The sequence below is a fragment of the Lytechinus variegatus genome, chromosome 7 (genome assembly GCF_018143015.1).
Source record: "Lytechinus variegatus isolate NC3 chromosome 7, Lvar_3.0, whole genome shotgun sequence".
In the NCBI taxonomy this organism is placed as follows: domain Eukaryota; kingdom Metazoa; phylum Echinodermata; class Echinoidea; order Temnopleuroida; family Toxopneustidae; genus Lytechinus; species Lytechinus variegatus.
In genome coordinates this window covers 8,531,075-8,603,163 of record NC_054746.1, presented here as the reverse complement: position 1 = coordinate 8,603,163, position 72,089 = coordinate 8,531,075, and the positions used below count along the sequence as shown (strand labels likewise).

The window sequence follows — 72,089 nt, the reverse complement described above, 5'->3', positions numbered from 1 at the left end:
CGACGCTTTTTTATCACCTGATCATGACGATCACGTGATAGCTTGAGCGACTGACTCGCTTCACGCGAGAGAGGTCCGCTGATATCTGATCTGAGAGGTAGAGATCAGTGGAGAGGTCCTGCATGCATACCACGCACCCGGCGAATTCCCGGCCGACGTGATCCCGGTATACGGTGCGCCCGGCTGATGATTCTCATCTCTCGCGAGGCCGAAAAATCAGTGAGAATGATGGATGAAAAGAAGAGGAAAGGTTCTTCTCGTCGTGCTCACAAAAGTAACACAGATAACAATACAGTTACACTTACAGGTAAGCAAAAAAAAAAGAAAAAAAAGCAAGTGGGCAATTCCATATATAGGAATTCTTTTTATGTTAGAATACGTAACGCATGGAACAGCCTAAATAATGATGTTGTCACTGCCCCAAGTGTGCACAGTTTTGAAGCTGCCCTGGATAGATGCTGGAAAAATGAGCCAATAAAATATGACTACGAAAGCCCTGTTCCCGGAAGTGAGCCAGCCATCTTGAGGAGGAAAAACCTAGAACTGAATACAGAGGCATAACATGCCTACATTCAGAAACTTCCCTAGGTATCCCTAGGTATGGAAAATGTTCACTTTAGTTTAGTTTGAAGTTTCACTTTCATTTCAGATTTCTCTTTATAAGCAGTCAAATTTTCTTAAAAAGTAATCTAAAAAGTAACAATTTCTAATAGAATAATCGAATTATTGATAAAATTTTGTAGTTTTTTCCATCATCAAAAAAATAGAATAGTAAATTGCAAAATGTAAAAAATGAGGCTATTTTTAAACAATTCATCTTTCCTGTCTCTACTAATTCAAACAATGACTGTCCCACTAGACTAGTAGACAGCTGGCAGCCGTCTGTTTCGAGGAGTTTTTTAATATATTTTTTTTAAATTTTCTCCTCGTACACAGACGGTTCGCTATCGTGCTTCCACCATTACGGGACTTGCAATGCAAACTCCCCCCGTCGGGGCTCTTCAATTTTTGTCTTTAATGAATAAAAATTTTGAAAATTAACGCGACCAAAATGCAAATTAATATTCACTCTTGGCATTAATTGCCAAAAAACGGAGAAAAATCAAGTTAAAAGGAACAAAAACAGTGACTTACCTCGGCTGTCGCGCAAATTCACTTCCCCGTTGCCGTTTTATCCAATCTTAAGTACATAAACATATGGCCATTGAGTCCCCTGTACAGATCGTGCTAGAACTTAGGTCTCTGTATATTTGGTGAGTGAAACCAACGGAGTTCAGCTGAACAACCAACATAACAGAGACCGAAGCTTTTGGTCTATCCCACTTGGCACTAGAGGTAGACAGGAATAACCATTGTTTCTGGGGATTTATTCAACAATTTCTGACATTTTACTGTAATCCCCATTCACTGACGGTAAAGTGTCCGTGTGGGCTCGCATTTGTTATAACACCCGCACTTTTGTCAATCCAGAGTCCAAACGTTGGTGTAATATTACACATCGAAGTTACACTCTAAGGATAAACAAACTATGTTGGGGTGTCCAAACTTCGCGCACTTTTCAAGAATATTCATCAGGCTTAATTTTGTCCACAAATTATTCATAATTTATACAAAATCAATTCAAGAAACAGTTACCACATTGACGGCAAGATCGTAAACTATAAAATCATGGACAAAAATGTAAAGTAGGTCAAGGGGTTTCGCCTGTATCGCGATCTCAAAATTCTATTCCGATCGGCGAATGCGGGCTGTGCTGGAAAACCGTTCAGAAAAAGTGTGACCTAACTTCGCGCACCAAAGCTTTTGTGGAGATTTAAACAAAAACTCAAGCTCAAAAAGTGAAATATTTATATCAGATTGATGGCAATATGCTATGGAATCGGTAAGTACCACATTTAACTCACATTTTTGTCTCACCTGCGAAGCAAAGTGAGACTATAGGCGCCGCTTTTCCGACGGCGGCGGCGGCGGCGTCAACATCAAATCTTAACCTGAGGTTAAGTTTTAGGTTAATCAAGTATTACTGAACATCCTATTAGAGTTTCATGTCACATGACCAAGGTCAAAGGTCATTTAGGGTCAATGAACTTAGACCATGTTGGAGGAATCAACATCGAAATCTTAACCTGAGGTTAAGTTTTTGAAATGTCATCATAACTTAGAAAATATATGGACCTAGTTCATGAAACTTGGACATAAGGCTAATCAAGTATCAATGAACATCCTGCATGAGTTTCACGTCACATGACCAAGGTCAAAGGTCATTTAGGGTCAATGAACTTTGGACGAATTGGGGATATCTGTTGAATTCCCATCATAACTTTGAAAGTTTATGGATCTGATTCATGAAACTTGGACATGATAGTAATCAAGCATCACTGAACATTTTGTGCAAGTTTCAGGTCACATGATCAAGGTCAAAGGTCATTTAGGGTCAATGAACTTTGGCCGAATTGGGGATATCTGTTGAATTCCCATCATAACTTTGAAAGTTTATGGATCTGATTCATGAAACTTGGACATAATAGTAATCAAGCATCACTGAACATTTTGTGCAAGTTTCAGGTCTCATGATTAAGGTCAAAGGTCATTTAGGGTCAATGAACTTTGGCCGAATCGGGGGTATCTGTTGAATTACCATCATAACTTTGAAAGTTTATTGGTCTAGTTCGTTAAACTTGGACATTAGAGTAATCAAGTATCACTGAACATCCTGTGCGTGTTTCAGGTCACATGTCCAAGGTCAAAGGTCAATGAACTTTAGCCGAATTGGGTGTATCTGTTGAATTACCATCCTAACTTTGAAAGTTTATGGATCTGATTCATGAAACTTGTACATAAGAGTAATCAAGTATCACTGAACATCCTGTTCCAGTTTCAGGTCACATGATCAAGGTCAAAGGTCATGTAAGGTCAATGAACTTTGGCCATGTTGGGGTTTTTCGTTGAATAACCATCATATCTCTGTAAGTTTATTGGTCTAGTTCATAAAAAGAGGACATAAGAGTAACCATGTATCACTGAACATCTTGTGCGAGTTAGAGTAGTATGCAAAGTCAGCACTGCTGCTATATTGAACCGCGTGATGCAGGTGAGACGGCCAGAGGCATTCCACTTGTTGATGATTTCTGCTTGAAAAATGGTGATATCGTGATGCTTGTTGCTTTCTTCAAAACGGGCGCTAACGGTGACAAATTTGCCGATCTTTTGCCAATATTTTCATGAATACTGAACTCATCCTAAAGAAATTCACACCAAAGGGTAATTTTAGTTCACTTTTCACGTTGATGATGTCAGGTTTAAGGATATTGGCTAGTTTTTTAGATAATGACCGTCCACAAAGTACGGACATGGGCAAAGTTTGGACTCACTGCCATACAAACTAGAAATATTCAATTATTCAATTTTAAAATACTTTAAACGATATAGATGAAAATGCATGAAAATTATACTTAACCGATGTTTAGTTGGGAAGAACACAGCAAAAACGATAAAAATGGCAGCCAAACTATGAAATATTTACAAACGAACGGAGAGGGCGTCAACAATTTACGAATGTGATATCGATATATCATATTGCATTCCACCAGCACACCTACAAGGCAATATACGAATACAATAATACGATACGATACACTACACGAAGACAAACGATACTATTATAATCGCGATATATCAAGACATTAAGTTAGTAACGATAATGACGTCATTCAAGATGGCAACGTGCAAGAAAAACTGTCAGGTCAGGAGAAAATGTCTTAGATGACAGATTTCTCAATCATCCAGTGGATTTTTTTTCAATAACTCCGGTCCAAGGTATGCAATTACTTAAGTTATTTATATTTCCCTGATAATGGAAACCATGAAACTGTTTCAATTTCGCTCAAAAAAACAGTTTTAAATCGCGATCTATAAAACGCTAGTTCACTATGCGTTGTCTGTAGCCACTGGCCCCTAAGGTCTTCAGTCTATGTATGGTGAGTGGAGCCAACGTAGTTCAGCGGAACAACCAAAATACAGAGACTGAAGCTTTTGGTCTACACTAGAGGTCTCTTAACTTTTGAATAGTTGATTAATGTTTAAATCAACAGAAAATCGTTAAATTTTATGCCATTCATCAATTTTAGAGAAATCTGTCTTCAGATACCAGTCAATGGTATATAAAACCGCAAAATTTTCTGTTGAAGAGGTAAAACTTTTTTTCAATGATATTTTTGGGAAAGTGAAACAGGTTTTGAGGTTAGAATATTCCAAGATATCTGAAAATCTGTAGTGTGGCAGTCATTTCTATTCAAATTTGACATTTTCGCTAAAAATAGATCTGCTCTTTGCCATCCCCCTCATTTTTCCGTACTTTACACTTTGTTACACTTTTTTTAGAAGCTGTAAAATTATCACCACCATCATGCATGTGTGAACTCCAAATCTTCATATTGTTTTTCAAAAGTTGAATTATGAATATTTGATTTGTGTTTATTATGAGTATTAAGCATTATGAAATCTTTTGAAGAACATATTTTTTTAACGTTTTTTTTTTGTAACTTTTTTCAGATGAAACAAAAGTAGACAATGACGATTGTCTCTCAGCTTAGCCAGCATCTCAATTTATATAGTGACACAACCACATCTCTCAAATCTTTCAACTAGTAGTTAGTTCACGTGTATTTGGACATTTATTTGAAAAAAAAAATATAAATTGAATTTGAATATCAAATAATTCACACTTTGATTTTTTTAATAAACATGACATATAACAATTGTCTGCTTAGCCACAAATATCCATCAATGATTGAAAGTTTTCAATACCACTCTTTTATTTTGAGTAAAAACATTGCAAACGTAACAATTACATAAACCAAAGTTAACACGCACAAAAAATAATAAATAAATCACAAAACAAGATTCAAGGGGAAGATGATCACCAAAGGAAGATGATATATGATATTTGATGACAAGTTAAAGGATGAAAGATGATTGATCATGAACAAGTATTGTTGCCATGGAGATGCAGATTCAAAAAGTTGAATTACATAAGAGGAAATTTTTCTATTGTAATTTTGCAGGAAAATATGCACTGGGCAGGAAACTATCAGGAATGAAAATCCACCCTAATTAGCCAAAGACACTAAAGTAAAAAAAAAAACATGCTTATCATGCCAGAACTACTTTCAGGTGGGGATTTGGGGAGGAAGCCTCAAAATGTCTTGGCACTTTGCAGTTTCATGTGTCATTTTTTTTTCACCTATGTTGACTAATTTAAAGGGGTACTCATGGCTGAAAATAATTATACTTGAATTAAAAAAAGTAAAATTCACTATCAAAATGCTGCAGATTTCATTGAAATGTGATATAGCAAAGCTATGAATGTTAAAATCAAGCAATATTTTGTGAAGACAGTAAACAGTATGTACATCATTCAGTAGGTGATCTGGTGGTCAGTGTATCACAAAGATTTAAGTATGACTTAGAGTCGCACTTAAATGTCTAGTTGCGCGCAGTATAAAAGGCATGACAGCATTGGTCAGATCATGCCAAGAGGACGCGCACTTCTGCGTATTGATCAATAAGATTGCGCGTTGCATATCATACGCGCGTCAACATTTAAGTGGGACCTAAGTCATACTTAAATCTTTGTGAAACACCCCCCTGGTGATCAGTGTCATCCTCACTTTCCTTTTTCTTATGTTATTACATGAAATCATGATTATTTCAATTTTTCATACAAGTATGTGTAAATGATATGTCTCCCTTTATTTTGCATCGATGAATACTAGTAACTTATTCATGAAATGAATTGTCAATCCACTTGTTTTTTAGTTCTTGAAGGAAAAATTTGAAAGAACATAATTTCATATCATAAAAATACAAAAGAACAAGTGGGCATATTACATCAGCAGTTTGCTCATTGAATATTCATGAAGACATGTTTTTAGAACTGTGTCACCAAAATCATCTATAAAAATTCAAGACTTTGTTATTCATTGTCTGTTTTTGATCAAATTTTTGTCATTTTGTTTGTCTGATTTTTCTTTATCTGTTCATATCATATTTAGCCTGGAGTACCCCTTTAAGATTCCAGCCCTACATGCAATAGACGCTAGTTACAAAAATTATGCAAAATTGCCTGCACTATGGAAAGTTCACTAGTTATTATGGAAGGTTCATGAGAAATCTGTGCTAACCACGTTCCACCTAACCCCTTTTGTAGACCAAAACATTTTAGTCTCTGTACCATCAGTAGTTCAGCTGAATGACTCCACTGATGGGGATGATGGAAATAAATGCCAGAAATTGTTTAATAAATCCCCAGTAAGAAACTGATATCTGTCAAGCTAGCTGCTTTAGGGGAGACCGGGGTTAGTTGGAACATGGGGTAAGTTGAAACATTGTAATTTTCTTTAAAGCCTGTAAAATAGACTTATGCAATAATGTCCACAATTCATTGCTATTAATGAAACAACAGTGTTGAATTATTATTGAAATAAATCGAGGGCAGTATTGCATAAATTTATTTTACAGGTGTTAAAGAAAACTACAGTGTTTCAACTTACCCCATGTTCCAACTAACCCCGGTCTCCCCTACTGCCTGAGTGATATGAAAAAAAACATGATATATAGTGGGGGGGGGGGGTTTAGAGAGAAAAAAATGAAGGAAAAATAAAGAAAAAAAAATAACCCCCCCAAAAATGTGAAAGAAGCTTTTAAATTCTTTCTTAAAAAGCTGTGGCATTATAGTCAATTTTGACTGGTTGTCATCAAAACCAAAGAAGGAAGAAACGGATAAACTGAAGATTGCAATCTTATTCCTTTCAGGTGCTAGTCCATCTGGTCATCAGCAGAAGCTTCAAGGGAGTGCTAGGGTCATCAAGGACCACTGCGCTGATTGGCACAATCATATTGAGAAATGGAATGGAATGAATGATGCAGGCTTCGACATCATCAACAAGATTATCAATCTTAAACTTCAATATAAGTAAGTGGGTGTACAATCTTGATTTCTAATGGTGAAACCTGTTTGTAAAAATTACTCAAGACAAGAAAAGGTTTCATGAGGATAAATGCTCTGTTGAAACATAAAGTAGATTTACTGCAGATTTTAAATTTTTATTGACAGGTTTAAAATATAAATCAGATTTTAGACTGCATCTCTTGTATTTATTCAATATATATGACAATGAATTCAACTTATAATAAAATAAGTGCTATTTAGATCTATCAAAACTGACTGTGACTCGGCATTTGATAACATGATAGCAAACTGAAAACGTCTCACTTGTGACCACTCCTTTTGTCATTTGCCAAATCACCCAGAGTACTAATACTTCTTCAAGTTCTTGTTGTCAATGCATTAAAACAAACAGATCAATTGCTGCTTGTCTGTTTTCATTCAGGAGTGATAGGGAAAGCAAGCTTGATGTTCAGACGAGGACCAAGAGTGAAGTAGAGTTCTTGAGTGAGCTGAATGATGGAATGCCAGAAGGCCTCGAGGCACTGTGTGAACAGCTGACTGCCATACATACATCTATGGTAACGCTTTATTGTTTGCGTGTTAGTTTTACAGGTCAACCTTATGCATTGACTTCATCTCGCCGCCATCTTAGAGGCTGAAACCAATGCTTAGCATGTGTTTGGTGATCTGCAGTTTTGCACATCTATGATAACTCTGCAAGTGTATTTCTATATCCTCTGAGGGAGGGCGCTATGAGATAATGTAATCATATGCTTACGGTCTATTCACAGTCATGAACAAAAACGAAGGCCCACTTTCATAACACTAACGAATACTGTAGATGTATATCTGTGACAGGTGAACTTTGGTCAAATATAATTTCAGAAACTTATTGCAAATGACCTGTCATCAGTTAAGCCTTGTGAACCAAGTTGATGTTTCATAAAGCTGTTCTTAAATTATTAGCAGCTTTATGAACAACGTGTGATTCTTTCTTGTAAGTGATACACACCATGTCGGTGTTTCATAAAGCTGTTCGTAAGTTAAGAGTGACTTTAAGAACAACTGGTAATCCTTTCTTGTGGAAAATGGTATATTCATTGGCGATGGTTAAGCGCGTGAGAAAGGTTCATCTATTGTTCTTTAAGTCACTCTTAACTTACGAACAGCTTTATGAAACGGCCCCCAGATTTCCAGTGGCATAGATTTAGTTCCAAAGAAAGGGTCAACAGTCATTCATAAGGTCAATCGTAACTTGCAAACAGCTTTATGAAACACCCACCAGTTTTCATGAGAGCCTCTGCAATGAAATTTGTATCGATATGACTTGCCGTATATGACAGGTTGTTAATAGTTAATAAACCTAATATTACTTCCTTAACATTTTCTAAGAATTTTTTCTTTGGATTTAGATCTAGAGTAGATAATAATAATAATGATAATCCGCTTTTATATAGCGCTTAATACATCGGAACGACGTGTCTAAGCGCTGTACAGATATATTATTACCCCAGTCATCGGATTCAATCAGTCATTCCCGCACACAATGTGTGCACATCCTCCACACCCTGGGGAGTATTCCAGTCAGTCGCCTGTGAGGCGCACGCAGTACTGGACAAGCTACAATGACTCAAATCCTACCGAATACCCATTTAGCACTGGGGTTGAGAGTGGCAAAGTGTGGATTAACGCCTTGCCAAAGGAGGCCGGACCGCGGTGGGATTCGAACACACTATCCTCTGTTCACAAGGCGAGAGTCTTTGTCTTGTTTTCTTGAAATTTTCCCCGTGAACAATACTTTCATATTGGACCCTGTCATAATCATAATTGTTTCCAATGACTTTTGATAAATTGTGGGCGCGCCTTGGTCTAATGATTCTGACTCTTGCCTTTCAAACAGAGTGTCGTGGGTTCGAATCCTAGCCATAGCGTGTTTTCCTTCAGCAAGAAACTTATCCACAGTGTGCTGCACTCGACTCAGGTGAGGTGAATGGTTACCAGGCAAAATTATTTCCTTGAATGCACTGAGCGCCGGTGATGGTAGCTTGAGCTAAAGCCAGGGTAATAATAGCAGCGCTTTGTATCCTCAGGCAAAAAGCACTTTACAAATCCAGCTATTATTGTTATTATTATTAAATCGTTGTGACAAACTATCTCTTTATATGGTCAAATTGAATCATTTCAAATATCTTAAAATGGTACCTTTAAGTGTTTATGAAGCTTGCCATATTTATCACAATTTTTTTTTTCACACATGTGCAAAAATTTCTTTAAAAAAATTTCCAGGGCTACTTTTTTATCTCAGAAGTGAAAATTTGCATAGATTACAGTTTACATTGGACCCTTTGATAATTTCAGGTGCCCTTTTGAAAGTTTATGTACATGTAGGCTCTATTAAAGGGGCATTTTATTGTGTGGATTACCATGAGGCCCATGTAACTTTTACCTGAATTGAAATGAGGAGTTAGAATCTTATACTTATTTCTAAAAAAAAAAAATTCTGATTGCATTTTAGACTACACTGATGAGCAAGATGGCATCTATCACTAAGCACTTCCAAGGTGTGGAGAAATTGGAGCAGAAAAAGAAATCTGACCAGGATGCCAGTCCATTGTTTACAAGCTGGTCAGTGGACAAGTTTGGTGAGTACTGGTCAATAATGATCCCTATAACCAACATTTCACCATTAAATGCTTTGTACAAGTTTAAATAGTATAATTGGAATTTGGATATGACATCATTACGTGTCTCATTCCTTTACTGTATTGAATTCATATGAACACGTATGGTCACTCATGCTGGGTTAAGTATCAACCTTAACTGATTTTCCACTGGAATTTTAAAACTCCTTTGGGTACATAAGTGCAGAATCTTTACTATAAGAACTCTTTGAAAATCAGATTCATCATGTAATATGTGAAGCAGGCTCATGATTGAAAATACTATATTGTGTCTGTGTTAAGCTTTAGGTTCACCTTAGAGAAAGTTGATGGAATGAAATGAAATGAAAAATGAAATGAAATGAAATAAAAATGAATAAAAGGAAAATAAAATGGAATGAAATAAATGTGATTGCTCTCTCTCCTTCATCTAATGCATCTTTTCTTCTGCTCTTCCTCGTTGCAGTTCAAGCCTCTCAGCATCTTCAAGACATGTACCAGAAGGAACTTGAGGTCAAGGAGGTGATCGTCGAGGATGTAGCTCACCATGACAACCGTGACATCATGATGATGTATGCCTCCTCCTGGCTACACCAGCCATATATAGAAGATGATGCTATCGTCACATTGGAGAGTATGCTTATAGAGACAGGATTTAGGTGACAGTACGACTTGCTACTTAAGGACAAGTCCACCCCAACAAAAGTTGATTTAAATAAAAAAAAAAGAAAAATCAAACAAGCACAGCACTGAAAATTTCATCAAAATCGGATGTAAAATAAGAAAGTTATGATATTTATAAGTTTTGCTTAATTTCACAAAGTAGTTATATGCACATCCTGGTCATTATGCAAATGAGGGAATTGATGACATCACTCACTCACTATTTCTTCTGTATTTTATTAAATGAAATATGAAATATTCTAATTTTCTCCTCTATGTTCTGAGTAACCAAGTTTTATTTCTCCCAGAACGTGTGAAATTACCATTTTTTTAATATTATATGGTTCAGTCAAGTTGGTCCTCATTGTCAAATCTGTAAAAATTGAAATATTGTATAATTCAAACAATAAAAAACAAAAGAAATAGTGAGTGAGTGACGGACATCATTCATTCTCTCATTTGCATGTGGCTAAATTGTGCATATAACTACTTTGTGAAAAATAAGCAAAACTTTGAAGTGTCATAACTTTCTTATTTCATATCCGATTTTGATGAAATTTTCAGCATTATGCTTCTCTGATTTTTCTCTATTGATTCAAATCAACATTTTTCTGAGGTGGACTTGACCTTTAACCAAGTCACCATATGATGATGTATGCTTCCACATGGCTACATCAGCCATTCATTGAAGATGATGCAACTTGCTCTCTTAACCATAACATCATGTTATTGTATTCTTTCACCCGGTTCCTTCAAGTATAGTTTGAAGATGATGATTCAGTAATGACGTTAAGAGTGTATGCTTTACAGAGATAGGATTTGGGTGATGGCGTGACTAGCTCTCTTACCCGTGACATCATGATAGTGTATAACTTCTTGTCTACATCAGCCATGAATTGAAGGTGATGCAGTAGTTGCAGAGTATGCTAACAGAAACAGGATTTGGGTGACAAGATATCACATTGGCTAACCCATTTGGTCTAGTCTTGATTTGGTCAAATTTCTGTTTTGTCTACATCACACTTGCTCTTTATCCTTTCACTTTAGTCTCTTTGTTATTTAGTCTAATGCCCAAATGGTCTAATTGCCACTTTATCTGCTTGTCATTTTGCGCTTTGTCAAATGAAAATATAGATTCTTATACATGTGTATAAAAAATGTTACATTTTATTTTGAAAAGCTGTCAAAATTTTGTGTATGAATATGAAGTAGACATTTTGATATTGGTAGATGCTCGAATGTCACTCTTCTCTATCATCTGATAACAAATATGCACATTTTTTGTTCCAGATTAACCGAATACTGACTAATGGCAGGGGCGGACCCAGCTTTTTATAAAGGGGGGGGTGGTTGGGGTGGTATGCGAGGGAGCGTAGCAACCGAGTCGAAGCGAGCGGAGCGAGCGAGGGGGGAGGGTGTGGGAGGGGGATGTCCCCCTCCCAGAGTAGGGAAAAATTGTGAAAATCTGTGTGTGTGAAAATGGCGTTTTCTTGCATCTAAAACACCACTATTTTTGGTATAGAGGTCGTTGCCAAATTAACCCCCATGAAAATTTGTAAAATTAAGTTGCATTTTCCTGCAATGTAAGGCCAGTTAACAACACAGATACAAAGAATTGGGGACCTTGGAATAAGCTGGCCTAGCTTGTCACTTCGTCGCTTGCCCGTGTCCTCAAAAAAGCTGATGGGGGGGGCAAGGGAGTCTGTGTCATTTGTTCGCCCACCCCCCCCCCAAAAAAAAAAAGAAATAATAATAAATGAAATAAATACATATCAATAGAATAAAATAAAATTACAAGTTTTAAAAAAAAGATAAGATTTAAAAAAGTGGTCCCCGGATTTTTTTTGGGGGGTTGCAACCCCCCCACCCACCCCCCCCCCCTAGATCTGCTTCTGAATGGAGGTAGGCTCTGACTATCCTACTGATGATAAACTATCAGACAAGGGGCCCGTAACACAAAACTTAGCAATGATCGTATAACATTTTTCTACAATTGATTCCTTTGACTACAATGCACAATCAATCGTAAAAGTCAAGCTTACAATCAATCACTAACCTTTGTGTTACGGGACCAAGGAGCATGTTGTATTGGTCCAGAGAAGGCTACGCTGACAATTCAATTCATTCTTCATTGTCCATAATAGCACAAGAAATGCGTCATGGTCACTTATAAGATAACATGATATAACAAGTACATATATACATATCATTATAGTTAAGCATCCAACCAATGAATTATTTACATGTATACTCAGCTCCTACACAGTCGAGCACTATTAGATATTGCAGTATATCACTACTTACTTGCTTGCCTACATATCATTAAACATGCTGAAATTATACACTTTGAAGGGCACTGCTTAGTTAAGGGGGCCAGTCTGGTAAGATAGGGTGAAACACATCCCATTGAAGAATTGGGAATATATCTGCAGAAGTAAACCCATGCAAACTATATATATTTAGAAAGACGAGACATTGGAGAATCTTTATCTGCTTGAGATTTTCAATTATCTCATTGAATATGCACATGCAAATTCACAAAATATTGAAGTGCATGGTCTTTACACTACTCTGTTGATCCTTCAGCTGTATATTTGCCCACACCCAAGTGCAGTCTTTCCATGATTTGAAGTCCACCAGTCCGTCCTGAATTCCAGTTCACAGCAGCAGATGACACTGCCTGTTTGACTGCTCGTGCACCACAGTATTGTTCTTTGGGGCATCGTTTCCAGACAGGTCTGTTGACACTTTCATTTTGGTTTTGAGTCAGGCCAGGAATGCATCTTTCAAGCAATTCCGAAGTACTCAGTCTCTCATACAGAGGTTTCAGGTACGCATATGGCAACTTTCTCCCTGTTTTGTATTTTTTTGTCCCATCGCGAGCATCCTGCAGCCATTTGCACCAATCTGTATTGCAGTGTTGGTGCTGTTCAGCTTCCTTGCCACTTGGGTGCTCTATGCTGTGGTAGAACGAGGCCATGATTGTTGTCTTCATTATTGATTTTGCACTGTTCATTTCCTCATTGTCCCTTGAGTCAGCAGTATGGGTTGTGATGGCTGCTCTATAATAATCCCCCAAATTGTTGATCATTACATTGGTCAGGCATCCACTCCCCCCCCCCCCTTTACAACCTTACTCTTTGATCTCAGGATCCTCAATCCCTTGCCCATTCGTTTCTGGTCCAGTCCAGTTTTTCAATAATCATGTCATAAGGCTGGTGTTCTGCGTTCAGATCATTTAGGGACTTTGAGTCTCCATCACATAACATTTGCACGAACCGCATATTGTGAAGCTCCAGGGATCTCTCTCACATAATACGAGCAGCATCCTGCTCCATGCCAGAGCTCTTTTTTTCACAACTGCCCCCCCCCCTCAAAATGATCATACTCCCAGATCATGTAATTGTCTGAGTCTGGGTCTGGGTCTACATTTTTCATCCGATACACTCCACAGAATCTTTCGACAGTACAACAGCATCCAATACCTCGCCAGTGTCCACTGACATGACAACACCGACTCCATGGGTAGCACTATATCCTCTATGCTGCCAAGTTCCGTCATATGATACTGGGATATCTATAACTTGATTGTCATTGGCTTCATCGTCCTCTTTGGTGAGTGCCTGATGTAGTCGCTTGCCTGCGACAACACATTCTTGTTTTAGAATGTCTTCTGAAGTTTTTCTGATGGCGTGGTTGTGCAAGCTCCAATTTACACTTGTTACTGGCGGAGGCATGTTGAAACCTGTACAAAAGTCTGACATGGCTTCTCGACCAAGACCAAGTTCTCCCATAACGAAAGTAGCTTGCTTATTTACATTATATGATTGTCCTCTTTCCTCAATTCTCCTGGATGTTCTCCCTTCACACTTGTGACCACATTTTGTGCACCTGATGTTTAGCGTTGAGCACAGTTCTAGTCGTTTGGAGGGGTCTTCTTCTAGGATGATTCCCGCTAAAATGAAAGAAAAAAACCGTTGAATTTGTGACAGGCTGGATAATTATAAATCATAGATAAACTGCTATAATCTACATGCACAAAACAATCAATAATCCACTCTCTTGCCAACTGGTCTACAAAAACGGAGGATTGGCAGGCCCAGACCATCACGACCAAAGGCAAAAAGCTAAAGTAACAGTGTACGAGTTCAAGTTGATGGTTTTGTACTACTAGATCACTATAATAGTACTAACATAAGAGCCTGCATAATGTATTGTAGTAAAGTAATATTTAAGTATCAAATTATGTTATATTTTAACAGTTATAGGACCAGAAATTTCACAGATATAAAATAGTACTGGGCCTATGATTACCTCCTTTGCATCTGTGGGCAACTTTCAGCGCCTCATTCAGAACATCCAAGTCAACCAATCGGTAGCGACTGCTATGCCTATGCCTAATGCTCTTTTTATGAAATGTAAACTCATCATCAGTACTGGAGGATGCAATGTTTTGTTGCAAAATTCACCTGAAGCCTTCAATTTTCTGTCAGAAACAGTTGGGAATGGGATGTGAGGTTTCTTCTCTTTGAGGTCTCCGCAGTGCTTTCCGAGAATCTGTAGAGTACTGGGCTTGCTTCTTGCGACAAAATATGCTGACGGAACCGCAGCTGTGCTTTGAGTGCATCCAGCCTCTCAGATTTCGACTTGATAGAAAGCATGGATTGCTCAACTTGATCTCTGCTCTGCCACAGGCCGTAGAAGATTATATCCTGAGTCATCAACTCTTTTTCTCTCACTTGCTTTTCCTTCCTCGCTTCTTCTTTTTTTAATTTCTCCTTGAGCAGATCATTTCGTTTTTTGACGATTGTTTCTCTCCGTTCTTGATAGACCTTCATTTTCCTGGCATCTTTTCGAGCTTCCTTGATTAGCCTTTGACGGTCACTTTCCTCCTTCATATTGATCCATTGACCAGTTTTGTTCAATGCAAACATAATCATCGCCTCCTTACTCAGGTGATTCGAGTTCGGCCTTGATCTCAGAAGATGGTCGACATATGCCAGGACACGTTCGGCATGAGCCGCATTGAAAAAGATAATATTGAACCTATTACCTCTAAATGGACACAGAGGAACTGATCTCATACCATGTTCATCGAGATAGGGCTTCACGAAGAGTCTGAAATCTCCATAACATCCTGATTTTTGATCGCCTGTTCTAGCAAATGCCTTTGATGCTGTACGGATGAGTCTTACTGTTCCTGATTCATTTTGTTGCTTGAGTACAAAGAGTGGTGTGTTTACCTGTTCTTCTTTTGTAGACTGTTCAACTTCCATAATTGATGAACCAGCTACTTCGGCAAGTTGAACAAAGCTGTGTAAACCACAGAAAAAGTTAGAGATTCTACAGGTGCTCTGTCCTCTGGTGTAAGATCACCCCAGTTCTGTACTACTTCTGGTAGTATGTCCTTACGAAATGACTCAAGAAGTTCATGCAATTTCTTCTCGGTCGAAGCCCTGTCTGACATAATACTCCTGATGTGTCCCAAGATAAGCTTCCCTGGTTCAGAATCTGTAGAACACGATCTATCGTCTATATCTTCCAACACCTCCTTGAATGTTTCAAGCGTATCATCGGCCGACTTTGTAGCCAGATCTCTCAACCCCAAGACCCAGTATCTTCCCTCAGCATCGGTGGTGTGATAGCCCATATACTTCTCTGAGTACTTACTGGTTTCGTCACTGTACAGGCAGGTGTTCCCTTTGTTTGAAAATTCTTCTCCTAACTGCTTTTGGGCCAGAGATAATCTCATTATATTCATGTTACTTATTGTAGACTTTGATGGGAGTTTTGATGGTTTCACACCGACAAATTCTAGTCTCTAATGACCGGACCAATATGGTTAAAGCCCACATGGTGTTCCAAGAGCTTGTGCACAAGGCAGGTAAACTCTGTTGTATACTGATTTTCATCAAAGGTTGTTACTGTTGTGTTCTCAAGACTTTTGTTTTCACCCTCAAGTTTCTTTATTTTTTCAGACATGGCAACTTGCTCACTTTTCATCTCTTGTAGAGTCTCAACTAATGTTTGCATTTCATCTTCCAGAGCTGTTATGTGGTCACTTTGTGAATCATATTTCATCTTAAATTTTTCAACTTTCCCCTTATGGTATTTAGTCATAGTTCAACTTCTCTTTAATTCTGCATTTTTTTCACTTTGCTGGGAGGAGAGATGTTCAAGTTTATTCCTTGCAGCATCAAGCTCATCTGTCTTCTCTTCAAGAGATGTACCGGTATGTAATTGACCTATTTTATTATCCTTTTCTTCCATTGATGTACATGCAGAACTGATGCCACTGTTGGACCAGCTTCAACATCCATATCGTGGTCAACATGTTTACGTTTTCTTGTCACAGCTGGTTTCCCAGGAAACTCGTAAGGAGATGAGAGGAAGCTTTCGTGCCCATCTGTTTCTTTTTGGAATGCACGAAAGAGGGCTTTAACACTTTCTTTGAAGGCTGACAATGTTGCACAAGATTCAACCCCCCATTTGCTCAAATAAGTTGATTGCAACCATTTTGCACACTCATCATTGCCATTTTCCCTTCTATACTCAAGTACTTTACCTTTAGATAACTGTAACTGTTGGATATTGGATTTATTTGATTCCTGGGGGGCTTCCACTGGTTACATGTATTAAAATATGGAGGGATGATAATTGAGCAAGATGTGATGTGCATTTGTAAGCATGCCAAGGATCCATAAAGGATTTAAATTTAGCAAGATGAAATGAGTATGTGGTGCAAGATATGAAAAAGGATGATTTCAAAGCATGCCAAGGAAAGTGATAGTGCAGGAATCAAGATATCATGCATTGCCAAGGATGAAGTGAGAATGAGGAATGCGAATGATTTGCCAGTGGTTGAGAGAGAAAGAACATGAAGAAAAGAATTATTGAGCATTAGCATTAGCCTTAGGTGGTGTTAAAAAATGGAAAAAAAAGTAAAAGAAAGTGTATGTGATGTTATAAATATAATGGCCATAAGTAAAAACAAAGGTATTTAGATCTATAATAAGAATATAAAAGAATGTTCAGTTTTTGGAAAATTATCATTCGGTACCAAATAGTATTGTTTTAATCATAAACTACTAAAACTACAATTCCACAACAAATATACTTTTATCCTCTTATCAATATCACCTCAATTTGTTAGAGAAAAAGAATGGCCTGCATGTAGATCTAGTCCTATTCAGGCGATTTAGACTCTAGAGAAATCTATCCATTAAATATCTTAAATGAATACTGGACTTGGTATTTCTTATTGTACTTGTTCCTGTAATGACTCACAAGAAAAAAAAAAATTCTGGACATTATTTCTGGAAGCTCCCCAAATGGTTTAATAAAGTACAAAACAAATTTATTGATATTACCACTACCTCTGCTTTAACTTGAAATCTCCCCCCTATTACCTTACTCCCCCCATACCATTAAAATATAGGTAACATAATTTAAAACAACAAAATATATTTTTTGCAAAAAATTTTTTTTTCCTAAATTCAATATTTAGATAAATTTCTGTTTGCTAGAAATGTCTCATAATTATCAAAATAAGTTTGCATTTCAATGGTAATGACTACAAAAACAGGAAAAGAGCCCTCGAATGCAGGGCCAATTCTATTTTTGTCGATCGTTTTCCTATAAATAGGCTTATGTGATACCCTTACAAAATTGTTTGCGCAGGAAGGCGCACGGCCGTGATCTGGCAAAACTATGTAAGTCATTTTCTGGCGTTTTTCAGTTTTTTAGTGTTTCTTGTAATATTGAATACGCTCTTTCATCTGTCAAAATTTCAAATTCTGGATGGTTTCTATTGCCTTCCTCTTTCTTGCTTGGATGGTACTTGCTTTTGTTTTTCCTCCTGTGGAGGTTGTTGCTCTTTGCTCTGTAGTTGTACTTGGTACATGTACATTTACAGCCTGTCTCTTTTTAATAACACATGATTTGAGCTGCTTTGCTTTCATGTGCACTGGGGTTTCTTCTGATTTCTGTTGAACTTTCTTTGCCTCTGCCTTTTCCTGGTCTGATTTCTTCTTCCTTGCTGAAGCTGTTTTGATGTGAAAACAGATACCATGGTCAACTGGTGAGTACAGGTAATCATCTCTGTGGAACATCTTGAGGCTTGTTGTGCTACTGGATCTGATATGATATTTGACTGTTTGAAGTGCACTAAATGTCTCAATATGCATACGGTTTGAGTTGGCATCAATGAGATTGTTCATGACTGAGAAATTCTGCTCTACAATTGGAGATGTTATGATGGACAGGCAAGCTTTAATGAGTTTCCCAAGAACTGGATATGAATTGATGACTTGTGCCCACCAATGATCAAGACGGGCAGGAGCTCCATCTACACTTGCTGGGGGAAGAGTGGGATCACATACAATCCTGAGAACTTCTTGATCAAATTCATCATGCTCATCTTCCTTGAGAATATTTGGGAAGTGATCAGGCAGTCTCTTTAGAAGAGATGCAGTGGCACTGTGTTGTAAGGGCTACAGGGTCTATAGCTCCAAGTCTCCTGAGTAATGGGTTGGTAATTGGGAGCTTCTTTAGCAAGTACTTGGCAGTATCAACATAGGCCTTCAAAGTTGGGAGAAATTGGTCCATAAGAGGATTTGGAACACTGCGCTTCTTTTGGAGAATCTTCCTTGCCTTCAACCCCAAGAAGATTTCTAGCAGTTCCTGATGGTTCTCTTTCTTATCAAGATCTACATTTGCTAGATCTTTTGCAGTAATGTCTTTCATCTTTTCCTGCTTGATGAATGTGCTAAGGAAGGATGTCAGTAAGGACAGCTGCTCATCATGGATGCGATGTGCCATTGGTGCTTTCTGCTCAAATGTCAAGATAAATGACTTCAGGAGGGGAAGAACTGAGAGATAAGTGTGGATGTACAACAGAGTGATATCTCTTGTGTGAAACAGTTTCTTAACCACACGCTGCTTCCTTGCTTTCCCTTGTTCAGTAAGGTTCTTGTCTCTGCAGGCCTGGACAATTGCTGCAATTCTCTTCAAATTCTTCTGAGACAGTCCTAGTATATCATTCAGAATGTTCTGGTACATTGATTTGTCATTTTTTGGAAGCCATGCCCAATACAAGACAGTGAGTGGGTCTATCATCTCATCCAGAACATCATGCACTGAAAGCCACCTGTGAGGAACCCTTTTCCTTGGCATGTGAAATGGAACCTCCAGAATTTCACATATTTCCCTCAGGTACTCCCTCAAGTCTGTCGAAAATTTGGCGTCTGTATGCCAGTCATCGGTGAGACCTTCAATGATACCATCAAAATATTTGCAAAATAATTTACTGGCATTGTGAATATGATGGCATGTATCACCATCAATGTCAAGTAAGTGGCTTGCTTCATTACGAACAAGAGTTTCAAAGCCACCCTTCTTCCCACGCATGTAGTTAGTTGAATCACAAAGTATTGATACAAGATTGTGTAGAGGTATGTTGTCAGACTTGAGCAATGACATGAGTGTTTCTTTCAGGATCTTGGCATTGACGGTTGTCAAACTGATTGAATTGTAATGATGAACAACAGTCTCCCCTTTCTCAGGAGAGAAATAAGCTACCATAATGCTGAACACTTTTTGGTTGTTGTTGCTGAAGCATTCATCGACATTCAAAGAAAATGGGTACAGTTGCATGTCAAGGACTAGACGTTTTTTAGCAACATAACCAAGTCCATGGGTCAATTTATAACTGGCTGAAGTGCGCCCCATATTAATCTTGTCCAAAGCCTTTGGATCTCTAGACATTTCCTTTGCATACTCAATAATATCTGGCCTTGAGGGAGATACCAAATATATTTCCCAAACTAGTCTCATATTGCCCCGAGTCGAAGACGAGGGCAATATGGGTCTAGTGAGGGAAATATTTTTGGTATCTCCCGAAAGTAACGCCAGTCAATATTATTATTATTACCTGTTACCTCTTTCTGGGGTACATTAAATTAACATATTGATAGATTATATAACTAAATTGTTGGACTTACCTTGGTCAAGCCTCTAGTGTCAATTCTGCACTTTACCATTATGACGTACTTACAAGCGCTCGGATCCAGCGTTGTCTTTATTATGACGTATATTGTTGGTGCGCGGATCCTTATGAAGCGTATCTCTTTATACGCATCCACAAATGAGCTGGGGATTGATGAGCTCGGAATATGGATATTATGGACCGCTAATTATTGTATGTAGGTGCAGTAGGAAAATTACTCTTTTCGGGGAGGAGGGGTGTACGAATATTATGGTCACTCGTCATTCAGCTGATCGCTGACCGAGCCATTGTGACGTAGTTTATGTTGAGTTAATCAGTTAGACAGACAAAATACGCATTTATATCATGTCTCCAAAATGCCTCATTCAGGTAATAATTGTATAATATTGGATGGCCTTGAGGTTAATACAAGGAATATTTTGCAAAGCGAGTCCTATATTTCCTTGTATTGACCGAAAAATGGGACATCCAGTATTATGATTATTATTCATACAGAGAATTTTAGCAAATTATTTATTTTGGGATATTGTCGTGTTGGGGAATGGGATCGGTGATTATTGAAGCGTAATGAAGAAACTTTGCAGAAAGTTATACAGTTCAAATCACAAAGTATTTAATCATCAGTTGCAGTTGACAGTTCACAATTTGAAGTACATGAAGATTCAGATATAACAGGAGACGATGAATATAATAGTTTCGAAGTATAAGATTAAGATTCGGAGTGAAGTTAATATAATATTCGATGGACGTCTAAGTCTTGAAGTCAGTCAGTCTATCTGGATGAGTGTGGGTCTAGTATTCTATCGTTGGTGTTCTCCCTTCTTAATAATCAAGAAGTCTTATTTATATCATTTGTTTTGGGGTGTAACTATTAAAGGTGGGAGTGATCTAAACTTATTCTGATTGGTCTACAGGTCACTGTCTATCAAACTTTCTCTGGTATAAGGGGTGTGGTGATGCTCTGTGCAAGTGACTGGGGCTGGAGTGTGAGTCATACTTCTTCCATGAAGTTAGTTGACGTCACTGAGGGTTGGTCTTTTATGGTCAAGGCTTAGCAGTTAAATGGTATTGGGGGTTTTGGGATTCTTAGATGACATTGGGGGAGTTTGTAAACAAGTGAGGGTGAATGACTGAAAGGATAACAGGAAGTTATATTCATACTACATAACATCCCCTTTCTTTGGAAAATGAGGCTCCTCTCCTCATTTGGGAAAATGTATACAAATAGATAACAAAGGATATTTTGAAAAGTGAGTGAAACCAGAAAAGTGTGTCTCAATTGTCCACTGTACTTTCACTCTCTCTCACACGTACTATTTATACTAAGAGGATTAAATTCATACTACTAAATTCAACTTAAACTAAAGGTATAACTAACACATCGAATACATTCACTAAATAATATTGAAATAAAGTAACACACAAGTAAATTAATCAACTGATCAACCAATAATGATGCTATATACATTAACTCGTGCAGACTTATAAATGCACTTTGAAACAATCAGCAATTATTATTAAATCAATATTCATTAATTACATAGTACAAACTCCTTCAATCTAATGAAGAATAAAGATCAATTTCACTCTAACTATAACACTAAATTAGTTCAAGCAATAACAGTAATAACAAGAAAAAAATTGTATGCTATATAAATCTTAGCATCTGATCAACATGATAATTAGCGGAAAGTTAACAGGTGCGCTCTAGAATTGACAGTTCTCTATGTTAGGAAGGCCCATTATGTACTTCATTCAAATGAAGCAATCAACATAGAATTCAATCATTACCATCATTCCTATCCTGTTGGAGAATATCTTTCCTTATTCATATTATAAAAGAACAAAATAAACAAGTACTTTCAAACTTGATAGATATCATCATATGACAAGTATAAATTCAAACTTATCTTGGTAATCAACCTTGCGATGATAAATATTTGTTCAATAAAATATATACCGTTCTAAACTTATAAATTAAACACGAAGTCAACAATATTATTTAATCACATACAACATTAAACATTAAGCAATTACTATTTACATTAAATACAATTGTCTGAAAAATCTCTGTGGAGTACCTGTCACAGGAATAATTCTTTCAGTAAGTATCTGTTTGATCAATGTCTCAGTGTCTTTGTACATTCCAACGTTCCACCAAAACCTAATTTCTGTGGGTTTATCGTCACATACTTTATCATATGACGTCAGGATCTGTAATTGTCCGTCCTTGAATCGTCCTCTGTGTATTTTCATGTGTCCATTATTGGGGGAAGTCATAAGGAGGTCAAGTTGCCTATCTAGGTCTGGTTTTGTTAGAGGGGTGGGTGAAGCTAATCCATTATTTTCTGTCATGGCATGCAAATAGTCTGATGTATCAACTGAGTTAGTCATCTGGGAACATTCTACTGGTGTAACATGGAATTCGGGCAATTTTTCATCATTTTCATCGATGAAGTTTAATGTGTTTATGCACCCTTGTTCCTTGTCAGTAGTATTTCTTCCTAATGCCTCTCTCAGTTTCTGAATATGTGTGATATTTTTCTTATTATTGGAAGCTCTCATGAAGCAGGGTTTGAGTCTGTTGTAATTGAAGATGTCCCGGACGATTTCTCCTTTCATTGTGGCAAGAATATAATGGGTTCTATCAATTACATCATGAACTACTAAAGGTCCTACCCATTCTGCTGCAATTTTCTTTGAATTTGCAGTCAAAGAAGATGATGTCGGTTTGTAAAGATAAACAAGCTGACCAGTGGAGTAGATTGGGGTCTTATCCAATTTATTTGAGATCTTTGTGTTTTGTTTCTCTTGCTGTTTTCTCTGTAATGACAGCATTGTGTTGGACAATTGATCAAATTTCTTTTTGAGATGCTCTGCATACTCATCATAAGAAGATGAAAGACCAGACATTGGGTTGAAAGATAGATTAGATAGGTTGGGAGGCTCTCGGCAAAACACTAGCTCGTATGGGCTGTGGTTTCCAAGATGAGGGGAAGAAAATGAGTTGTATGCATAACATGTTGTAGAAATGAATCTCACCCAATCGGTGCCAAATTGATTGAGGTTAACTTTCAGAAAGTTCGAAAGGGTCTGAATGTGTCTCTCTGTGTGTAGACTCCCATGATTTTCTACACTTATCACCTTGCGGTCAATGTTCAGAGTTGTACATAATGCAGTAAGTAGCTTACCTGTAAGGGAAGCCGCTGCATCAGTCACAAGACATGATGGTGGTCCAAAAATACAAATGACTTTTTGGATGAGTGCCTCGCAAATTGTCTCAGCATCAAGCGATTTTAGAGGCGCGCAAATTACAAACCTTGTAATTTCATCGCAGATAACCATCAAATGTCTAAATCCAGTACATGAGGTCGGCATTGTCTTAAAGTCGAGACTAATGCGGCCAAATGGTCTGTAAGAGTCCGGTACCCTAGTATGAAATGGTCTAGTCTTATCAGGCTTGCCACGGAATTGTTGGCAACGTAAGCAAGCTTTAACGTAATTGTTAATTCGTTCAAACATATTTGGCATGAAGAAGTTGCGTCTTATTGTCAAATATGTACGCTGGGTCCCTTGGTGATTACTAAGCAGGTTGTCATGGTATTGGGATATGATAGTGTCAGTCAGAGTCTCAGGTATAGCAAGTTGCAGTCTGAAGTCATCATCTTTCGTAAAGAAAAGTCTGAATAGTACACCATCACAAAGGATGTACTCTTCTGCCTTTAATTTGACTGTCTTTGCCGCCTTCTTATCACTTGGTAATATGTCATGGGCAAGATAGTCATAGACAGGTTTAAAGAATGGTGAGGTTTCTTGTTCTGTTTTCAGTTTTCTCAAATCAACAGGTAGATTGTAGTCCCTAATTATCTTTCTCTTTATCAACTCAGTGATCTTGTCTAGTTCTTGCTGCTTTGGAATGTGTTTAGCCTTAATGTTGTTTACCTCTGAGGTCAGCGGTCTCGAGGGGGTATACAGTTCACTGGGTACTTCACGATAATGGTCATTAACTGTGTCGTTACATCTGTCAACAAGTCTGGGCTCTGTGTTGGGAACAGGTGGGGTGTGTCTGGGATGAGGAAAAGTTTGGTCATGATTCTGTGAATGGGAAGGCTGGTAATCATGTTGTGGGCGTACAGGAGGTGTGTCCTGTCTTGGGGGTCTGTGAGTGGTAGATGGTCTGGGATGTAGAGATGGGGTTTTGTTTTGGTTTGGTTTGTCGGCTCGCCTTTGTGTCGGGAGGTTGGCACTTGGAGGGGTTTGTTCACACTTGTCAGGTTTCTTGGGATGAATTTCAGGAATGGGGATACCCATTTTCTTTGCATAGGCTCGAGTAACTACATGATCGGTTTGTTGGGTTGGGTTTAAGGTGTTCATGTTAATCAAATCGGTCTCATCAAACAAACAATAAGCAATTGGGATTACTCTATCTATTTCTGACTCACCAGTGGTTGGTGCTCTAGAAAGAAAGTCTGCTAATACTAAATCAGTACCTTTCTTATATCCTATCTTGAATGAGTATTGGGATAATTTCAGGATCAATTTCTCTAATCTGTTTGTACATGGGGCTTCCTTAGACTTGAGAATTTGAACTATCGAACTGTGGTCAACGAATGCATCAAATTCACATCCTTTTAGCAAATGCTTAAAGGCTGTGACGTTGATCAACAATCCAAACAATTCCAATTCTGTCACACTATAACGTTTACATGCGTCTGGGAGTACTTTGGAATAATATCCGATTATTTGTTCTTTTCCGTTGATAACCTGGGTTAGGTATGAACCTGTCGCAGTTCGCGATGTATCACTGTAAATCGAAAATCGTCCAGTTGAATGGGGCATGTGTAAGATGGGTGGATTAGTCATTAGTTGTTTAATCTTATTAAAGGCATTCTCATGTTCATCGGTCCAATGGAATTTATTCTTCTTTCTAGTTAGTTGATGAAGGGGCTTTAGGATAGTCTGTGTGTTGGGGAAAAATCCTGCTACATAATTAACTGCTCCAACAAATCGTCTGACTTGTCTTGGAGTTTTGGGCCTAGCTAAATTTGCAATCGCTTTGCATCTATCTGTCATTGGTTTGAAACATGCTTCTCCCTGAGGAGTAATCATGATTCTGTGTCCCATGTATTCTACGTCATTCCTAAAAATTTTACACTTCTTGGGGCTTACTTTAAGACCATTGCTTGATAGGGCTTCTAATACACTGGTCAAATGGGTCTTGTGGGATTCTTTGTCAGGGCTGAAAAGGATGATGTCGTCATGATGGGCAATACAAAAGTTCCTAGAATTGGGTATAGTGGCCAATATTTCATCAATTCTTGCCTGGAAAATGGCAGGGGATACGTTTAGTCCTTGGGCTAGTCGTTTGTAGTAGTAATGCTTTCCTCCATGATAGGAAGCAATGCCTGTGTACTTTTGAGCGGATTTTGAGAGGGGGATGCAATGAAATGCAGATTTCAAATCTATTACACTTAGTACTTTTGTGTTAGCATTGCCGATTCTTTTGAGAGTTTCCGAAAATAGTGGGAAAGGGTGATTTCTTCTTTTGATGCGTGAATTCAGGAATCTAAAGTCTGTAACAACTCTCTTTTCAGATGTGTTCTTCTTCGATAGGAGAAGAACTGGAGAGGTGTATGGTTGATGGCCTATTTCTAATATTCCTAGTTTGACAAGTTTGCTCAATTCCTTTTCGATGGTAGTCTTGCCATCTTCAGTAGCGAAGTATGGTCTTATGAAGAAGGGGTCATCATTATTCAGTTCAATGTCAACTTCAAAATCAGGACAGCTAGAAATTTCACCATACAAGGAGAAAGCATCTCTGTTTTCCTTTAGTATGTTTCTTATTTCTTGTTGTTCGGGAGGAGTGAGAACGCTACTATTAAGGTCAATTTGTTTACGGATAATTTCATCTTCTGTCATGTTAGCAATGGGGTCATTAGGGTCAAGATGGGGGTATTTCCTAAGATTATTCTGTTTGACTGAGTCATCATGATCATGTTGTCTAGTGTACAGATTGTTTTCCGAATTCATTGTCATGTTCAAGCAGTCCGTTGGGAGGTCTTGGGTGGCATTAATTAGTCTTGTAGTGTCTAGGAAAGCTATAGGTCTGCCTTTAGAGAAGGTTACAGGTCTGTCAGCCAAGTTAGTTACGAGGACTTGAGCTCGTCCTCTATGCAGGGAAACGATGCTTGTCGTGGGGCAATAGCGGGATAGATATTTATTAGACTTTAACACAATGTCAGAGTTTCGGATGTGGGGTGGGGTCTTGCCTTGCAAAGTCAGGAATGTTGACTCACCTGGGGAAACTATCACTGTATTCGGTGGGGCAAAGGAAATGTGTTTTGACTTGATCCTAAACCTGTTCTTTCTGAAGTGGAGTGTTCCATCTAAATCAGAAAGCGTGTTAGTGCCTAATATTAGGTCTACGCCTACAAGATTGGTGGCGATTAGTGCTGTGATTTCAAATTTGTGTCCCTGAATTTCTAGTCGAAATTTTACCGCCTTGTCTGATGTCAGAAATTGTCCATTGCCTAATTTGAATCTAACTGGGGATACTTTGGTTGGTGTCAATTTAGAGAGATAGGGAGAGGATTTCAATAGTCGTCCGGATATAATGGATTTGGATGCACCACTGTCAAAAAGAATTAATGCAGTTGTCCTATCAGGTAGTCGTCCCTTAGTAAAGTTGCGTTCCGTTAATTGTAACTCAACTTCGTCAATCCCTAAATGAGTAGAAGTCATGTTATTGTCAGGCCTATTCTTAGTCGGGGAGAAAGAACAATGAGCGCTATTGGCTCTCTCCCGTCTTAAAAATCCTGTGGGCGTGGTTGATTTTGGGGTTGTTGGTAGCGGGGCTGGTGATATTGGGGCTGCTGTTGGTGTGGTGGGTAGTATTGGTTGTTGGCATAGCTACCGTATGCAGGGGCATAGTAGTCATTATAGTCAGGGAAGGGGGGTGGTGGGGTCGTCATGTCCCTAAGTCTTTTTCGACATTCTCGCCAAATATGGCCAGGAATGCCACAGTAGTTGCATGTAAGTCTGCGTGTTGGCGGTCGGTTTGTCCGTCCGTCCGATCGATAGGGGCTCCTACCTCGTCTGTTTTGTATGTCATTGCGCCGCTCGTCTCGTCTATCGTGACTGATGTCACGTCGTCTTTCGCGGCTTACGCTGCGACTAGCACTACGACTAGCACTGCGTTGTCGTGGGGTTGGGGGTCGTTGGGTGGGGGATTTTGGCCTTTTATCATTGTCTCTGTCTGTCTTGAGGTTTAAGTAATGTATTTGCTCCTTCAATTGATCTATTTCCTCTTGAGCAGAGAAAGATAACTCCTTGGTCGGCTTAGTCTGTCTATGGTTGAGGTCTAGAAAAAGTTGGGCTTTCGCCGCTATTTCTTCTGAGGTCAGGTCGGGGGCGGTCATAAGTATGGTCGCGCGGCAGTCTGACGGCAAAGAATCCAACAACTTATGCCTAATCTGGGTTTCCCCATAGTCGATGTAGGCTGCTGTTGTTCTCAACCTTTGCAAGTACGCGTCTGCGCTCTCGTTATTTGTCATAGTCATATTTTTAAAGTCCGTCACATGGCTATATGACGATTTAGCGGGACTAAACCGTCTTATGAACCCATCCTTCAGGTCGCTATATGTATTGAATTGAAGTCCGTCAATCCAAAGTCGCGCCTGCCCTTGTAAAGTCCGTCTAAACGTTCGCAGTATTGTCTGGAATTGGTCGGGGTCAGCTTTGTCAATGTCATGCGCATCTAGATAGTCGTCGAAAGTCAAGAAGTGCGCAGTCGAGTTGTCCCTATCAAGTTTATCACCCGAGAAACGGGATGGTAGAAAGTCAGTCTGTCGCAGGGTTTGTCGGGAGTTGTTGGTTGAAGTCATGATTATATAGGGTAATTAATAAAAGTGATAAAATCAAATTCGGTAATCAGAATACTGTAAAATATAAAATATTGATAAACTACTAATTAACAGTAATCCTGACAGTTAAATTACTATTTAATCACGATTCGGCAAAACGAACAGAAAACGTTTCAAAAATTACTTGTTGCTGGGCAAATAAACAATCTGAAAACTCAATCTCTCACTCACTCTCTTTCACCAGTGGAACAATAAGAGAAATGGTTTCACTTACCGAAATGTGTCTTCCAAAATTAATTAAACAATGCACAATTCAGCGAAAGAGTCAGAGTCATTTAAGGGTTAAGTTGATAGTCACTCGATGCGATGGCAATCGTCGGTGTAGGTGTCTTCGTTTTAGGCTTGAAATCGTCGTTGTCTTTGTAGTATGCTCTTTAATTTCCTTCCGTCTGTATCCTCCGTCTGAGTCTTCCGTCTGCTCTATCCGTCTGTTCTGTCCGTCTGATCTATCCGTCTGTATGCTTAAATTTCTTCTGTTCTTCCTTTTTTTTTTTTTGACTCGAGTTTCTGTTGGGTTTATGTTGCTGTAGTTTGAAGTACTCTGCTCACAGATTCAATTTCAAAATATGATGTTTCGAGTTCGTTTGCAAATATTGAAGTATTGTATTAAAGCCGGTTCTCCACCATGTCGTGTTGGGGAATGGGATCGGTGATTATTGAAGCGTAATGAAGAAACTTTGCAGAAAGTTATACAGTTCAAATCACAAAGTATTTAATCATCAGTTGCAGTTGACAGTTCACAATTTGAAGTACATGAAGATTCAGATATAACAGGAGACGATGAATATAATAGTTTCGAAGTATAAGATTAAGATTCGGAGTGAAGTTAATATAATATTCGATGGACGTCTAAGTCTTGAAGTCAGTCAGTCTATCTGGATGAGTGTGGGTCTAGTATTCTATCGTTGGTGTTCTCCCTTCTTAATAATCAAGAAGTCTTATTTATATCATTTGTTTTGGGGTGTAACTATTAAAGGTGGGAGTGATCTAAACTTATTCTGATTGGTCTACAGGTCACTGTCTATCAAACTTTCTCTGGTATAAGGGGTGTGGTGATGCTCTGTGCAAGTGACTGGGGCTGTAGTGTGAGTCATACTTCTTCCATGAAGTTAGTTGACGTCACTGAGGGTTGGTCTTTTATGGTCAAGGCTTAGCAGTTAAATGGTATTGGGGGTTTTGGGATTCTTAGATGACATTTGATTTGATTTGATTTTATTTATTTCTGCATTCAAGATAATATATGCAACATAATAAGGTGGTACAATTCAGTTTCACAACGTAATAAAGCAATAGTCATAATAAAGCAATGAAAAATAAATATCGACTAGAAGCAATATTCAATCGAAAAAAAAAAAATTGGGGGAGTTTGTAAACAAGTGAGGGTGAATGACTGAAAGGATAACAGGAAGTTATATTCATACTACATAACAATATCTCTGTTTCCTTAACCAATCACAGTGCAGTTTACAAACTTCGGGGTTTCCCCTTCTAGTCGTCCAATATTTTCAATATTGTGTCACCTCGGAAAAAATATTAGGCGAGTTCAACAAACTTTTTAAGTGGGTCGAGTGCATCAACAAAATAACACTTGTATTTGGGCTCTAAAATTGTCTGTATGAATAATAATTATATAATATTGGATGGCCTTGAGGTTAATACAAGGAAATATTGGACGAGCTTTGCATAAATATATTTGCAAAGCGAGTCCTGTATTTCCTTGTATTGACCGAAAAATGGGACATCCAGTATTATGATTATTATTCATACAGAGAATTTGAGCAAATAATTTTTAACTTACCCTCCCGCCCTGAGACTCTGCTGTATGATGGGGGGACCTAAAGCTACGCACTTTGTTTTCAAACAATAAAAACTGTCCCAATTTTAATATTTCAACAAATAATATTCATTAATTTGTGGCAAACATTCTAAAGATCATTAACCAAGTAGAAAATATCACAAAACTCACTAATACGAAAAGCCTGTCGTGTTTTTTGAATCCCTCTTGATTTCGCCGCCCGATGTAGAAGGGGTCCTAAAGCTACGCACTCGATTTATCATGCAAAAAAATAGTATTTCCTGTGCCTCAATTTCTAAAATATATTCAAATTATTATAGGATAAAATGAAATTAAAGCGAATATAACTCCAAACTTCCTAACAGTTGTTGGTTTTCTCTGCATTTAGAGATTTACTGCAGCCTCTGTAGAAAAAATTTAATAGGAATTGTTCATCACTCTGCAGTCACAGTTCGACACACAGAGTGCGCATTTGCCATTGAAAACTGCATGCGCGCGCGATGAGTGGTGCGTAGCTTTAGGACCCGCGCAGCTTTAGGACCCCCTACCATACAAACTTCGGGGATTCCCCTTCTAGTCGTCCAATATTTTCAATATTGTGTCACCTCGGAAAAAAATATTAGGCGAGTTCAACAAACTTTTTAAGTGGGTCGAGTGCATCAACAAAATAACACTTGTATTTGGGCTCTGTATGAATAATAATTATATCTGGCACCTTTGAAAGAGGAATATTATGCTCTGCAGCAAATGCTAAAGTTCTGGCTTCACCATGTGCCTGGCGGTCTGCAATGTGAATAGCTGGTTTGGGGGCTTCTGAACTACAAGAAAGACATTGAAAAGGAAAAGGTATATCTATTTTTAGTTTTACTTTGCATCATTTATGTATTCACATTAGTTATAAGAAGGCAAGATATGTAAAGTGATAACAAAGACTGAATGGCTTTTCAGTTTATTAAAGCATATATTCACAATAGCCTCTTGTGTTAACATTATAAACTTATTTGATGGATATCTGATATACCAGCAATAATCATGATTAATCAAGACTGACAATCAAAAACTAAGTTAAAATGCCCATGGCTAATTAATTTCAAATTTGATAATTGATACATGTACATAGAATATAAAAATTCAAACATAAAAAGATAAATCAAGAACTGATAAAACTATTTGCCAAAGAGTGTAATATAAAATCAACAAATATTCCACTAAAGATCAATAATTTATTCCATAGCCAAATTAAAATGAATGGAATTTAAAAAGTTTTAAAATAACAGACAAAAAGCAAATAATTAATAAGAGAAAAATGATGCAATAACTGAAAATTTTTAAGTTACCAAGCTATCATTGTATTATAACAATCTTTCAAAAATACTAGCAAAGCTAACAGGAAATAGTAATGGAATTAGTTATCATCTCACTGTAGAACACAATCATACAAAAAAAATATAATAACCTTTAATAGAATCAATGTGAACTGATCATGCATTCAAAACTATGTAAACTGATACAGTAATGAACTCTAAAAACAATGTGATCAGATTATGTAATTCAATTGTAATAACGATGAACTGATCATGTAATGAACTCTAATAACAATGTGAATACATAATGCAGTTAACTCTAATAATATGAATGCATTATGAAATTAACTGTACAAATAACAATGAACTGATCATGTAATACACTCTAATAACAATGTGAACGCATCATGTAATTAAATCTGAATATGAACACATCATGAAATTTACTGTTAGAACAATGAACTGATCATGTGATTAATTTCACAAATTTAATGATTCATGTATCTGTTATTAATGACAATCTGAACATATTATGTAATCAACAAGTAATAAAACTGGATTTAGTACAACTTGCAAAAATAGAAATGTTGAGAAGTTAGGTTGCAGTTGGTCACGTTACAAATAATTTTTAACTTGCATGCATACTTTAATAGGTGAACTTACACTGATGCAGCTGCAGTGCTTTTGATATTCAAGGGGGCACCATAGGGCAATTTGAACTTATTTGGATCTGAACTGCTAGTACTGGCACTAGTTGATGCACTTTAAAATTTTCAAGAATTAGAAATAGAGAAAAAGATGCGAAATTCATTCACAAAAAAACCTAAGTACGTACATAAAAACAAATTAAGTCTACAACACCTTAATCATTGGCATTATCACTTTTTAACCCATTGCTTTAATGCATCTAGACTAATCTGTATCAATCGGTCCATCATACCAGTGTCGCCGTAGAGTCTGCACATGAACCTGATCCTAGGAAAATTATTTTTCATGCAGTTTTTTAATAATGGACAACATATTTCAAAATACATCTTAAATTAAGCAGCAAGCAATAAAGTAACAGTTGCTTGAAAAGAAAGAGACGATTAAATCCACTGTAAAAGCAGCAGATATTGTTTGCTTGAGTGTCATGAGTGAGTGGTTTTTCCAAGTAGCTTACGTAGGTCCTACCTTGTTGTGATTGAGGACTTGGAAGTCAAGGTTTGAAACACTGACATGAGCTGTTGCGTGTTGCTCCTAGCCCGCCTGCTCTTCTGATGTATCTCTTTCGCGGCATGGACACGAAAACACTTTTTGCCGATTGAGGCATACTTAAGTTGTTTGTTACACCAAATACACAGAGCAACACCAGGTTGATTAATCTTGCGAATTCATGTATTCGGACATGAAATCTCCATCGTTGTTTTATCCTCCATCCATGACCAATTCCATTTGTTTTTAACGTTCGCTTCCAATGCCTTGATATCGTCCGTGCTCTCAATCACTTTCGAACTCATCTTGGCTGCGTAATATCCAGTGCAGTGGCAGGGAATCACAATCCAAAGAATCTGGTGATGATGATCAATATATTCTTCAAATTCGATGGAAAAGTCAGATGATAAATCACAAAATCCCACAAAATATATCCAGTTTGGTTACGAACATGCGGCTGGCTTTGCTCTCGCGACCTACCAAATGAATTCGCACATGGCCGAAGTTAGCGCGATGCCCCACACAATCTACAACGATGCTCCCGGCGGGGAAGGCAGGCGGTGACCGGTAGGCACATGTAATGGAATAGAGCATGGTATCGTGCGTACATCCGTTGTTCAGCGCGCGAGTTTATAAATTATATACACGTACTGTAATGGCAAATATCTCACTTGGTCGATTGAGAGAGAGGAGGGAAATAAGGAGAACGTTCTGGGGTTCCGGGGAAAAAGCCGGAATTCCGTAAAAAGACGGAAAAGTGGCATCCCTGACAGTGCATCTTGGGATTTTTTTTGAAAACCTGTCTCTTTCCTTTTCTCGGCATCTTAGCTACTCCAAACCCAGTTTCCAACAATAAATGTGACCCAGAATGAGGCAAAATGCAGTTGCAATTGCAGGTTAAGTTATGCAAGATTAGGCTATGAGAATTAAGGTATTAGATTTGCATCTGAAAATTTTTCAAATGACATGAGGCTTTTTTTCATTATTCGTTATTTACATCTAGTACCTACTTTTGACAATATTCTTGCTATCTACTTGCATACAGTGTATGTAAACACAAATCAGTCAATGCTGAGACAAAAGAGGTGGCTCTTTTCCCATTATTTTGGGGAAACTTGCAATCCTTCCCTTCAAAGTATCTCAGCAATTCATTTGTCAGTCTTTCTTTACTGTTTTTTGGATCACTGCAAATAGCTGGCATATGTCTTTGTCTGCACTCTCTCTAGCTGATGTCATTAAAACATCAAAAGCATTAACTGGCTTTTGCTGTGATGATTCTTGATTGGGAAAACAAACAAGGCATGATGTCAAGTGCGTCAAAGTTATAGTGAAAAAAAGCATCCCAATTCCTTCAACCACTTGTACAATATCAGTGTCCAATCATCCCTGGTGCCTATGTCCATAGCAATTTTCAGCAGCCTACTGCTCTTACTTTTACAGGTACCACGGGAAGCGCACTCTTTCTGCTGGCCCTTGTGGAACTGCAAGAGGCTTCTGATTCTACACTGTTCTGTGTGTTGCCCTCAGACTTCTGGTCACCAACTGCTTCTGAGATATGCTTCTGAAATATGCAAAACCTTGTTGTGTTTTTTCAAGCAACCTTCTACAGAACAAGTCCTCTTGCTCTTGCGTGCTCCTGTCATGTGACCTTGTCTCAAGTACTATCCCTTCCATGCAAGCCACAGACGATCTCTAGGTGTAAGTTCTTTAAACCCCACGGCTTATGGTCACCCCTTCACTTAAAACGCCCTGGTTCAGCAGGCTTAGAACTGGATGAAGAAGAGAAGGAGCTTCTGGGTTGTTTGTCTGCTTTGCTCATTCTTAGATGACATCTTTCTTGAGCAACTTTCTGCACAATGTACATCATGTCTTCAAAGCCAAGGATATTTTCTTAACTAATATTGCCTTCTTAACTAGTCCAGTCATAACCCTAACCCTATGGTTTGACCCACCACTAATAGCAACACAAGAATTTCTACTGCAATGCATTTCAGTAAGGTCCTCTTAAAACCATTCTAAAAGTCCCAAGAAATCCAAGTAGTGGAAATTCATCAAATTTGCATATTATCCTTCGTTACAGGAGAAAATTTCATATTTCATAAAAAAATGGAAATAACTATCCATTTCAAATGATTTAAGTTTTTAAATTGATAGCTTGAAGGTTAGAGATTAAAGTAGACATAATTAGGAAATGTTTGTCTAGATGAAATTTGCATAATTTGCATAATATTCTGCAAAATAGTAGTTATCATTCTGAAAAATAAAATATAGTCCATATCTTTTTGAAAAAAAATAGATATCTGAACCAAAGTGATTTGAATGATCATGTTGGTGGAACATTATAATTCTGTTATAAATTGAATCTTGTGACCACATTTATCTAATTTGCATAATATGCACATAAGCATCCATCATATTGGAAAATGTAAGTAATATGAGATTTCCACATAAGCATTTGTGTTAGACTCTCATGAAAGAGAAAACAATATGATGGGATTACTAAGAAAGTATGACAGATACATGCATATTCAACTTTTATGTCTGAAAAATCATTTGCGTATGATACAAGTAATTATTGTTGCTAATCATTATAATATGGAAATGGAAGTCAGCACAAATGGTTCCAATGACATTATAAAAAACAGGAAAAAAAATGATGTGCAAAAAGGTCATATGGAGAAATGTAGAAACAATTTTTTTTCTTCTGAAAACCTTTTAGTTATTCATTTGTTCCAAGAAATATATTGTTTAGAATTATGACATTATTGCAATAGAATATGATAAATTACTACCTTTGTTAAGTGGAAAATCAGGATCGGAAGTGTTAATATCCATAAACAAAACAAACTAGACCTTATGAGTCTTGTTATGTTCACTTGAAGGATATTATTAGCCAAAACCATTCAGTAGCCAGTGGTAGCATTGCTGTTTTGAGAGAGAAAAACTTGGGAGCAATATAGAAATTTTCACAGATACATGTACATCTACTTCTTCTGTAGCAGGCCATCAATGGCAACCTATAAAACAATGAAAGTACACATTTTCAAATCATGTTCGTATTTGTAATGATGATATCTCTTTTATATTTTAAGACATGGAATATGAGATGTTGTAAAATGCATGATAGGTTTCCAGAGTTAAGAGGAAATTGGGTAATTTTATTTTATTAAAAGTCAACATTAATGTGGTGGTTTATCTACTCTCGGATGAAGTGTTATGGTACCTATAATGAGTATAGCAGACTTACTCAGAAGATTACTCAGACACATCATCTTCTATCTCAAGCCGAGACAAATTAGCACAGCTTTCACCTTTATACACCTTTATTTTTTTTGGCCATCTTCCTAGTGGCCACACTTCCTGAACCATTACCTTTTAGACAGCCAAGATTGTAGAGCGATCCGGGAGTCATTTATGAGCAGATCGCTACCACTATCAGATAAGTGTACCCCGTCTCGATAGTACTGCCCATGATCCTGTATGCTTATGTTGGGATGCAGATAAGATGCTCTAAACATTCTCCTCACTTTCCCCGGGCATGTTTGTTGATAGTCTTGTTGCTTGTTTGAGAGTGCGGACCATCTGATCTGCCGTAGTAAAATAGCCTTGGTACGATTTCAGAAAAGCAGATGTGGCCGTTCGGAGCTGCTGTCTGATAGATGGGAGAGTCTCTTCGACCGCCTGCCTGCAGTTCTTCACTGGGTGTATACCAATGTTATTGGTGCCCGCGTGAAGAATCACCGCGTCCGGGGTAGCATGATGCTTGAGCAGAGACTGTACAGACCTGGCCAGGTCATGCATTTCAAGGCCGCCCCTTCCGAACCACCGGACCTGGCTCCCTGGCTGAACCTCAAGGTTTTGAAGAACTGTAGCCTTAGCTGTGGCCGGGTGGACATCTCCAACTAGCCCATTTAGATCTATACAGTGCATATAAAAAAAGTTTACACTTTGAAAAAGACCTGGGAATTAAAAAATATATAACATGTTGGTAATTTTTTCACATATAATCTTGGGTTTGGGTCTCATCTATCCAATGAAAGTAAAAGTTTTGACAGAATCACAGAATGTTAAACTTGAGTGAGCACTGTCCATTTTTGTAAAGCTCACAGAAATCTGTTTGCTCGTTTTCACGCTGTCAAGGGGAAAAGGCGAAATCAAACTTACCCTGCGAAACATTTCCCTTGCACTTTTAATTGAAATAAAACGGATACATTCAAGCATTTTGTAACAATTTTGCCACCCAAACTGAAATTTCAACACTTAGTAAGCACAACCTTTACCCTTTTTTGCCAGCTGGATCTAAGGACATAATTGAATCTGAACAAAAGTTTATGTCAGACATCTCCACCTTTTCTTTAATAAGTTTTTATAATTTAAAGTGGGTTTACATTTCATTTTTCATTTAATACTTGTTTTTCCACAATTTTCCCAAGCTTGACAATGATTAACAAAATGAAAATCAAGCCTTAGCAATTTCATGTAAAGTACCACTCTGTGTAAAGCAAATATCGTCAGGATGGCCTCGGTGTTTGGGGAGTGGGGTGTGGCGCAATGCACTCTTCGAAGTGTGTTGGGCAAGGAAACAAGTTAAAAAAAGGTAAAAGATATTTTCAAATCAATTTTACTAGCTAAATTCCTTGTGTTCTTCATGATGAAGGTCTACTTTTATTCGCATAACTATTTATAAGTTCTGCTCAAATAATTTTTCACTAACTTTACGAAGGTAAGTGGTTCTCACTCAAGCGGAAATATTTTTTCTGCAGTTATATCGTAATTTGCTTAAATGGATCTGTACCAATGTTAAAATGTGGACAAATCTTCAGGATATTACAAATGTACAATTCTACAGGAGTTTTTCAAAGTGTAAACTTTTTTTGTATACGAACTGTATATTCACCTCTCCATATTTTTTCTTTGATGTTCTTGGGATTCGCAGCCCCTAATGCTTCCCCGTGAATTTGGGTACTTGCCCATCCCGTCTCAAATTCCCCAATCGTAGAGAGGGTGCCACCATTAGTTCGCCAGTACCTGACCCTGTTGTCTTAGATGGCCCATCATTTAGTGCTGATGCTTGGACCTGGTCCAGATCTAGGCCTTCATTCCGAGTCGAACTAGAGCTAGATCTAACGTTAGAATTGCTGCTGCAACCTTCCTCGGAAAGAACACGACCTACAGGAGGGACCTAGGTCACTAGGCCTAGTGTATGATGGTGCACAATACTCGGAAATTACCCCCATGGGAATGGGTGACACCACACCACTCTCATCCCTAACAGTCACGGCATTATCTGTATCTGCACTAGTAATGACGTTAGTTGTAATAACAGCATCAGCAACCTCACCTTGCACGGGTATTTGTGGTTGATTTGGCTGAGACGTAGAGCTCATCTCCAGCCGCCCCGGTCCCGAGAGCGTCCGTTGGACTGCGCCTCCCTTGGCCTGTGCTGACGCTGCTCCACCTTGCCCGGTATTTTCACTATTTCTCCTCCTTGATCTCGTAATAACTCTATTTGCCGTTCCCCCAGCAGTGTCAGTCTCTTGTTTGTGTGGTCTACCACGGCCACGTCCAGCTTTCCGTTTGCCCATGTTTTAAAGCTAATCGGGGAAAATTCACGTAGTGCACAAATTACAACAATACTAACCAGTGACATTTCCAAAGTTGTATTTCCTGTGATGCCACTCTGGGAAATGGTAGATGTGGCCCGTAGAAATCGATCAGTCTGTCTTGCATGTTTCCAGTAAGTTTGTGTATCATCCTAGGCATCAGCAGCATCCCTTGAAGTGCATGAGCAGACAATCTTTCAAATCTTTATGCCAGTTGTTGCAACAGACTGTCAAGGAATGGTAGGAATATAGTACGTCTGTAGAAAGTTCAAGCCCCTTTCCCGGAAGTGATACTTTGAAGGGTCTGTCTCTGACATGTACGAGGAACTGACATGACTTTACCTGCTGTCATGGACAAGGACTCAGCTTTTTTCCAGACACCTCTGAAAGATATCTTGGCTTTGGTTCTGACTTCCACCAGTTCTTCTTTGACTTGACTGATTCGGTCGTAGGCTGCAACGACATCCACATAAGTTCCTTGTAAGTTCCTGCTCAGACCAAATGTGAATCCGAATAGGTACAGAACTGTTTGGAATGCAACAATGAAGGTCGAACTCTTCATAACTTAACTCCCAATCGCTGTCCAAGACAATGAAGATATTATGCACTAATAAAACGATAACACCTACCCTCATCTTGTGGCCCAAAACCACTATTTCGGCACAATTGGAGAATCACAAAAATGCAAAAATAAAGTGAATGAAATAGGATTAATTTTATTAACATTCAAAGTGACATATATTCAAGGTTTATAGTTGAAAAATATGAGCACATAATGTTACTTCGTTAATTTCTTTCACGGGATGTAAATTTCCCTCTGTAACATACATTACCACTATCATTAAATCCCAAATGCTTTTATATCGGTCACTACAGTCAAGAATTGAGAACATAATAAACCAGAAGTGCAGTAACCATCGGCTGTAATATTTGTAAGCATTTCGGCCAGATTATACCATGGCCAATGACCTACCTGAGATATGAAACATAAGCGTGTCATATTTTGTTAAACATACTTAATTTTAGGTTTATGAGTTTTCTTTCTATTTGACATCTGAATCTACGACAGACTATTTTCATCATTTAGGAGTACCAACGTGCCGGACAATACATCAAGGACGCAAGTGATACTGTGTACTTAGAATTATATTCAATGGTTTCCATGTAACGTAAGTTACATATTATAAGTAACGTAAGTTACATGGGTAATATTATTATATGTGATTTTGTTTTGGTATATATTCATACATTAATTTGTCATAAATTGTATGTGAACGTATAAAACACCCCATGTTCCAATGAATTGGAGATAAAAATTATCAAACACTACACTTCGAATATCTATAAAACTAAAACTTTCTGACTTGTCAGTGTATATACTCTACACAAGAACAATAATCCATAAACCTGTGAGATGTTAAGACAATGTGAGACACCATACATTATGCTAATATACATTATGCCAATAAAATCACGAGAGTTGGGAAAATGCTATTTCGTTATTCAAGGGATAAGTATGCCATGTTTTGCGTTTGATTTCAATTGAGAAATTGGTAACATAGATTTCACATTGATTTGATCAGCATGAAAGTATACGTATCAATCATCTCTTTAATGTTCTGAATCCATTAGTATACCAGTCGCTTTAATAGGCTGTTTAAACGATTGAATAAAACGACCATAAACTTAATGCAGGAACACTCTAGAGAACAGCGATTGCAATATTGTACAAAGAAGTAAAAAATTCCAAACCCTTGCATGGAACAACAAGAAATGGCAACAAATGAGATACTTGGTTATATGTGCTCTCAAACATAAACAATAACGCCCTATGCACAATATAATGTCTATCATGAACTTGCTGAAGAAGAACTATACAGGAAAAGGTAAACAATAAACAAATTTTGTCACTTTTTAATCAATAACACCTCAGTTGGATGTCAATAGCCTAAGAAATAACATCACATTTCTAAGTTTCACAAAATCTAGTAGGATGGAGGAAATCCTTATGTGTATACTTAGTAGACGTCTTTATTTACATACAAGTAGGCCTAAAAATATTTTAAACATGTATCTTAACCCATATTACGAAATTGATGGCAAATATGTGAGAAAAAATATCGGTCGTTAATGCCACATGAATCTGTCTCCTGGATTAATGTTTTGCCTTTGTTATAAATTAAGTGAAAATCTAATTGCTACATTACAAGTTATACAATGTATTAATAACAATGATAGGGAATGAAAACTTCAGTCTTCAATGCAATTGAATCTATAACACCAGATATTCGGCGAACTCGTCCCCTGTGCCTTTTTACTCTTGCGTTTGTGAATTCCTTGACTTTGCTTCTTTCTTTGTTAACCAACAGATTGGTATAGAATACAATCTGTTGGCGCTTACGTGCCCTATAAGCGGCCTGTATCTCAGCTCTGCTTCTACCCATTGCAACTGTATAAAAATTAAGAGAAGAATGAAAAAAAATAATTAGTTTTATGAACAATATCACTTACTGAAACTTACATCACTATAGGGTTTATATTATGAGTTCATTAGTTTGGTCAATGATGAGCAAGGATAATTGTTGAAACATGTATTTTCATAGCATTTGTTGTATTTTCTTCATTCAAAATAGTTTCTTCTTCACTATGAGATAACAATTGATATTCCCAACACTAATTCCAGTGATATTTTTGTTTACAAGTGGTCATTAAGAAATTCCCTAATTAGTATTTGATCATAGAAGATATATATTATTTGATATTTTATTTTCTCATAAAATCTGACTAATTAAACAAATAGGCCTAAAACCTTAAATTTGTTTCAAGGCATTAGAGGTCGCATCAAACTTTAGTCTTTACAATTTTCATTCGATCTCATTTATAGTCAATAATAAAGTGGTTCATTATAAACAAAAAAATGCTTAGCACCAAAAAATGTGCAACTATGATACCAAATTTAGACCCTATTTTGAAATGTCAATGGGATCACATTTTAAACACAAACCGAAAATTTGTAGGCCTAGACCTCTAGGCCTAGTCTAGATTAAATATATTGGGCCTACTACAGGCCTACTATTTATGATGGGTTGTCCAAACTTTGCGCACTTTTAAAAATTATTCATTAGGCTCAATTTTTTTCACAAAATATTCATAATTTATACAAAACCAAATCAAAAAATAGTTACCACATTGACGGCAAGATCATACACTATAAAATCATGGACGAAAATGTAAAGTAGGTCAAGGGGTTTCGCCGTTATCGCGATCTAAAAATTCTATTCCGATCGGCGAATGCGGGCTGTGCTGGAAAACCGTTCGGAAAGTGTGACCTAACTTCGCGCACCAAAGCTTTTGTGGAGATATAAACAAAAACTGAAGCTCAAAAAGTGAAATATTTATATCAGATTGATGGCAAAATGCTATAGAATCGGTTAGTACCAAATTTAATTCAAATTTTTGATGATTTCTGCTTGCAAAATGGTGATATCGTGATGCTTGTTGATTTCTTCAAAACGGGCGCTAGCGGTGACAAATTTGCCGATCTTTTGCCAATATTTTCATGAATACTGAAGTCATCCTGAGAAACTTTCACTTAAGGGTAATTTTAGGTCGCTTTTCACGTTGGTGATGTCAGATTTTAAGGATATTACTATATTGGGCCCTAGCTAGTTTTTTAGATAATGACCGTCCGCGAAGTATGGACACGCGCGAAGTATGGACACGCGCGAAGTTTGGACTCACTGCCATATAAATTCTTCTGCATTCGGCCTTAAAAATTGGTATTTTGAACGCCAAATATTTTGTAAATAATAATAATAAAGGCCCTAGAAATCTATGTCATCCCTGACCTAACTAAGTCTGGTTAGGCCTACGAGTCATTTCCGTGCTAGCTGTCACACTCACTGTACTGACTAGCGCTAGCGCCCATAACACGCTAATATACAGTGCAGTTAAAATCAAGCCAGGGGCAGGGCCATGCAGACTCGACCATGCGATCAATCGGAATCCGCATATATATCAATGCAATGCCAATTTCATATAAATATTAAAAAACATAATACGGTGCGTATAATAGGCCTACTTATCAAATTATAAACTTCAAGTTTAAGATCTTATTATTACCTTTGAACTTTAAAATGTACTCTTCCCAGCCCCATTTGGTCAACCGTGCTTCCATGGCCATTGCCAACGTGCAAATTCCAGCAAACTCGTGTGTGCGCATATAGCAGCAAGCCGGCCGCAGCTACAGCTGCATGTAGCTAGCAGCAGCATGCAGCCATATAGCACACTACCGTACTAGCAAGCTATTAAATTGGCGGTAAACGCGGCTACGCGTACGCGCGTATACTAATTACATAAAAACTCGAGCGCGCCGATGTAGAAAATGTAGTTACTTGATTTGTTTTGTTTTAATTTATATTTTTCATCATCTCACATCTGGTCATAATTTTTTTGAAATATGCGATTACAATATCCAAATTTTCTTTTAATTGTTAACCATCTATATCTACCTTATCGATTTGTGCATACTATAATACCCGTTGTTAGTTTTATGCCACGGTATCAATCTGAGACGCGAGCTAGGCGATCAACGCGCCCCCGCCCCTGCTATATGCAGGCTAGTATAGGGAAATTGGAACAACTGGAACCAATTGCCAACTGGTTTTCAATTGGAACCAGTTGTTCCAATTTCCCTATTGAAACCAGTTGGCCAACTGGTTTCAATTGGTTTTGCTCTAATTGGTTTTAACTGGATTTTGGTCCTGGGTACGTGGATCAAATTCAGCCCATCTGATGACCATGCGTTCGTGGTCGGAATATGACAAAACATAAACGAAGCCGCTGCTGATGTGATCAATCAACCTCTAATAACAGTATCGTAGATCAAACAATATGAAACATGGTCAAACACTTTAAATAATAATGAAAAATGCGGGGTCATAAAAAAATGACCCAAACGGGGTACCCGCCGCATATGCGGGGTCAATATGCATGCACAAACCCCATGTAAGTGCGGAATGTGAAACAACCACATGGTGTGGTTACAATTTGACCACGTTTGGGTCAAATATGTAACCACGTACGCTAGGTGGTCTTTTAGTCTAAACCCACTGTGCGGGGTCACCAAAAATGACCACTAAAGCGTTGTTAAACTTTGACCACGACTGGGTTAAATATATAACCACACAATTATGGTCATTTTGGCTAACCCTATACGGTGTGGGGTTATTATCTTTTAAGAACTGAACAGGCCTACCCTGCAGTATAAAATAAATGAAAACAAAATAAATATGTATAATGTTATATCGAGGTTATTACCTGACTTAAGCACGAATTCCTGTGAGCAAGCAACTGCAGGGGACCGACGGCTTGAGGTCCTCTCCGAGGGACCTGCAATGAGGATAAATGCCTTATTCCAAAGGGCACTAGCGCACCACTTGGGAATCGAACCCACTGAGGTCACCGGAGTTCGTAACCCTCGCTCATCCAAAATGACCACAAAGTGTGGTTACAATTTGATCACGTTCAGGCAGTATATTGTAGGCCTATAACGTTATAGGCCTACAATATACTGCCTGAACGCTACGTGGTCATTTTGGCCACTGTGCGGGGTCACCCAAAATGACCAGTAAGCGTGAATGATTATTTTCCATTTGAAACATTCTGCGTGCACGTGGTCGCAATCATCGTGGTTAGTTCTACTTGATGCTGACAAAAAATGACCCAATTTTTATGACTAGTATAATTATCGTTGATTAAACCGTGACCACGAAATGTGGTCGAATTAGTCTCTTTCATCTGGCCACATTGTGCGTGGTCATAGTATAACTAATTATCGTGGTTAATTCTGATAGTGGTTCTGACCAAAGAAACTGTTTCGTCGATCATACAACCACGAAACGTGGTTAAATCATTTTGACCACGTAAAACCACGCAAAATCCGACCACACATTTTTAAGATAATTATCGTCGATCAAACCGTGACCACGAAACGTGGTCAAATTATGCTCTTTCATCTGACCACGTTCTGCGTGGTCAGTATAACTAATCATCGTGGTTAATTCTAGTAGTGGTTCTGACCAAAAAAACTGTTTCGTCGATCATACAACCACGAAACGTGGTTAAATCATTTTGACCACGTAAAACCACGCAAATTCCGACCACGCATTTTTAAGAGTGTAGGGGCCCCTTGGATCCGCCCATGCTTTGTAGAATAGCTGGTACGTTTTGAAAATCAGACCTGAACGCGATATAGAATACACAAAGAAAATAGGTCTCCGTGACAAATTCTCCAAGTCTTCACTCATCTTCTCATTTTTTTCTCTCTTCCCCTTTTTGATTTTTTTTTTCTTCCTTTCCCCTTTTTTTGCCCAGCCAATAGGGGAGGGGGGGGGCGGTCCCCCACCCCCTGGATCTGCCTATGGTTAACCTGCATCACTCGGTCGCATTTTTGTTTTTTACTGATTAAGAGAAGTCTTTAGAACATCTACCTATATAAAAAAATTGTAACATGACTTGACATGACAGCTTTTCCAAAAAAAAAGATTTTTTTATGCAAACACACTGTATAGTTCATCTTAATATCATATAGAGTAAGTGATATGTCCAGTCTGGAAGTTGACAAATTATCAGTGAATAAACTAGGATAAGACCTTACTGTCTGAAGACATGTTGAGGTCTGAGGTCCCAGGGGCAAGGAAAAGACCATCCAGTAGCTTACTCAGGATTTTTGAAAGGGGGGGGGGTTCAAGCTGAATGAAATGTACTTTTCATTCAGCTTGAACCCCTCCCTTTAAAAAATCCTGTGTACATTACTGATCAGTTTAACACAAATGTTCTATTGCTGTAAGTAATGACTGATGTTGCAATTACACTTTATCACATGATTAACTTTTTACCAATCATAGAGCAAGATTCTTAGTATGATAGAGCAAGTATCTTAGTATGTGGAATGTGAAGTATGAATAAACAGTTTAGTGATTTAACCCGACATTGACAATTTTTACATTTTGTACAAGTAAATGTAATAACTATCTGCAGAGATTTGACCATGTATCATTTATTTAAATAAAGAAAAGGTTGATTTTTATGATGTACATTACTCAGCTTAATTGTCTTATTTTACGTGTTTGTTTTTTTCATTTCATAAATATGTTTTTACATTCATAATGTATGACTTTCTTCTTATAACCATTCCTTTGAAATAATTTTTTTGTGCCATATTCAGCATTACGTCAAACTTCCCTTTGAAACAATACCGCAGTTCGGATTGCGAACTGCGGTGTTGTACCCCATTTTCCATTTGGATCTCCTAAAAATCATTTCCAAGCCCTTATCAACCGCGCTTGGCCAAGTAATCCAGGGGTAATCCCCGCTGTCTCAATTTCACCCCCACAGGCCAGTATATGAGCGTTGAGCAAAGGACGAAAAGATAAACAACAGCTGCGCTATTACGTAAGACTTCTCTGCCTGTAGTAGGACCTTCGGAATGAAATTATTGTATTCCATATTTAATCACGTTTTCAAAGGCATATTGTATTCAGTAACCCAATGTTAGTCCATTTTCAATTTCGAACAAAGAAAATCGACCTCGGAATAAGGAAAGTAAGCGAATAAAAATGACGGCATGCTTACAGGGACCGCACTCAGCGCTGCGCATGCATCCCATCGTGTGTGGCCCCCTGCTGTGACTGTATATGCCGGACCAATGTCAAGAAACAGGTGTTTTGATACTTAAATTGCTTTCTTGAGGCAGTTACGGCTGGAGAAGAGAATTGATGAGAAGGGGAACTGGGGTATAGTGTTCTCAAATGGAAGTTTTTCGTCATGAGTATTGAGAGGTTGAGAAGCTCATATAAATATCCAAATGAATTTTCAAATTCTTCGGGAGGAAAAATATTTATTCAATTGTACTTTTGATATTTCTATTTACCAAATACATTAATATTCACTTATTCTGAGAAGTTTACACAACCTGAATTCCATTGTTATGATTATTGAACTTTTTAACCACAGGTGTTTAAACCTACAGGTAAACTTGTTTGAGTCAACCTTCTGCAGCCAAATATTCACCAGTCGAAGCAATTTTTAGACCACTGTATGCAAAACATACATGAAACATAATGAAAATTCAACTAATTTGTACTAAAGTAAAAAAAAAAAAAAAAAGAACAGTGAACACATACATTCAAAATAGACAAGACACCAATTATTTTTTCATACTCATTTAATGGAATATTTCACATGAAATGTGTATATACAAGGGCAACGCTATGAATACTTCAAAAATATTTCACATTGCTTGTTTTTATTCACATAAATGTTATGAAGGTTTTGAATTAGAAATGTCACTAAATTTCATTCAATTACTAGGCATGGCTGAATATTTGTTCTCTTCAGACTATGAATTATGATTTTAAAGGTCAAGTCCACCTCAGAAAAATATTGATTTGAATCAATAGAGAAAAATCAGACAAGCACAATGCTGAAAATTTCATCAAAATCGGATGTAAAATAAGAATGTTAAGACATTTCAAAGTTTCGCTTATTTTTAACAAAATAGTTATATGAACAAGCCAGTTACATCCAAATGAGAGACGATGATGTCACTCACTATTTCTTTTGTTTTTTATTGTTTGAATTATACAATATTTCAATTTTTACGAATTTGATGATTAGGACCTTCTTGCCTGAAGCACAAAATGTTAAAATAATGGAATTACTCGTGTTCAGGGAGGAATGAAACTTCATTTCACATGACAATGACGAGAAAATCAAAATATTTCATATTTCATATAATAAAATACAAAAGAAATAGTGAGTGATGTCATCAGTTCCCTCATTTGCTTACCGACCAAGATGTGCATATAACTGTTTTGTGAAATGAAGCAAAACTTTAAAATTTCATAACTTTCTTATTTTACATCCGATTTTGATGAAATTTTCAGTGTTATGCTTGTTGAATTTTTCTCTTTTTATTCATAACAAGTTTTTGTTGGGGTGGACTTGTCCTTTAATGATGGACAGATTGCCTATCAACAGGAAAGACCAATAATTGGGTTATGTAAAAGAATCATTTCTATAATTTTCTTTTTGATCATTTTCTTCTCATTCTTTATATAAAATTGTAATTTATTTCAATAATAAATAATTTTTCACAAATGCAATAATAAAAGAAAAAATATTTATACTGTACAATTAAAAAAAAGGAAAACATTGTTATCTTCCTCCCCAGGCAAAAGAAATGTATCTCGATTTTTACAAATTTAAAGATTTTAGGGAAAATATCACATTTGATGAAAAAATGTTTCGTTTTATGTAAAATAAATTACGACATGCATTGCCCACAGAGTTTTAATCAACCATTTGAACCAGAAAAAAAGATATCTTTTGCACTTTTCAATTAATAGGTAATATAGGGAGCAAACCTGTTTGATAGGTAGAGTGTTATGTTATGTAACTTGATCGCCATATTTATAACATAAAATATATTATGGATGTCTAAACCGACATGTTTACACGCAAAGCCAACAATATTACTTGAGAGGGGAGGGGATTGACTTTTCTGTTTTGTAAGCAAATCTTATACTTCAAGGTGACATTACTTTTTAAGTAAATATATTAACCAAATAATACTGGATCCTATGTACAAGATCAGGGGAACATTTCACAAAATGTTTCATCAATGATTTTCACTGACTTATTTGCTCTTAGCCAATCAGATTGAAGGATTTGCAGTAGCTTGTAACATCTGCAAGAGAAAATCCTTTTCATGAAATACTCCCCTGTTGAAACTTGGAGCAGTCCAAGAGAAAAAAACTTTCGAAATGTTTCTCATTTTCAAAACTTCATAAATTCAGAATACATGTAGGTAGGTCTTTCTCTTTAGTTATTTCTTTAAACTTAATTGTTATGGCTAACAGAAACTGGCCTTGTGACATATTGGATGTTTTTAGTTGGATTTCAATAAAAAATGTCATTACAATTGTCATACACTTTGATGAAATTCTATTTTGAAGTGTAGAAAATGGTTCTTTTTATAAAGACATAAAACAAAGTTACAAGCCTAGACAGATATATTCAACATCTTTTCTACCTCATAGCTACTTGTGCATCAACATATTTCCTACAGGAAACTACCTTACATATCCTACCTACCAAATTTGATAACGATGTACTAGAATGGAATTGATTAATCAAGTAATATTTTCAAAGTATTTCCAGTAGTGATGGAGATACAAGTATGGGGACTACTTTAAATAAATGATGAAACTATCAATCTGTACTGACTGCACAGAAACATTGTTACCTCTAAACAGAGGTCTCGTTTCAACTGGTAATGTGGCAGCGATGCCCAATGTTACAATGCATGACACATTGAATAAACTGTTGATAAAAACCACTTGAACATCATATTTGATCATATCAACATGCACAGTTTCTCCAAACCCCTTTATTAGATGATTCTTAACACAGTGTTCCATATTCTGTAGTCAAGGTAAATTAGGCCAAGTTCGAACTCTGTGTTATTATGGGAAGCTGAAATTTCAAACTTTATATTGTATATTCTTTATGGTTTCTGTCATCATTCCCCATATTTCAATGGTGATGAAAATTTACTTCAGTTATCATTCCCAGACATTTATGAATGTAAGTGCCAAATGCGCTGAGAATTTGAAGCTATGCTGCTGGAGATTGGTGACATGTGGCTTTCCATAGTTAAAAAATATTTAAAGGACAAGTCCATCCCAACAAAAACTCTTAGTGTGAGTGCATCAGATGTAGATGTTCTTAGGTTTTAGATGGGAATTTAGGGAGTTTGGCACCCGTTACTTTGCATTTTCTGTTTTACCATTCAAAAGGTCTCAATATACAGCTAGTCATTGTTTCACGAAAATGCTTATGCTTAAAAAGAGAAAAATTCAACAAGCATACATCAAAATCGGATGTAAAATATGAAAGTTATGGCATTTTAAAGTTTTGCTTATTTCCAACAAAATATTTATATGAACGAGCCAGTTACATCCAACTGAGAGAGTTGATGACATCACTCACTCGCTATTTCTTTTGTAATTTATTATATGAAATATTTTCATTTTCTCGTCATTGTCACGTGGAATGAAGTTTCATTCCTCCCTGAACACATGGAATTCCATTATTTTAACATTTTGTGCTTCAGGCAAGGAGGTCCTCATCGTCAAATTCGTAAAAATTGAAATATTGTATAATTCAAACAATAAAAAACAAAAGAAATAGTGAGTGACATCATCGACTCTCTCATTTCGTTGCAACTGGCTCGTTTAAATAAAAATTTTGATGAAAATAAGCGAAAATAAGCGAAACTTTGAAATGTCATAACTTTGTTATTTTACATCCGATTTTGATGAAATTTTCAGCATTGTGCTTGTCTGATTTTTCTCTATTGATTTAAATCAACATTTTTCTGGGGTGGACTTGACCTTTAAGACTGGAGTTTAAATTAGACCCGAATTCAAACAGGCCTATGTTGAGTTCACAACTGTATCCAATCAAGTTTCAACAGTAGGAATTAATATCACAGAATGCAAACCAAAAGCCAAAAGAAACATAGGATCCACAGTCAACTATGATATTTATTCCCAACTACCTACTTGAAGCTTTGCTTTTTGCCTATCGTTCATTATTATCAAAGCAAACTATTATTGTATTCAATATATTTCATTCCTATTACAAGTAGAAAGTCCACTATTACTGTTTGCTACTGTTAAAAAAAATATTCTTTTCCTACTTCAAATTCAAAAGGCAAATTTACTATATTATCTCATTATCTAATATGATTACATGACTTGCTTTGAATTTCTAATAACACTGCAAAAAGCCAATATATTTTTATAATTCCAATTGATGTTATAAAAATTACTTTTTATGTTGGATCAAGGAATTGAATAACTAGTTCATTTAAACAGATATGTGTCTAGGTACATCTACATTTTTAACTTTGATAATTTAAAAAGACAAATTCATAAAAAATGAAACATTAAAAACCTGTTGGTCTAGATCTACACTTTGTTGTATAAAACCTGTGTATCCACTGATAAGAGCACAATACAAACTGTGTAGGATTTCAACAGTCAGTAAGTCATATTCTGAAATGTACAGGGGTAGACACTGGTGCCAATCTGTAACTGGTAAAAATTACTGCAGGTCAAGTAAATTTCAAGGACTGGTAAAACTCATTGGTCAGATATGTCCAGTAAAAAAAAAGAGAATAAGATTCAGATTAAGTCTGCTTTAAAGTTGTCACGAAAAACAATGTAGACAGATAATTTGAAAAACACCCATCTGATGAATAAACACAGTGGCCCGAATTCACAAAGGTGGTTTTTAAAACCATCGGGTAAACCCATGCTTTATGCAGATTTCCTGTATAAATTATGAGTATTTACCAGGTATATAAAAAAATTCCAATGCTGATGAGTGGTTTTGTCACGAGAGCGCCAAGTTGACGCCTGTTGCCGTGGTTACCCTCTCTATTTTATTCACGAGTCCACTGTTTACAATGAATGAGTCCACTCTTCAAACAGGCATCCGTTTGGCGCACTGTGACAAAAGCGCGCATGAGCACTGGAATTCTTTAATATGCGCGGTAAATAATCGTAATTTATACAGGAAATCTGCACAAACCATGGGTTCAACTGATAGTTCTAAACACCACCTTTGTGAATTCGGGCAAATAAATCTCTGGTTGCACCAGATTAAAATAAAGAAAATACATGTGTTCACAGACAACTACACCAAGCATTTGATGCCTACATTATTAGTGGTGACGGTGGTGGAGGACTCTAGGATAGCAATTATTGGCACCTCAAAAACGGGATAATTAGCTATATATATCAAACTACTAAACTATTTACATATGTGCATATATAGCAATCATCATCAGAAAAGACGTGTTGCAAGACATTTCAGACCAGACATGCAATGTACAGAGCACACTCCAATACGCGACCTAATTATAGTAGCTGAATACACATATCAAATTCATGCAAGTATAAAGTAGACCAAGCAATATCTAAAAAAAAAACATATGTTTTCGTTTTCAAAAATATACACAAACATATATTACATTATTTACAATGCATGATATATTTTGCAGTTCTAGGAGAAACTGACAAAATAAGCTGGCTGTCTACTTCATTGTTTTTAAGTCATACCTACATGTACATGCACAATCTATTTCATACTGATGTACACTATTGACGAATCCAACTTCAGAGTTTGGCAGCCAAAATAAAATCACTTTCTTCACTGGGTTATGAAAACCCATTTGGAATTCTAACTAAGTGCATGCATTATCTTTTGTTAGGAATAATACAAGCCCCCCCCTCCCCTCTCTGATAGATATTTTTCTAAAAATCAGCATCCAAACCAAATATGGAGACAAATCTATCAAAACATTGACACAAATTAATACTTTTGCTACTTGAACATATTACTGACCACGAATGAAGTGCATACATATTAAGCTGAAATAACTTGATGATATGTAATTTAAAAGAAAATGATATTTTGATTGCTGTATAGGGTATACACAATCTAAGACAAAGTAAAGGAGAGATAAAGAGTAGAAAATGAAATGAGACAAAGGCAAGTTATCCTGACACACTACAATGACTGTTGGTGAAGAACATGTGATGCATGATACTGGCAAGTTGGGCAAAGTGGCAGTTTGTATATACAGACAGCAGGCTCATCCACCTGACCATGGTTTTGGAGTTCTCAATCTGAAGACTGATTGATCAAACCCATCTCAACGGCCATATCCAGGGACATCCCCGCAGGTAGCTGGACGCAACTGCCGTCGTCCAGGATGTACTGCGGGCTGGGCTCCTCGACCGTCTCGATGGCACCACCCTCCATGGACAGTAGAGCTTGGACAGTCTCGATGGTCATGCCTTCGGGTGTCTGGATCTGCATGGCGGTGCCGTCGGGTTTCTGGAGGAGGAAGGTGCCGTCCTCCAGCTGCATGATGGTGGTGCCCTCGGGTAGGACGGTGGTCTGCTCCACCAGGTCTTCTGAGGGGGATTCTCCCGACTCCATGAGGGATGGACCGGACTCGTTGGCTGCCTCCGCCTCTTGGGCTTTGGCAGGGTTGTTCTGAAGAAGGAAAATCATGATAGAATTGGTCAAATCTACCTAGCACAGCAGAACATCAGAAGTTGAATCTTTGTCAAGCATGATAAAATTTGAAGACTGCTCTCCTTTGTTTTAAGGGCCCAAATCATATTGGATTTGTGTGTGTGTGTTATGATGCCATCTTATCAGTTTGATTGCAATAGATGTATGTCACTTACCTTCGTCAGGACACTGAAATGATGTTACTGGTACCTGATCACATTAGTCAAAGACATATAATCTGGTATGACAGAATCTGCCCTATTTCTTTTTTTTATAATGTCATTTTGGTATTAATAATCATGATGAATTATCAAACTTGCACTGCAATATAACTGGTATGCCACTTGAAAAGGTTAAAGGAGAATGAAACCTTTGGAAGAAGATATGTGAAAACAAAACAGAAAAATCAAAGAAACAGATCAACGAAAGTTAGAAAAAAACGGACAAATAATGAGAAAGTTATGAGCATTTGAATATTGCGATTACTAATGCTATGGAGATCCTCACATTGGCAATGCGACAAATAAATGTGATGTCACTTGTAAACAACATATGTACGTCCTCATTTAGTATATCTTTCACTTAAACTGCCTCTTTTATCACATCTATCGGTAGATCATGTGTTCTTTCTATAGGAGGGCATGTAATACAGATTTTCAAAGAATACATCATGGATAAAGAGTCTGTATCACCATAAGAAAGAAGCAAAAAAAGACATTTTTTGGTATTTTATAGTCCATCAAAGGAAAAGTTGTTCACATGTGACATCACACATCCTTGTCACATTGCCAATAGGAAGATCTCCACAGCATTAGTGATTGCAATATTCAAAGGCTCATAACTTTCTCATTATTTGTCCGATTTTTCTCAAACTTTCTTGATCTGTTTCTTTGATTTTTCTGTTTTCACATAAGCTATCTTCCAAAGGTTTCATTCTCCTTTAATTACATGTACATCATATCTAATCAAATCTACCATTTACTTCAAACATATACCTCAAGTCAGAATAATCAGTATGGCTAAAAATGAATGGCGGTCACTAATGGAAATTCTTACCACATCAGTGGAATCTTGGGTGGATGTGAGGAGCTGTGAGTCTGAGGATAAGCTAGAGCTTTCCTTGGCTGTATCATCCTCAATGGCAGTGATGCTTTGTTCTGATGATGGTGTAGTGGTAGTAGTAGTTGCAGAGCTGGTGGTGGTCTTGCTCTCTTGTGACGACGTTGACTGGGTATTGGTAGGTTTCTTTTTTTAATGAAATTAAATTAAGGGAAAAAAATTGGGAATAAGAATTATTTTTAGTATGTCCACTCCATTGTGAATAATGTTCGTCAAGTTTATAATAATTGTGATGTACATGGTAAGATTAATTACTTGATGTACAATCAATAGTTACATTTATTTTTTGGGGGGAAGAGGGGTAACAAAGAGAGAGAGGGGAATACACAGATCAAGACAGAGAAGAGACAAGAAAGAAAGACAGAGAAGAGACAAGAAAGAAAGAGAGAGAGAGAGGGAGCAGAGAATAGGGGGAGAGAGAGAGAATGGGTGATTTCAAGCATGGTGTTGAAATCTGGTGTTGGTGTTGTGACAACACCAGCCACAACACCGTACTTGAAATCAGGCTGGTGTTGGGATTGACCTCGGAAAATATGACGTATGCAGTTCGTGTCGAGAATTTCTTGCGTAAAGTTGAGATGATCAGCAGCGCAGAGGCGTGATGTCATAGGCTATCGATGATGCAATCGGTATCGCCCCTCTGAACTCAGCTCGATGTTGGAGCTCGGTTCAGTAGCCTTTTCACGCTCTTAACACCAAAGCAACACTGTACTTGAAATCACCCAATGAAACCTCAATGCATATGCAAGTATACCAGTAGTTGTCAACTTTAGGCACCAATGTAATTAGTTAATGACTACCTTAAGGTATCATGAATAAAGCTTAAGTTATCATTTCTGAATAAGAAAAAAAGACACATTCACACAACTGACTCAATGAAATAGGCACTCACTGTTCTGATAGGCTTGAGTGGTGGCAACGCCGTCGTCACACTGGTTGTCTTGGCCGTCGGGCTGGATTCAAAAGCTTTGGTATTCGACTCCAAGCCTTTGGAGGCCGATGATATCGGACCAAGAGGAGGAATGGGTCTCTTTTCAGCAGCAGGTTTGGCCGTGGTGTTGGCGTTGGGGACGTCGGCAATGGATGCTATGGTTCCAATGGTATGGACCCTCTTGGCAGGAAACGAGGAAGGGGTGGTGAGCCGGGAGTAGCTTGACCGAGGAGAAAGGATGCTGATTGTGCCGGGTGTTTTCTTGCTCGGGGGCTGGTAAAATGAATTTTGAAAATTGCCAAGAAACTTAAATTTAAACTTTAATTCATAAATTGACTAGCATATAACATTTTACCCAATGAAAATTGAACATAGCGATCCATGCATTTCAACCAAGTGGAAATTAGACCCCAGAATCGATAGTTAACATGTTCAGAATACTTGTAATGCTTTCATAACATATGAAATCATAGGTCTTTTGAATAAAGATTTAATCTCTATTTTAAAAAAAAAAATTCAGGGGGTGTAATTGTATTTATCAAATCATTCAATTATAATCATACAACAGATGCAAACAGGTCATTGAATAATTTAGCATAGATAAAATATTAAATGATTAAAGCTTTGGGTCACAATAGTATGACAGCTTTGTCCTTATCAAATGTTGAGAAATACAGAAGAAATAATAACTAGGACTGGGTAAAATGCGGTCCAAATAATTTACCTCACTCTTTGGTGAACTTGCCATTCTGCGCTTCCTCTGAAGTGCTTCACCTACACTCTTTGCAACCTTTGGTTGTTTTTGTTCTTTATCTTTGGATAGTGCTTCTTGCTTCTTCAGAAGTCTTACAGTCTTTGGCAGAGCATCGTCTGAAGGACCTTTGAAGCGGTATCGTCCAGTCTCCACACCAAGAACTTTCGCCATAGCATCATCCTCGATTAGAATCTCTTGTGATGCGTTTCCTGTGCAGAAAGGGAGGGGAAATAGAGAAGAAATAAAATTAGTAAAAGATGCAACTTACATGTATGCTTAAATTTTATTATATCTTCAACCCTTTAATTCCCAATATTTGGTATTGAGTGAAATGTAATCAACTTGATAATTGCTGAAACTGGATTGGCCCTAAATTAAATTCAAACGGACTAATTAAGTTACAGATAATCCCATGGACTCTATGAACCTACAAAGAGTTGATAAATGTATTTATTTTCATTCAGATATAATACAAATGGACTGAACTGATATCTACAGTGTATGTTTTCCAGTGACCTCACTAAATCTTTTACTCCAGTTTACAGATTTTTTATTGGTTCTTCTTTCGGATGAAAGATATTCACATACTAATTGGAAAATTCCAGGGCCTGAATGTGAGCCCAAAAAGTCCTCCATACAATCAACATACATGTACTATGTTCAGTTTTTATGATTATTTCACATACATTTGGCAAGAAATACTTTATATAATAAGGTACATTAACAGTAAATAATAAACTCTAACGTTCAGCTTGGCATACTCGTTTGACTTGTCATGGGCAACTAAACATCTTAATATAACGACCCAAGAATTTTTTTAAAAGGGAAAATGAAGAAAGAATGTGTATTGACCTTTGACAGAATGATCCTTGACAGGAAAAACTGGAACACGCTCCAGACACGACGCAGCCATCTTCCTGGCTTCAAGATGCATTTCTTTGAGTGATTTCAGGATGGTGGGGAAGATTGCATCTTTGGTGGTGGTCTGCTGGGCTCTGGCGACTATGTACTCCCAGGGAGTGATGACCTTGGACAGCATAGGTAGCGTGACCTTGATCAGATCATCGTCAAGAGGGGTCTTGGGGTCAAAGAACTGTAATATGAAGTAATCGTGAATATTCATAAAAAGAAGATTGATGCATGGTTCAGTGAATACCATATGAGATTTTGAGAAAAGAAGAAGTTCATTTCCTGATTCTGAGATAGAAGGTCAAATCTATCAATCAGTTCTTTTACAACAGAATAATCAAAGGAAAAAATGAGTAGAGTAAATGATGTTTACACCAGATCCGCAGACCATTTACTTCTGGGCCCATGTTTTTTAATGAAACTAATGTTTAGTAAATGATGCTATGATTCAATGAAAAAATTGATATCGACCAATAAATGGCACATTCAGTAACATTAAGCAGTGACTAACTTTATCATTCAAGCAGGATTCTCATTTCATCTTTAATGATGAAGGGGATAGTTTTGCAAAGTGCTAAACAGACATCTAGATGTATTATGATTTTGTTCCCATTGAACTTTTTTCTAACATTAAATATAAAGGGCATTTGAATATCATGCACACTTTCCTAATCAATTCTCATTGAAAACTTAAAAGACAAAGCAACAAATATTTAAAATCAATTTGCAACAAAAAGTAGAATAAAATTTCAAAACAGATTTAACAATCATATTTCCTGCATTTCACAAATTTTAAAAAAATACTTTGAGCCCTATTTGGATACCATCATCACGCCTTACGGAATCTAAAGTGACTTAGTTTAACATCCTGTATCAAAATGGTACCGTAATTAGAATAGAAACAGTCCCTATAATTTCTAGTCACCTTTGAAGTTGATGCTTCTGCCTTTGGAGGAACATCTTTGCTGTTTGAGGTTATCACTGGTGCATCGCCACTCGGATCAACGACTTTACGACCCGACCCTGGGGGTCTTCCCCTACCCCGCCCCCTTGGTTTATAAGGATAGTGGTAGGTAATTATAGCTGGTTTCGGCCGTTCTGGTTCTGCTTGTGTGTTTTCTTTGGATGTCTGTTCAGAAGAACTTGGCTCATCATCTTCGGCCTTAGGACTGGGAGATTGATTCCCATTAGATTTCTCGGCTGCCTCACTCGGGGTTTCAGCTGCCTCATTTGGTGTCTCCTCCTTTGGCATCTCCTCCTTTGGCGTCTCCTCCTTTGTTCTGCAAGAAAATATAAAACAAATTAAAAATATAGAGAAAAATGCAGCTTTGTTTTCATTATTTTTTATCAACTGAACTCTTGCTTTGAGAACTATAGAGGTAATATAGTAAAAGTTGAAAAATAGAGGCGTTTTTTAATACAAAATTGGAAAAGTGAAATCAAGATAAATTTCATTATTCATCCCCCCTCCCCCTCTCTCTCTTTCTCTTTTCCTAGAACTGATGATTTAAACTAAGATATGGTGTACAATGTACAGAGACAAATAAAAAAAAACTCCTACTCTTTGTCACTTTGTTTCTCATCAGTCTCCATCTCCATCTGTCGGTCTTCATCTTCTGTCTTTGCAAACACAGAATCAGGATCTCCATGTGTCCGGTTGTCTCTGTAGTGTCTGGCCAGGCCTCCTCTTCCAATGTACCGCTTCTCACAATTCTGGCATTTATACCTCCTCTTCTGATCATAGAAGCTAAGTGCCGAGGCAGCATTTTCACCATCATCATAATCGGAGTATTCTCCATCAGAGGAACCTGGCTGATCTCCCATCTCTTCATTGGACATGGTTTTGTACTCCTTGATTCTATACAGTGGAGGCCTGGACACTCGTCCAGATCGAGTCTTGCAGTTGGCGGGTCTCTTCTGTCTCATAAGATGCAAGTCCTGCGAGGACGGCACTGCTGGAGCCATTCCCTTGGCCGCTGCTTTTCCACCACCTCGACCCACTTTTTTCTTTACTCCTAAGACTATGGTTGGCTTAGGACTCGGAGAGGATTTGACCAATGTTGAAGTGGGTGAAACAGTCGTTTTTGTGCTTGTTGGAGTGCTATTACTGGGGAGCCTGTTGGACAGGATGGTACCGGGTGGGAAAGTTCTGACGGGTGTTTGCTGCTTGTTAGTTGCATTGGTTACAACTTTCATCATTGGAATAGTGCTTCCCTGTTTCGGACTTGGAGACAAGATGGGAGCAGAAACTGGAGCCGTGGTTGAAGCTGGAACTGTAATAAGAGATGGAGCCTTAGCTGGTGATGAAGATGAAGCAGGTGGAGGTGCTGGAGCTGGTTTTGATGACTGGGTGGTCACAGTGGCTGGAGCATCCGGAACACGAACAATAGTGATTGGTTGACCAGGATTCTTTGCCAAGAGGGCCTGCACTTCTGGGGTATTCACAATATTCGATATAAGCGTTTGGCTGAGAGCCCCTGTCCCTGGAGGGGTTCGGACAGTGATTGTTACTGGTGAAGGGGTTGAAGGTGCTACTCTCAGAGTTGGAACGCTTGTGATTGGAGCCGTCTGTTGCTGTGAGATGGCTTGAATCAGGCCTGGGGTATTCAGCAGAGATGTTCCAAGGCCAATATTACTAGTAGCAGAACCTGTCAATAAACTATTTCCATTTACAAGTAATGATGTATTTTGAGCTGATCTTGCCAAATTCAAAGATATTGGATTGGCCGCTGGTGCAGCTACTGCGGATGATGCTGTGGTAAGCGCAATTCCAGAAGTGGGAGTGGTTCCAACAGCTGATGCAGAAGCAGTTTCCAGGATGTTTAATGCATCTTTATTTTTTGAGTTTTCGGTGAGAGAGCAATCGCTGCCTGAATCAATCATGGTTGCAATGGACCCAAGTAAAGAACTTGCTGCAATATCTGATAAGACGTTATTCGATGATGAAGACATGGCTGAATCATGATCACCAGAAAGAGCAGAAGAGTCCGTGTCAATTTTGGAAGATTCAGAATCAATTTGGCCAGTTAAACAATCAGCTTGCGATTCAATTGATCCATCAATCAGCCCATTGTCATTGGATGACGTGCTGTCAGCAATCAACATTTGATTCTGATCTCCAACGACGGGGAATCCATCTCCTGGTTCGGCTTCAGGAATGGCAGTTTCAGAAACTTGTTTATCATCATGATCATCTTCTAACAAGCCGCTACCCGCGGCTCCATCGGTGTTTGCGTCTGTCTCTCCTGCCGCGGCAGAGAAATTTATTTCATCTTCCTGTCCAGGTTCATCCATCTTCGAGAGAGCCTCGGACAAAAGATCGGGTGCTTTTCCTTCCTTTGTTCCTGGAGTGCTTTTACCGATAAAGCCTTGCTGTTTTACATTATCCTGTGTGTCGGAATCGGGATCAGAATGGGCTATTTCTCCAATAATTGCATCCTCCGGCTCCGCGTCCGCCATGTCAAAGCTGCACTCAACAAAAGTAAACCCTGCGAAATATATAAAGGGGACCCTGCGCAGTCGTTCTCAGCTAATTAAGAAGTTGTTGTACAAAGAAGTAACGTAGCTTTTGAAATAGAATAGTATAAAACGACTGGTAATAGTCTAGGCCCTTGATTGAGGTCACCTGATTGTGAATTGTGTTGGTTGTGTTCATTAACGTTGTGAAAAGTTACGGATCGGGGCCGGAGTCGGAGAGTTACACTTGGACTGAGCAGAAACAAGAAAGGATCATACTCTTCTGAATCTGTGTTAACTTAAATTAAGACGTCCAAAATGTCATCGGAGCAATTTGAAAGGATTGAAGATGACTACAGAACTCTCTGCGACACAGTCAAGTACAAACTTGAAGCAAGAATTCCGAATTCATCTGGTGGTAAGTCACACACCCATTCATTTTGAATTTTGATTGACTGAAAATGTGAAATGAATGATTTTGAATGACTGACTTTTTTGTGAGTTAGAAGTTAGCACTGTTCGTAACAGACACTGCACTGGTGACTGAAGTCTATCTAAACGTTAGACTAATCTAGCGTTAAAGAATTATACTGATCGACGTCGACTTAAAGTTGAACTTGAAATTGAAATTTTATTTCATCTTTGCATGGTGTAGGCCTAGACCTTATGAATGGTGGGCCCCAACTTGTCTGCGCACCTAACAATTTGAGTTAAGATCTAACATGAATTTCTTATTTCACAAAATCTTTCAGTTGATAAGGTTCCTTACAAGTTACATAATAATGAGTTAGTGTGCCAAATATCTCATAAAAATTTGAAAGAAATATGATTTTCTTGGAAAAAACCTCGGGCTGTTATTTTTAGATTATTATTTTTCCACCATTTTGTGTCGGATTTTTTTATGAATACCTGTCTATGCATTTAATGTGCAAAGTTCGTGCTCGTTGCGTATATTCTTTTACTAGAATCGCGCAGATACGCGGGTGCGCAGACTTGGGAGACCGCGCAGACATGGGGGAACTGACCATACTAAAAATAAACCAATTCATTAAGGAGTTGGATTTCTAAAGTAATATTAATGTTTTCTCTTAAAGAACCTATAATGGGGTGAACATAATTTGCAGACTTTGCACACATTTCAGAAGTGATCATGAAGTTGATTTTCAATCAAAAATATCTCACAGTTCACCCAAAATTAATCAAAATACTAAGCAGAAGCCAATATCCCAAAATCAAATTCACTTTGGTCAAGGGTTTTGCTGGTAGATCTAAAAATTCCATGGCGATTGACTAGTGCTCTCGGCTGAAAAGTTTCATAAAAAAGTGTGACCTTAATTTTGCACAGGATCGTTTTGCAAAGCTTTAGAAAAGAAATCAAGCAGACATAGGTAAGATAATTGTATCAGATGGAGGATAAAATGCGATACATTAGGTTGGTATCACATTTTACTTCCATATCTGGAGACCTTGGCTTTGCTCACAAAGTGGCGATTTCTTGAAACTTGTCGAGAAGTTCAGATTTTCTTGGAGCGGACGCAAAAGGTAACAAAATATGACAATGTTTTGGCAATATTTTCACAAATTGAGAAGCTTACCTTCAAGAAAATTACAATAGGCCTACTATTAAGAAGACACTAATTTGGGTCGGTTTTTCTTTTGGTAATATCAGTTTTTCATGATATTAATTATATTTGAGATATTCGACGATGCGCAAAATTAGGTAACGTGCAAAAATAAGGTCACACCACCATACCTGTTCTATGTAACTAGAATGTTTCTCTGTAATACCTGTTAAGCAGAGGCAAAACATAGATGCCAAATTGAAGTAGGATGTTGTGTCATCAACAAACACTGACAGAGTTTCATTAATTGATAAAGATGGACATTAATCTAGACTCTAACGGAAGTAAAGGGCTGAGGGGAGATTTTTCTTTTCATTAAAATTTTAGAGGTACTAGAATAAGCCCCAGAAAAGTCCTTTTAACTTGATAGGAACGCTGAAAAAACAGAAAGAAAAGTATGAACGAGGTATTATACCCATGTTTTATTTACGACCGGCCCGATCCCAGACCTTTTTACCTTGGAAGTAGGCTTAATTTTATACACAACTTATTTGCCCCTCTGTATTCAAACGTTGGTACTGTACCTAAAACTTGTTTGACGTTGATCGGCATGGGTAGAGCATGAACATAGAAAATTTTCATCTGGATTGTACATGTTCAGGGACCTTTTCCATACCTTTTCCAAACGTGATTTGAACATGTTGACAGTTTGACTGTTCTCTGTAATACTTTTTAAGCAGAGGCAAAACATAGATGCCAAATTCGAAGGAGGAGGTTGTGTCATCAATAACATTGACAGAGTTTCATTAATTAATAAAGATGGACATTAGTCTAGACTCTAACGTATGTGAAGGGCCGGAGGGGAGATTTTTCTTTCTTTTTTATATTATTCATACTTTATGCTGTTTAGCTTGTTTCTACCTAAATTTTTGCTTTTCTCTCTTAGTCTTGTGTCACTATTTGAAAAACCAATGTATATGAGCATTTGGGGTAAATGAGCTTTAATCATTTTGCATGTTTTTATAAATATCAACATAAAAATTCAACCGTTTGTTCAGATTTTGAATTTTCAAGATGATTCTTAAAGTATAAGTGCCTCTTCCATGAAACTATTGGCAAATGGATAAATATGATTTCAGGTCACTTGGCAATATCATTTAGAGTAGTGCTATCAACTTTAAAAAATTAACAAAAAGGGTTTAAGTCTGTATGATATTGATAATTCTAAAATTTTGATATAGGGGAAGTTCACCCTGATGATAACTTAATTGAAGCAGACAAACTAGAGAAAATTGAAGGTTTAATGAAATTCTGCCCAAGAATAACAGAGAATTTTTTAATGAATTAGTAATTTTCCTTTTTGACACAGTAGTTCCTTTATAAAATGTCGTCTTTTGAATTTTTAAAAATATAATTATCTATTAAAAAGATGAAAGTGAGTGTATTTGTGGTGTGAGGCATCAGACTTATCATATCATACTCCTTTCAATGAAAATAATATGTTTCATTATATACATGTACAGTAGTTTATGGAATGTATATTACTATTTCTGATGTGTGCAATTGTATCTCAAAGGAAACAAAGTTTTATGATATAATGTTTGAATTGCCAATTAAGTATAGAACCTCCCCAGTTTTTAGTGCAATGCTAGACTAAATTCCCCGTAATGATAAGTTGGTTTTAATGAAATCAGGGGAAAAAGGGGAAAATAATTTAACAGTTTGGTAAAAATCCATCTATGAAAAACAGAGTGTTGTGTAACAGGTATGTATTGTAATAATACATTGTAAAGGTCAAGTCCACCCCAGAAAAATGTTGATTTGAATCAATAGAGAAAAATACAACAAATATAGTGCTATCACCAAAAATTCATCAAAATCGGATTTAAAATATTAAAGAAGGTTATGACATCTTAAAGTTTGGATTATTTTCCACAAAATAGTTATATGAAGAAGTCAGTGACATGCAAATTAGAGAGTCGATGATGTCCCTCACTCTTTCTTTTTGTTTTTTATTGTTTGAAATATACAAAATTTCAATTTTTACAAATTGGACAATCAGGACCAACTTGTCTGAAGTTCTGAACCATATAGTATTTAAACAATGCTAATTCCACATGTTCAGGGAGGAATTTATCGTTGTTTCACTTGACAGTGAGGAGAAATGTTAGAATATTTTATGTAATAAAATACAAAAGAAATAGTGAGTGGATGATGTCATCAGTCTCCTCATTTGCATACTGACCAGGATGTTTATCTCTTTTTTGGGGAAAAAATCCAAACTTTAAAATGTCATTAACTTTCTTACTTTACATCCGATTTTTTTTTAATGCAGGGGATAGATTATCATTCACATCATTTCATACCCCCTGCTTTTATAAAAATGGTTGATGTATTCATCATGTACCACTAAATAATTTTATTTATGGAATTTATATATTTTAGGGGGAGCTACTTGCATAATGACATCACAAATTAAACTATAGTAAAAATCATAATGCTCTTTTTCTTTGATGGATTTTCACCAATCCTTCACTGATATTTTGCAATATTTTTCTGCTTTTATTAGAACCAATTATGAAACTTTTCATTAGAGTGAACTTCTCCTTTAAGTGTGAGAGGGTCTCTATCTCTCTCTTACTGTTACTTCTTACATCTCTTGTCTTTTTTCTATCTCTTTCTCTCCCCTCCCCCTCTCTTGTTTTTCTCTCCCCCTCCCCCCCCTCTCTTTCTTTTTATCTGCATTTTTATTTTTGGACATAACTTCTTGTTTGTAAATCGTCATACAATCACACATTTTGGGGATTATTGTTGGTGCTACTTGTTTTTCAGGCAAAATGAATAATAAAATAAAATTTTCACCACATGTTTCTTACACTTTCTCTTCATTGTCTTTTTCATTGTAGAGGAAAGAAAAAAACTGGTACGTGAAGTTCTTCGAGAGACAGAGGATCTCCTTTTGATGGTAAGGAACTAAATATGGAATAATGCAAAGGGTATAAGTATAATATTGATTGATACCATATCATGAATTAAATACTTTTCTATGGTTCCAATTTAGAAAAAAAAAATGAAATGTCTGAAAGGTGTATGTTGCATTATGAGAATACTGCAAATCTTTCATTAGATTGGCATCGCCTTTGGTCAGCCTAAATTACCATCTTTTATTATTACATGTATAATGTATTATTTCTAAGATTTATTATTATTGCTATTGTTATCAACCTAAAAGTTCTCCAAGGGAGAATTTATATTGAGGAGAATCCTGGAAGAACAATAGGTTCTTGCTCTGACAACAAAATAACAGGTCACATTACAGGTAACTGAATTTATATTAGGGAGAACTTTGAAATAGGAGGGGACATACATTTCCCTCTAATGATCACTGAAAAAAAATTGTAAAGAAATTATTATTATTTTTGTTTATGTGTTTATTTTTGTAGTTATTTTTTATACCTTATTCATTCCTTTTTTTATTATTTATTTATATATTCTTATATTAGTTTATTTATTCATTTATTCATTTTTTTTTTTAATATTTTTTTAAAAGATTTTATTTAGTTATTTATTGTTTTTTTTGGGGGGGAGGGGGTCATTTGTCCCAAGAACTAAACTGTGGACTGTGTTATTATTTTATTCTTATTGTGTTTTTATTAACCCTTGCTATGACAGGTTACAGGACTTGAAAATGAAGCAAGGCCAGCACCAGGAAGCTTTAGAACTCAACTTATGGGCAAAGTGAGATCATATAGGAGAGAGGTGGAAAGGCTTCAGAGAGATGCAGTGAGTCTGAAAATAATCAATTTTACCCTATACTTATCGCATGAAGCATGCGATAAGTCTACATTGTTAAAGACTTTGATGTGACATTCTCAACATTTCATTAAAAAAATATATTTTCCTTATTCAGAGTTACCTTATTCTTTATATTCCTTTCTCATTATAATAGTTTCTTTCGAGTCACATTGCTTGTAGAGTTATCAAAGAAGCTACATATATATATACACAGGAATAATCACTGAATTTCTCAACGGTTTAAACTTTTATGATCTTTGAACATCTTGAACAAAATGAACAGTGGAGTTAAATCACCATTTTACATTAAAAAGTATTTGATTCTTGACCTTATGCCAAATTGAATTGATCAAAATTGCTTTTTAAATAATGTCATTTAATGTCCATCGCAAATACTGTTCGTTACATTATCATCTAAGATCTAGATCTAGTTCATTTGCATAAAACTGAATTGTGTGAAATTTTTGAAATCTATATCAGCTGAAATGAAATGATCACTTTGAAGAGAAGCACATGTTTTTTGTCCATATTTCAGCAATTAATTCTTGTATCAGAATTAACTTCGGTGGTCATTTTATTGGACTTTGTTCAAAGTAATTTTCAGATTTTCCAGCAACAAGTTTTTTGTTAGGGGAGGTTGTTGATTGAAGTCTGAATGGTTTTTAGAGATGCAATGCATGTATAGATTTATGGGAAGTAACTGGTGACATTTAAACGAATTGGAGATGAAATGGGTCTTGAAATAAACATAATGAATTCATTTGTAGAAATCTAGAGAAATCGTAAATATGAACTAATAAAAAAAATGAATTACATGAATTCATCTGGAGAAAGTAATACCCATCAAACTTCAGAAGAAAATCTGTAATTATGTAATGAAGTCAATACAGGATATTTTTCCTTACAGTAAAAGAATGTAAAATGTTTTACCCAAATCTGTACTCCATAGGGTTAGTGTTAGGGTTATGGCTTTACTTTTCAGTGCATTCAACTGAAGATGACAAGGAAATAATTGAAACATTCTTTTCAAGACCAAACACATGCTCACAAAAGAATACAAAGAATGCATGTACCGTGAAGCCTCTATACATATTCATTCTTTGCCAAGGAAATCTGCAAAAGTTAACAAAGTGAATTTGTACTTTTGTTTAAGTTCACCTGAACAATTTATTGAATAATGATTTTAGTTTTTGATGAATGGTCTAATGTTCATTTGCATTTCACTTTGTTGGTAGCACTTTGCTAAATTGTTCAGAGTCCATAAAAGTAAAGATTTGAATTTAAAAATTTGTGTGGAGCATTGTGGCTCAGTGAATAAGTTTTCTGGCTTTGAATCAGAGGGCTGTGGGTTCAAATCCTAGCCATGGTGTAATTTCCTTCAGCAAGAAATTCATCCACATTGTGCTGCACTCAACCCAGTTGCGGTGAATGGGTACCCAGCAGGATTAATTCCTTGAATGCTTGAGCGCTGAAAGGCAGCTCGAGCTAAAGCCGGGGTAATAATAATGATAATAACAACGCGCCACGGAATAGAATATTTCTAGATAGATGGCGCTATATAAATGCCTATTATTATTTTCATTCAGAGTGCATAATTGGTAATTTAATGATTGTACAATATATCTCATCTTCTTTCAGCAACGGTTTAGTGGACAAGCAAGCGGCAGAGATGAACTGTTATCAGGCGGGTTATATAGTGCCAAGTCAGATTTTGAGGTAAGTAAACCATTTATTGAGGACTTTTATGCAATAAATATGATAATATAACAAAAATGATAAAAGTAAATGAATTAATGAATGAAAGAATAGCATAAAAGTAAATATTTAAAATTCAGTTAATAAATGAAAAAAAAAAATACTTCCAGCTCTTGTAAATACGTCAATTCTACATTCTTAGAATTGACACACATACAATTTTAAAAGTGTAGAATCCAATAAATAAGCACTTCTTTTTTTAGGGCAATGAATAGGCACACAATTATATCCACAACTGTACATGAAATTTGTATGTAGTCCATGTTGTTTTTGTAATCCCTACTGGTCTAAACCTGTTTCATGACTTCATGCGATGGAGAGTTTTCAGCTTGACAAAGTGGTTTGTTGGCTCAGTTGGTAGAGCATCCGTCTCACTACCGGGAGTCTGGGAGTCCAAGCCCCGGCCGCATCAGACCAAAAGACGTTCAATGATGGGAGTCGTCTTGCTGCGTCCCTTGGTTGGCATTGAACAATTTAAAGGGATGGAGCAACATTGAATTGACTCTACGCAGTGTCAAAGTATTTCTACGTTGAAAAATAAAACTATGCATTTTCATTTTTCACATGTTCACTCTTCCTGCTGCAGGCCCACCAGGATACGCAGAAGAACCGTGTGATAGGGGGCATTGAGAGCCTGAACCGAGCCAGTCAGAGCCTTGATAGAACACAGAGGATAGCAGCGGAGACGGATGAGATAGGCGTGGGTATATTAGATGAACTCGACGGGCAGAAGGAACAACTCATCAGGACGAGAGAGCGGGTAAGGAAAATTTTTGGAATGAATAGTCAGTAATGTGATAGTTTTCATCAGTTTTTTAGTTGTATGTATGTACACTTCGTCGGCGTTCATCCGAACCGTCGATCAGTCAATATGGGTAAAAATTTGATTTTGAGATTTTGCAGAAAATTAAAGCACAAGTCCTATTCTATTTATAACTAAATTTCTATCAGCAATTTATTTTAGTTTTTGAGGTATGAGGGGATTTTCACGGCGATGCCATACAAATGTTTAATAAAATGCGCAAACCCCATTCGAAACTGTAACAGAACGATACAATTTTTTCCCAGTTCGCGCAGTCAGCCAAACCACCATCATATCGGCACTTTGCAATGCATTGATATGTATAGTTCTGGGCCGATATTCAATTGAAAGTATTGATTTTGTAATTATTTTCCTTGGCTAAGCAAAATGCTTAAGCGTATTCAAACCACATCTAGGTATTTTATTTTGTCATGCCAAATTTGAGCAAAATTTCTACTTATAACCATTATGATGTTATGGAGTTATTGAGCCAAATAAACGTGCAATATTTATATTCATCTGTGAGCAGAATGTTTGACTGCGGATATACATGCGTGTAAATTGCACTCAGCCAGACTTAACCCTAAAAGGACTGGGCTGTTTGAGATGTTTTTTTGGCCCCCACCCCTTCTGATCTCGGCTGCCGTTCGCGTGATCGCGCCGAAATTTGTCACGCACATTTTTTACCTCATAAAAAACAAGCCACTATAAAAAATTCTGAAAATAATTTTTAAAAAATTTACATTGAATAAAATATGCAAATTTATTCTTGAAGAACAATATTTGCATATTTAATACCCAATTTTACTTCATATTTTCTTTTTAGGGGGCCGATGTCATCTTTGTTCAGTAATCTAATTGTAAGGTTTTCACAAAGAAAAATTGCGAAAGCTAATTTTTTCCATATGCTTTTTTTGTTTTTAGAATTATTTATGTAATTCTATTTTTTTTTCATCTTTTGTTTTTCATTGTTTTTTTAATGGAAAATATTACAGACCATTCAATAACTAAAGTAACCTGTAAATTAATCAAGCAAACCAATTAGAATGAAAAATAATCACCCTTTTATGAATTTCATCTTCCACTGACTTTATACACAAAGTATAAAAATTACCGTACCCATTTTCGGCATGACATTGTCTCGTAAAAATCACATGACATTGTAATGCTATACCTGTATGTCCCAAATTTGGTCTCAAAAGCTGTGCGAGACTTCAAAGAAAAAAGTCTGCGTTTTGGAAACATCGTGCAAAGCATTGGCCCCCTCCCCCCAATCCTTTTAGGGTTAAGCCAGGTAGGCAGCTGACTTAGATCTAGGCAAAATACTTAGCCAAAAATGCGATATACTAAAGATGGATAAGTATTAACTTAGGCAAATTACCGAGTAAAATTCCGGGCAGGCTTAACTATCAAATTGAATATTGTTAATTGTTAAAATTAAAATTAAAATTGTTAATGTGAGATATTATCTGTTTGCATCTGCCTACAGTGGTTGCCTGAGAAATTGTGTTTTCAGGGGGGGGGGTCAAGTTTTCAGTCCGTCCCATTGTTGTTCTTAGATTATAATTTAACATTATTCAAACATATTCATTTTTGTTCCTTGTGTTTTACTGTAGGTGGAAGATATAGATGATGGTCTGAGCAAAAGTAGAAGAATACTCAACAGTATGGCAAGAAGGTAAGCATTGAATTAGTATTCATATTCTGAAAAATAGTGCTGGGTCATTGCTGTCTTTTTCTTTTTTTTTGCAAACCAGATGGGGTTTTGTCTTGCATTAATGGCATTTATACCATGGAGTTGATTTGAACTTATATATTTTAGGATTATGACGGGTCGTGTGGTCCAGTGGTTAGAGCATTGGACTCATAATCGCAAGGTTGTGAGTTCGAATCCCAACACTGCCATTGTCTCCACTTTGATAAAAAGGCCCGAGAGTGATATCTGTCGTCTATAACGTCAGCCACTATGACTGATTAACCTAGACGTAAAATGTTTCATAGGTAATTGGTTATATACCATCTTGGCGTCTACCAGCAAAATGCTGTCCTGCCGAGTTCCTATGGGAGTTACCACAAACAGAATCAGAATCAGAAAAAAATGACTTTTTAAGGATCTAACTACTATTATGACACAAATTAATGTTATCATTGTGTTGATAGGCTTTTACATGCTCAATATAGCTTTTAAGGTATAACTTTAAAAATAGGAAGATAACCTTCAAATCTGTTTGGAAATAACATGGTGCCATTGTCAATACATTGTTTGAAATTAATTTCTTTGATTGGCCGGAATGATTACTGATTAATATCATACTTGTGTAAAGGAAATTATATTATACCTTGAACTTTTTATAATATCTGGGGAGCATTTTTCTATGTTTATCCAACATTTACCGTAGTAACTGTCTGACACCTGAGCTTCATAGCCAATCAAATCCCAGGGAAGTTTTCATATCTGACAACTTGTCAGATGACAAATGTTCATAAAATTCTTTTAGGGACCCATCTTAAGGCCACCGTACACCTTACGACCCGACTGGTCTATGACTGGCTTGTGACTGATTAAGGGGAGATGAATCATAAGGTAGTCATAAGCCTTAAAACCGCACACCTTGCGATCCGACAACCATGCTGTCTGCGACTCACGCACGCTCATTGCCATAGCAACTGAGAAAGTGGCGCTTACTACTGCGTATGCGCATTGTATACCATATACGCTTCATGCAACTTGCTGTCTGATTAGCTGGGAGTTGGATTAAGCTTGCGATCCAGTCATAAGGATTTGATATGTCAAGTCCTTACGATTTTCTTTGCGACTTGTCTCTGACCGGTCTGCGACTCTCAAGCTGACAAGAGCTGTGACATCACATCTTCCCTCACTCAGTCGCAGGCCAGTCGTATACCAGTCGGGTCGTAAGGTGTGCGGTGGCCTTAACAAAGAGTTGTGTCTGATCCGACCAACTACAACTATGGAAAGTCAGCAATGTCAACAGCTAAACTGCACATTTGTTCAAAATATTTTCTAAAGATGATATACATTCACACATTAATTGTTTTCTTGAAAAGCCAGTATGCATCTCTTTCTTTACCAAGGACATTGTGCAAATTTCCTGTAAAAGAAATCATGACAATGATGGATTTCCATATATTTTAGATTGATTGGATCAATCATGGATCAATCACAACTCTTTGTAAGACTGGCCCCCAGTTGTCGACGCTGTGTACGTGTATATGTCTTCATGTTTACTAAATTCTTTTCCTTTCTTTGTTCCTTTGTGCAGAGTCATTACAAACAAACTCATTTTATCCGGTATCATCTTAGTGGAGCTTGCAATCCTTGGTGTCGTCATTTGGTGGAAATTCTTCTCAAAATAACCTTGTCCTAGACCAAAAAAAAACATTTTAGGAATGAAATAGATATTGATGATCATATATATATATATATATTGTTTACTGGAACCAGTGAAGCAGTTGGAAATGTGACAGAATACGAGAATGTGGAGGTAGAGGATTTCAAGATGCCATCATCATCATCTTTAAGCTCTAATACTTGGAGTTTCAAAGTTTTCCTCCAAGTAACCTAATCCAAGACAAAAAAGAACAGTTTAGAAATGAAACAGTTATTGATTACTTGAACTAGTGAAGCCATTGAAAATGTGATGGAATATGAGCATGTGGATGGAGACGATATTAAGATACCATCATCATCAGCTCTTGGCTTTGGAGTGTCAAAATTATTCTCAAAATAACCTCATCCTTGACCAAAAATGATTTAGGAATTAAATTTGCTGGGGCTAGAGGAGCCATTGGAAATAGGAAAAATCCGAGCATGAGGATTAAGACCAGATAAAGATGTCATTATCATCATCTCTTAGATTTTCTGGAGTGTGGATATTCCTCTCCTCATCCAATACCAAGTACATTTTAGGAATGGAATAGTTACCAATATATATGTTTGGACTTATGAAGGAATTTGATGTTAATGGATAAGATGACAGAATATGAGCATGTGGATGAAGACAATATAAGCCACCATCATCATCTCTTAGATTTGAAGTGAAGAAATTCTTCTCAAAATAGCCCTATCTATAAAAACAAAAGAATATGGAATAGGTATTGCATTCACTAGGACCAGTAAAGGTACTGCATGACAGAATAGTATAAGCATGTGGGCTACGACGGTGATGATATCAAGAATGCCATCATCTTCGTCAACAACTCATAGTTGTGAAGTGACATTCTTTTCAAGATAACCTTGTTCAAGACTGAAAATAATTTAGAAATGGAATAGATATCAGTATACTGTATGTTTACTTGGACTATTGAAAGAGTTGATGTTACTGGAATGATGACAGAATAATTATGAGAGTTTGGGGAAATATATAAAGATGTATCATTACCATCATCATCATCATTGTCATCACTATCATCACCATCATCACCATCATCATACTCAACATCATCATCTTCATCATCATCATCACCATCATCATCTTCATCACCATCATCATCATCAACATACTCAACATCATCATCTTAATCATCTTCATCAGTCATCACCATCATCTTCATCATCATCAACATACTCAGCATCATCATCAACATCCTCAACATCATCATCATCAACATCCTCAACATCATCATCAATCACTATCACCATTTCTGTTGTCGTCATTATCATCAGCTCTTGTATTCTCTGGAGTGGGGTATCCTGCCGACCCTGTCATCATTCCTCAAGTTCTTGGCCATGTTT

General features: G+C 37.1%; 5 protein-coding genes across 5 annotated transcripts; 2 read left to right on the top strand and 3 right to left on the bottom strand.

The window, feature by feature from the left end:
* The first annotated feature begins 30 nt into the window (after positions 1–30).
* Positions 31–10,280, top strand: LOC121417954 (cyclin-dependent kinase 2-interacting protein-like). Its single transcript, XM_041611666.1, has 5 exons — positions 31–307; positions 6,814–6,973; positions 7,392–7,527; positions 9,465–9,591; positions 10,076–10,280. The coding sequence occupies exons 1-5, from the start codon at positions 187–189 to the stop codon at positions 10,270–10,272; spliced, it is 741 nt and encodes a 246-aa protein (XP_041467600.1). The 5' UTR covers positions 31–186; the 3' UTR covers positions 10,273–10,280.
* Positions 10,281–18,717: 8,437 nt separating this feature from the next.
* On the bottom strand, positions 18,718–31,441 carry LOC121418364. Its single transcript, XM_041612186.1, has 2 exons — positions 30,709–31,441; positions 18,718–20,065 (listed from the first exon to the last, which is right to left on the bottom strand). The coding sequence occupies exon 2, from the start codon at positions 20,035–20,037 to the stop codon at positions 18,718–18,720; it is 1,320 nt and encodes a 439-aa protein (XP_041468120.1). The 5' UTR covers positions 20,038–20,065; positions 30,709–31,441.
* LOC121418365 lies at positions 27,085–28,174 on the bottom strand. The gene has a single exon (XM_041612188.1). It carries the CDS (start codon positions 28,159–28,161, stop codon positions 27,085–27,087), a length of 1,077 nt encoding a protein of 358 aa, XP_041468122.1. The 5' UTR covers positions 28,162–28,174.
* Positions 31,442–49,690: 18,249 nt separating the features above from the next.
* LOC121418362 (mucin-5AC-like) lies at positions 49,691–59,466 on the bottom strand. The gene is made up of 7 exons (XM_041612184.1): positions 57,528–59,466; positions 56,892–57,246; positions 55,910–56,150; positions 55,028–55,266; positions 54,265–54,576; positions 53,310–53,498; positions 49,691–52,232 (listed from the first exon to the last, which is right to left on the bottom strand). Exons 1-7 carry the CDS (start codon positions 59,423–59,425, stop codon positions 51,855–51,857), a joined length of 3,612 nt encoding a protein of 1,203 aa, XP_041468118.1. The 5' UTR covers positions 59,426–59,466; the 3' UTR covers positions 49,691–51,854.
* A 265-nt stretch (positions 59,467–59,731) lies between these two features.
* Positions 59,732–71,050, top strand: LOC121418363 (vesicle transport through interaction with t-SNAREs homolog 1B-like). Its single transcript, XM_041612185.1, has 7 exons — positions 59,732–59,840; positions 63,891–63,949; positions 64,657–64,767; positions 66,418–66,495; positions 67,121–67,294; positions 68,953–69,014; positions 70,618–71,050. Exons 1-7 carry the CDS (start codon positions 59,741–59,743, stop codon positions 70,709–70,711), a joined length of 678 nt encoding a protein of 225 aa, XP_041468119.1. The 5' UTR covers positions 59,732–59,740; the 3' UTR covers positions 70,712–71,050.
* The last annotated feature ends 1,039 nt before the right edge of the window (positions 71,051–72,089 follow it).

Bases quoted from the DNA above. Each gene is read 5' to 3' on its own strand.
- LOC121417954 (XM_041611666.1), top strand. From the start codon at position 187: ATGATTCTCATCTCTCGCGAGGCCGAAAAATCAGTGAGAATGATGGAT. The intron at 6,974-7,391 runs GTAAGTGGGTGT...GTTTTCATTCAG, and splicing joins AATCTTAAACTTCAATATAA to GAGTGATAGGGAAAGCAAGC. The intron at 7,528-9,464 runs GTAACGCTTTAT...ATTGCATTTTAG, and splicing joins CTGCCATACATACATCTATG to ACTACACTGATGAGCAAGAT.
- LOC121418364 (XM_041612186.1), bottom strand. From the start codon at position 20,037: ATGTCTAGAGATCCAAAGGCTTTGGACAAGATTAATATGGGGCGCACT.
- LOC121418365 (XM_041612188.1), bottom strand. From the start codon at position 28,161: ATGACTTCAACCAACAACTCCCGACAAACCCTGCGACAGACTGACTTT.
- LOC121418362 (XM_041612184.1), bottom strand. From the start codon at position 59,425: ATGGCGGACGCGGAGCCGGAGGATGCAATTATTGGAGAAATAGCCCAT. The intron at 57,247-57,527 runs GTAGGAGTTTTT...ATTTTCTTGCAG, and splicing joins GAGAAACAAAGTGACAAAGA to AACAAAGGAGGAGACGCCAA. The intron at 56,151-56,891 runs GTGACTAGAAAT...TTCATATTACAG, and splicing joins CAGAAGCATCAACTTCAAAG to TTCTTTGACCCCAAGACCCC.
- LOC121418363 (XM_041612185.1), top strand. From the start codon at position 59,741: ATGTCATCGGAGCAATTTGAAAGGATTGAAGATGACTACAGAACTCTC. The intron at 59,841-63,890 runs GTAAGTCACACA...TTTTCATTGTAG, and splicing joins AATTCCGAATTCATCTGGTG to AGGAAAGAAAAAAACTGGTA. The intron at 69,015-70,617 runs GTAAGCATTGAA...TCCTTTGTGCAG, and splicing joins CTCAACAGTATGGCAAGAAG to AGTCATTACAAACAAACTCA.